The sequence below is a fragment of the Ranitomeya variabilis genome, chromosome 2 (assembly GCF_051348905.1).
Source record: "Ranitomeya variabilis isolate aRanVar5 chromosome 2, aRanVar5.hap1, whole genome shotgun sequence".
NCBI classification, from domain to species: domain Eukaryota; kingdom Metazoa; phylum Chordata; class Amphibia; order Anura; family Dendrobatidae; genus Ranitomeya; species Ranitomeya variabilis.
In genome coordinates, this window is record NC_135233.1 from 733,532,915 (window position 1) to 733,605,003 (window position 72,089).

Here is a 72,089-nt window from a genome sequence, read left to right on the forward strand (position 1 = left end):
CTTTTTCATTGACAGTTTTGCCCAGTGTTTTAGAATTAAGCACATAGTTATACATCTTATTACTTCTACCCAAGTGCATGACCTTACATTTATCCCCATTAAAGCTCATTTGCCATTTATCAGCCCAAGCTTCTAGTTTACATAAATGATCCTGTAATATAAAATTGTCCTCCTGTGTATTGATTACCCTGCAGAGTTTAGTGTCATCTGCAAATATTGAAATTCTACTCTGTATGCCCCCTACAAGGTCATTAATAAATATGTTAAAAAGAAGAGGGCCCAATACTGACCCCTGTGGTACCCCACTGCTAACCGTGACCCAGTCCGAGTGTGCTCCATTAATAACCACCCTTTGTTTCCTATCCCTGAGCCAGCTCTTAACCCACTTACACATATTTTCCCCTATCTCCATTGTTCACATTTTCATTTTATGTATCAACCTTTTGTATGGCACCGTATCAAAAGCTTTGAAAAGTCCATATACACTACGTCTACTGCATTCCCTTGGTCCAGTCCGGGACTTACCTCTTCATAGAAATTGATCAGATTAGTCTGGCAGGAACGGTCCCGTGTAAATCCATGTTGATATTGGGTCACGAGGTTATTCCTCTTCAGATACTCCAGCATAGCATCCCTTAGAATGCCCTCCAGGATTTTACCCACAGTAGAGGTTAAGCTTACTGGCCTATAATTTCCGAGTTCAGTTTTTGTCCCCTTTTTGAATATTGGCACCACATTTGCTATACGCCAGTCCTGTGGTACAGACCCTGTTATTATAGAGTCTTTAAAGATTAAAAATAATGATCTATCAATGACTGTACTTAATTCCTGCAGTACTCGGGGGTGTATCCCATCTGGGCCCGGAGATTTGTCAATTTTAGTGATTTTTAGACGCCGCCGTACTTCCTGCTGGGTTAAGCAGGTGACATTTAATGGGGAATTTTTGTTATCACTGATCATATTGTCTGCCATGGGATTTTCTTGTGTACATACTGATGAAAAAAGTCATTTAGCATATTGGCTTTTTCCTCATCCTCATCCACCATTTCACCCAGACTATTTTTAAGGGGGCCAACACTATCATTTTTTAGTTTCTTACTATTTATGTAGTTAAAGAATATTTTGGGATTATTTTTACTCTCTCTGGCAATGAGTCTCTCTGTCTCAATCTTTGCTGCCTTGATTTGCTTTTTACAGAATTTATTTAATTTTCTGTATTTATTTAATGCCTCATCACTACCTACTTCCTTTAATTCTCTAAATGCTTTCTTTTTGTCCCTTATTGCGCCCCTTACAGCTCTATTTAGCCATATTGGTTTCCTCCTATTTCTAGTATGTTTATTCCCATACGGTATATACTGTGCACAGGTCCTATCCAGGATGCTAATAAACGTCTCCCATTTTCTTTGTGTATTTTTGTGTCTCAGGATATCGTCCCAGTTAATTGCACCAAGATCCTCTCTCATCCGTTGGAAATTTGCCTTCCTGAAGTTTAGTGTCCTTGTAACCCCTCTACTACACATCTTATTAAAGGTTACATGAAAACTTATTATTTTGTGATCACTGTTCCCCAAGTGACCCCCAACCCTTATATTTGATATGCGGTCTGGCCTGTTGGTTAATATTAGGTCTAGCAGTGCCCCCCTTCTTGTTGGGTCCTGAACCAGTTGTGAAAGGTAATTGTCTCTCATAGTTGTCAAAAACTGATTACCTTTGCTGGAACTGCAGGTTTCTGTTCCCCAATCTATTTCAGGGTAGTTGAAGTCCCCCATAATAATGACTTCTCCTTGAGTCGCAGCTTCATCTATAGCTTTACGAGGATATTCTCCATTGCTTCCATTATTTTTGGAGATTTATAACAAACCCCTATCAGTAATTTATTATTTTTTCCCCCTCCCCTTATCTACACCCACAGGGACTCTACATTTTCATTAGATTCACCTATATTATCACGCCGGATGGGTTTTAAGGATGATTTTACATACAGACACACCCCTCCCCCTCGCTTATCTGTACGGTCATTTCTGAAGAGACTATAGCCCTGCAAGTTAACAGCCCAGTCATGGCTCTCATCCAGCCATGTCTCAGATATCCCTACCATGTCATAATTATGCTCCAACAACATTAATTCTAATTCCTCCATTTTGTTGGCGAGGCTTCTGGCATTAGTATACATGCACTTTATGTATCTCTCTGTACCTCTATTCTTTCTTAAATTATTAACTGTTCTAACCCCACCCCCATGCCACCCCCACCCCAATTTCATTATTTGTGCCCAGGTCTCTATCTGCACTATCTTCCCCTCCTATAAAATGAATACCCTCCCCCCAATCCCTAGTTTAAACACTCCTCCAACCTTCTAGCCATTTTCTACCCCAGCACAGCTGCACCTTCCCCATTGAGGTGCAACCCATCCCCAGCTTCGCTCGCGCGCTGCACCCGCCCTGCTTTGGGGGAGGTCCGGGCGCGTTGCCGCGGTGATGGGAAGTGATGACGAAAGTCCTCCTTCCCATCGTCCGCGTTACGCGCCGGGCCTCCTCCTCGTGGGGCGGGGCATCGCGAGCAACAGCGTGCCGATTCGCTGATTGGCCTCCTTTGTCAGATACTTATATCTGTGACCCTTACCTTTTAACCACGCCTCCTGACGAAGCCGTAGGTGGTGAAACGCCCGTCGAGACACAGCGCGTCTCACAGACACGGCGGCACACAGAGAGTACCATGTCGCAAGGCAAAGTACCATATTTCTATCATGATTATTACCTGCCATGGCACTGTAGACAGACTTAAATGCTAGCCTAATATAGAACTGCATTCTCTCACTGGGTATCAGCATTGATTATCTGAGCTCACCAACTACCGCTAATCATTCAGACTTTTACCATGCTTCAATGCGGCCTTGCATTCCAATGGAGCACTCAGTGAACTATGCAGCCTTTTGGTGTAACTAGCAGTCTGAAGTATAATTAGGCATGACAACTAACTATAGAGAGCCAGGGAACATTGACTGCCTTTAATTGAATATGGCTACCTATTATAGTAAGTCATAAACTGGATATTATTTTTGCTGTCTGCCTCTTTAAATCTTATGTGCGGCCCTGTTCTTTGAGACACGTCCATTTTCATTAATTTTGGCACCAATCTTTGTAACCCTTAATGGTGCCAATAGGTTTTTTAGCTGCATTCTACCCATGTACGCCGCTTTTGTAATTTTGTCCTATTTTGTGCATAATTATATGTTTAATAAAATCTAACTTTTTCATTATATGAATCCCCTCCTGCTGTTTTGCGATCTTTGGGACAGACATTCACAATAAGGGCTTCAATGGTATCGCCCATTATTATTCTGACCATAGAGATTTAAAATTGCGCAGCTCTCTCTGAGCAATTTTTTGGTATATACATCCCTAGCGTAGAACCTGTAGCCAACTGAGAAGTCGGCCCAGTTCTCCAGGAACCCAAACCCCTCCTTCCTACACCAATTCTTGAGCCACTTATTAACCTCCCCAATCTCCCGTTGCCTCTCTGGCGTGGCACGTGGTACAGGCAGTATTTCGGAAAATACCACGTTTGAGGTCCTTGCTTTCAGCTTGCAGCCTAATTCCCTGAAATCATCTTTAAGGACCTTCCACCTACCTCTAACTTTGTCAATTGTGCCAATGTGCATCATGACCGCTGGGTCCTCACCAGCCCCTCCCAGTAATCTGTCAACCCGATCAGCGATGTGTCGGACTCGAGCGCCAGGTAGGCAGCACACCGTTCGACGATCCCTGTCTTTGTGACAGATTGCCCTATCTGTTCCCCTAATAATTGAGTCCCCCACTCCCAGCACCTGTCTGGCCTGCCCTGCTCTCCTATTTCCCTCCTTACTGGAGCAGACACTCCTCCGGCTTTCAGAGGACATGCCTTGCTGCAGCAGTGCTACCCCTGTACTGGCACCCCCTCATCTGCCAACTTAGCAAACTTATTGGGGTGTGCCAGATCAGGACTAGCCTCCCTGGCACTCTTCCCTCTACCCCACCTTCTAACTGTCACCCAGCTAACTGCTGCACTGTCCTGCAGCTCCTTACTACCATCCTCCTCCACATCTATCCCATTGAGCGTCTGCTCAGTAAGCAGACGACTCCTTTCCATAATGTCTATGGATCTCAGCTGCATATTTAGATCCAGTATCTGGGCTTCCATTTTTTAAATCAAAATACAGTTTAATACAGTGCATTTGGAATGCCCACCAGGGCCGTGGGGCACTTGGTACAGGGTCCAGTACTTAAAGGGACGTGTCATGGCAGCGACCCGGTCCGTGGCCCTGGGCGCCCATGTGAAAGAGATATTGAGTAAAGTTTATGTTCGTGACGCCACCTGTGGTATTCAGTCAGTAGGGACCGACGCTGCTTAAAGGGGTCCTCTGGGGTGATGGTATGGCAGCTAGATGGTACAACTTCCCACAGGTGAAGTAGGTCCCAGGGCTCCTGCTGTAGAGGTGAAGATGGTGAATGGTGTGATGAAGAACGAGGACACAGGTTTGCAATGTCTTTACCTGGTTTACTGTAGCTTCAGGCAACCGCAGTCCAGGGCACCGGACAACAGGTACAGGCAGAGTCCGGCCGGCTTGGAGGCGACTCCAGGTCCTCTCACCAGGTGGAGATCAAAGACTTCCTAAAAGTGCGGTGGTGATGTGGTTCCTTACTGCCTAAGGCTTCAAATAAGGTCCTCACAGTTCCTCCCTGTCCCCCATGAAGGTTAGGACACAACCTGTATGACAGGTGAACTGGGCCGTTTTACAGGGTCTCTATCATGACCCGGGCCCTATAGGTATCACTGTGTCTCCTGGGTATCAATGCGGACAGGTGATGTACAATCCAGCTGTCCTGCCGGTTTCTGCTATGCCATTATACAGGTTAGCACGGCCACGATCTTCCGGCTACCGGAATCTGCACTAGCCAGGGAGGTAGCTACTTCTCCGCTCTGCTCCACTGGTGCTGTTCTTCTGTGCTTCTCCCTCCTGCAATCTCTTCCACAATCTGTTCGTCTTTCATAATCCTTTCAATGCTTGAGCTGCAGCACCTCCGGCTGCACGGCTCCAAACACGTTCCTATCCCCAGACTGCTCTCTGCTCCCTTGGTCTCTCGAACATCTGCTCTATAACTTCCCCTCCAGCCAGAATATATAAGGGCAGCTCCCCTTAATCCGGGTTCAGAGCTCCCCCTTCCAGCCTGGAGTGTGAACATGTTGTATGTGAGATTTACTTGGAGAAAGTTATCCTTCATCGCCTCCAAGCGTGACATCACTCTCCCCGTGGGGAAAGCAATGCCACTGTAACGGCCAGGACCCTGGGGTGTCACAGTAACATATTATTAGATTCAAAGTTTACTGTCATAAGCATTCTGTGACTTTATATGTTCCTTCATGTTCTTCCATGTAAAATTAATAAAAACAGTTAAAAGGAAAAAAAAAAAAAAAAAGAAGTTAGAAGGGTTAAAAATTCTACATTTCTCAATTTTCCAATTGAATTTACTAAACTAACATCACATTTGAAGCGACTTTGGGGGCCTATATGACAGAAAAGTGACACCATTTAAAAAACTGCCCCCCTCAAAGTGCTCAAAATCTAACTCAATAAGTTAATTAACCCTTCAGTTGCTTCACAGGAATTAAAGCAATGTGGAATGAAAAAAGGGAAATTTTACTTTTTCTCCCAAAAATGTTGATTTAGACTCAAATTTTGCATTTTCGCAAAGAAAACAGTAGAAAATTGACTGTATATAATTTGTTGTGCAATTTCTCCTGAGTACGCCTTTACTCCATATATGGTGGAAAATTACTGTTTGGAGGTACAGCACTTCTTGAAGGGAAGGAACACTATGACTTTTGGAACACAAAATTGTTTGGGATCTTTAGCAGATGCCATGTTGTGTTTTAAAAGCCCTTGATGTGCCCAAACAGTGGAATACCCCCAAAACTATTGTAGAAACCACACCCCACAGGTGCTTCACAGAATTTTATAATGTCGAGATGTGAAAATGAAAAAATATATTTTTCCTGCAAAAATGTTGGTTTTGCGCCATTTTTTTATGTTCACAAGGGTAACAGGAGAAAATGGACAATATGGAGCACCAATTGACTTTTGGATTGCAAAATTGCTTGAATACATAGCAAACGCCACATCGCAGTTGTAGAGCTCCTAATGTGCCTAAACAGTGAAAAAAACATGAAAACATATAGAAAGGCAGAACTCACTGTTTCCTGTGGTGAAAAGAAGTCCTTTATTTCAATTCATATGGACATTCAGAGTGGCATAGCGGACCCATAGATTGAACCCTTCAGAAGCTCCACCTGTACGCGACACGGCCATCGTGCTTCCATCTCCCGACATTTTTCCCCTCACACGCCGCTATGCTGCTTTGGTTGTCCATATGAATTGAATTAAAGGACTTCTTTTCACCACAAGAAACAGTAAGTGCTGCTTTTCTATATTTTTTCATGTTTGTTTACTACTTGTTGGCTACTGCACCACAAGCATCAAAAGATTCCTGAACAGCTGTTATTGGTTTTCACAACAGTTCATCCACTGGTGCCACTGCCTACATATTCCTCACCTGTTCTGAATTAAACAGTGGAAAATCCCCACAAGTGACCACAGTTTGGAAACTACATCCCTCAGGGAACCTATATAGAAGTATGGTGAGCACTTTGAATGCATAGTTGCTTAATAGAATTTTATAACATTGCACTGTGAAAATGAAAAAAAAAAAATCTCTGAAAATTTTTTAGTTTTGCCCCAAATTTTTCATTCTCACAAGTGTAACAGGAGAAAATGGATGGCACAATTTGTTGTGCAATTTCTTCTGAGTACATAGATACCCCATATGTGGTGTAAAACTACTGTTTGTGCACATGGCAGGGCTCGGAAGGGAAGGAGTGCCAACTGAATTCTGGAGCTCAATTTTGGCTGGATTAGACTGCGGATGCCATGTCACATTTGAAAAGCCACTGATATGCCAAAACAGCTGAAACGCTCAGTAGTGAGCTTTTTCACAGAAATTGTATAACATTCGGCTGAGTAAATGGGAAAAATTACCATTTTTTCACAAAAATGTTGCTTTGGCCCCAAGTTTTTAATTTTCAAAAGGGACAATAGGAGAAAATTATGTCCCATTAGTTAACCCCTTCAGTGAACACCATAAAAAAAAAGAAAGGAAGGAAAAGAACTGTGCTTTATCATCATACTGCCGAACAAACAGTGCAATAAAACGTGATCAAAAAGACAAATGTAAATAAAAATGGTACCACTGAAAATGTCATCCTGCCCTGCAAAAAACAAGTTGCAATAAAGCTCCGTCAGCGGAAAAATAAAAGAGACATATAAAAAAATAAATAAATGGGGTATCACTGTAATCGTACTGACCCAGAGAATAAAGCTGCCTTATCAATTTTACCACACGCAGAACGGTATAAAAAAATAAAAAATAAAAAATTCTGAATTGCTTGCTTTTATTTATTCTGCCTACCAAAAATCGGAATAGAAAGCAAACAAAAATGTCATATGCCCAAAAATGGCATCAATAAAAACATCAACTTGTCCTGCAAAAAAGAAGCTGTCACATGACTCTGTTGGCCTAAATATGGAAAATGTATTGTTGTCTAAGTTTTTGCAATAAAAAGCATCTTTTAGTGTGTGAGAGCAGCTGTCACGACACAGCTGTCGGGTGACCCAGGACCAGGGGCTCCTTCCCTGTCCCTAACACTGGGGGCGTCCTAACTTGCCCTACTCCCCCAGATACTTCCGAAGGTGAAGATGCCGGGGTCTTCACTCTTGCCTTATCTCCTGAGTTAAGGTACCGTTACACTTAACGATTTACCAACGATCACGACCAGCGATACGACCTGGCCGTGATCGTTGGTAAGTCGTTGTGTGGTCGCTGGAGAGCTGTCACACAGACAGCTCTCCAGCGACCAACGATGCCGAAGTCCCCGGGTAACCAGGGTAAACATCGGGTTACTAAGCGCAGGGCCGCGCTTAGTAACCCGATGTTTACCCTGGTTACCATTGTAAATGTAAAAAAAAAAAAATTACATTCCGGTGTCTGTCACGGCCCTCGCCGTCAGCTTCCTGCACTGACTGTGTCAGCGCCGGCCGTAAAGCACAGCACAGCGGTGACGTCACCGCTGTGCTTTACGGCCGGCGCTCACAGTCAGTGCGGGAAGCTGACGGCGAGGGACGTGACAGACACCGGAATGTAAGTATGTAGTTTTTTTTTTTTTACATTTACAATGGTAACCAGGGTAAACATCGGGTTACTAAGCGCGGCCCTGCGCTTAGTAACCCGATATTTACCCGGGTTACCAGTGAAGACATCGCTGGATCGGCGTCACACACGCCGATGCAGCAATGACAGCGGGTGATCAGCGACCAAAAAAAGGTCCTGATCATTCGCAGCGACCAACGATCTCCCAGCAGGGGCCTGATCGTTGGTCGCTGTCACGCATAACGATTTCGTTAACGATATCGTTGCTACGTCACAAAAAGCAACGATATCGTTAACGAAATCGTTATGTGTGACGGTACCTTTAGCCCTCCATCTGTTCTCTTCCCCCACCCAGGGAAGAGGGGTGCTACTGTACACCGTAGTACACCAACCCGACCAAAAAGGCAACACAAACAAGGGTTACCAGAAAACTCCAGGCATACAAAATATTCACTCACAGATAACAGATTAATGCACCAGGGTGTGAAGGTAGGGGAATAAACCAAAACAGAGAAGGATAAGGAATTACCACGCATACAAATCAAGCAACAGTCACTAATAACTCCTTCAACTCTCCTCATATGAACTCCTCTTCCTCCGTTAGCCATGCAGCAATAAAGGTAGCTCTGGCAAGGATTAGTATCAGAGCTCAGATTATAAAGGGAAAAGGAGTGTCTAATTGAGCACAGCTGTGAGCACAGGGATTTCCAGCATGGCCGATTAACCCCTATTCTGCCAGAAGGAATAAAGACATTTAAAATGAAGAGGTGCTTGTCAGTGCCAGAGTAGGGGCAATCAGACGCTGTGGTCTTCTGGCTCCACACAGACAGTACCTCCTCTTCTACGAGGGACCTCCGGAACCTCAGGACCAGGTTTATCAGGGTATGCCACATGAAAAGTCGGGACCAGCCACATGAACATCAGATGCTGGTACCCACATCCTCTTCAGGATCGTACCCCCTCCAATGTACCAGATACTGAACTGACTGACGAACAAGACGAAAATCCAAAATCTTCGCAATCTGAAACTTTAAATTACCATCGACAATGACAGGAGATGGTGGTAGAGGTGACGGTACAGAAGAAGCAACATATTTTTTGAGGAGAGAACAATGAAATACATTATGGATCCTAAAGGTAGGTAGGTGGTAAGGCAAGGCGAAATCCTACGGGATTGACTACGGCTACGATCTTAAAAGGACCGATAAACCTGAGACCCAGTTTCCAAGATGGAAACTTCAGCTTAATTTTCCTAGTGAACAGTCACACCAAGTCACCAACACACAGGTTCGGACCCACCAAACGTCTCCGATCAGCCACACTCTTATATTTGGATCCCATCTTCCTCAAATTATTTGTATCCCCCTGCCATATGGTAGAAATGGAAGGTAAAAACCATTCTTCCTACGGTAATCCAGAAGGGTGATTACCGTTAAAAGAAATAAACTGAAGATGGAACCCATATGCCCCGAAAAACGGGGACTTACCGGTTGATTCCTGACAACAGTTATTTACAGCGAATTCAGCTAACGGTAAATAGGTAACCCATCCACCTGATTTTCAGGTAGAAAGCACATGAGATACGTCTCTAGATTCTGGTTAATCCGTTCAGTCTGCCCATTCGACTGCAGGTGAAAAGCGGAAGAAAATGACAAATGGATCCCCAGACAGGTTCAAAATGCCGTCCAAAACTTGGAGACAAACTACACCCCCGATCAGAAACCATATCGGTCGGGATCCCATGTAATCTAATTATTTCCCTGATAAAAACTTGCGCCAAGGATTTGGTGTTCAGTAAAGCTGGTAAAGCGATAAAATGAGACATTTTACTAAATCTATCTACCACCACAAGAATTACAGTATTCCCCGCCAACACGGGTAGATCCATGATAAAATCGACCGACAAGTGAGTCCAAGGTCTGCGGGAATCTCCAATGGTTGGAGAGCCACCGACAGACGAGTATGAGAGGTCTTAGAACGCGCGCAGACTCTGCAGGCAGCTACATACTCCCGTATGTCCTGATGAGCACCTGGCCACCAAAAACGCTGAGTAAGCAGATCAGCGTTGGCCAACACTGAATCATGATGTTCGCTGAGGACTCTAAGATGGAGATTAACAGCAACAGTTTACCAAGTGGACAGGCAGCAGGGGCGTCCCCCTGAGCATCAATAACCTTTCTTTCCAGATCGGAGCATATAGACACCATAACTACCCCCTTTTGAAGAATAGGCACCGGTTCACACTTATTTCCTCCCCCAGGAAAGCAACAGGATAAGGCTTTTGCCTTAATATTTTTGTTCCCCCGCCTATATGTGACAAAAAAGTTAAACCTGGTAAAGAACAATGCCCATCTTGCCTGTCAAGGTGTTAGATGTTTCGTTAATTCCAAGTATATCAGATTCTTATGATCCGTGCTTACCATATTTGGGTGAATCGCTCTCTCCAAAAAATGACGCCACTCTTCAAAAGCCCAATTGATTGCTAAGAGTTCCCTGTTACCAATGCCATAATTTTTTTCAGCCAGTGACAGTTTTTTAGAAAAATAAGCACATGGTTGCCATTTACCAGGAGATGCACCATGCGACATTACAGCCCCCACTCCCACCTCTGACGTATCGACTTCAACGATAAAAGGCAAAAGTATAAGAATCGTCGTAGAAGAAAAAACACCTTTTCAACATATCAAATGCCTTCCTGGCAGGACTGGACCACTTTGAGAAGTCCGTCCCCTTCCTGGTCATATCCGTAAGAGGTTTGACTACTACAGAAAAGTTTTTTATGAACTTACGGTAGTAGATGGTGAAACCTAAAAATCTTTGTAACGCTGTAAGGGGGCGGCAGATCCCCTCAGTTGCAGCCTCTCCTTCTACTGTGTGGCCCCTGTGCACTTCAAGTACATATGTTAGCTACCTGTATGTTTTATGGGTCATTACGCTGTATTTGTATTGTAATGTGAAGTTCGTCATGTAATTTAATGTTTGCATTGTTCCTGATGTAATATGCTGTGCTGTGTTTGCCCTGTAACCTTGGGCTATGTCAGTTATGTTCCATATGTATTACTGTTGTTAGCTTAGGGAAAGCAACAGTTAAATAAGGGGGCTAGATCTACAGCCACAAGGAGAGATGAAGGTGCTGCTCCTCAGAACTGCCAGGATCGCTGACCAGTGCAGACGTACAGACAGACGGGGCACTGCCAGACCCCCCAGATGGGAGAGGTCTGTTGCTCCAGGCTAAAGATCACCAAGGACTAAAAAAGGACTTCAACACAGGCTCTCTGGACTTTAGAGGGGCCTTCGCTGAAGGGGTCTCAGGCGCCCAGATTCCCGCGGTTGGACGACTGTGATCCTCGGCTGCTGCGGCCGTTGTGGGTACGACTGCAGCAAATGTCAGGCCGAGAGCAGGAAATCCAGTGTTGAAAATTGTCTTTTATGTCCATCCTTCATTCTCTGTTCAATAAAAAGTTACGTTTTCCCTGTTGGAATACAGCTGCATCTCTGGACTCTTAATTGCCTGGACTACTGTGGCCTGAGGACAGAAGGTAACTCTGTTTGGGGGAAAGACTGAATCCATCCCAGATTGCATGTTCAAGGGGCCGGGCTATCTACAGACTGTGTTTAGTGGGTGAGCTCGGTCCAGACTCCCACCCCGGTGCCCCTTGTTACAACGCCTTCAAATTCTCTGGACGATCCCAATCCAATATCGCACGGACTTTTGCCGGTTCCTTGCGTAAACCAGTGGTAGACAACTCATATCCTAGAAAAGGGATCTCCTCAACCGAGAACATACACTTCTTGGGTTTGACATATACAGTTGTGCTCAAAAGTTTACATAACCTGGCAGAATTTTTGCTTTCTTGGCCTTTTTTCAGAAAATATGAATGATAACACTAAAACTTTTTCTCCACTCATGGTTAGTGGTTGGGTGAAGCCATTTATTGTCAAACTACTGTGTTTTCTCTTTGTAAAGCACGGAGGTGGATCGCTGATGTTTTGGGGATGTGTGAGCTACAAAGGCGCAGGAAACTTGGTCAAAGTTGAAAGAAAGATGAATGCAGCATGCGTTATGAGTAGTGTTGAGCATTCCGATACCGCAAGTATCGGGTATCGGCCGATATTTGCTGTATCGGAATTCCGATACCGAGATCCGATACTTTTGTGGTATCGGGTATCGGTATCGAAACAACATTAATGTGTAAAATAAAGAATTAAAATAAAAAATATTGCTATACTCACCTCTCCGACGCAGCCTGCACCTTACCGAGGGAACCGGCAGCGTTGTTTGCTTAAAATTCGCGCTTTAACTTCCTTACGCGAAGTCCCGGCTTGTGATTGGTCGCGCGCCGCCCATGTGACCGCGACGCAACCAATCACAACGCCGGAACGTAATTTTAAAATCCTGAAGGACCTGAAATTACGTCACGGCTTGCTGTGATTGGTTGCGTAGCGGTCACATGGGCGACGCGACCAATCACAAGCCGTGACGTCACGGGAGGCAGGAGACGCGCGCATTTTAAAATGCGCGCGTGTCCAGCCTCCCGTGACGTCACGGCTTGTGATTGGTCGCGTCGCCCATGTGACCGCGACACAACCAATCACAACGCCGGAACGTAATTTTAAAATCCTGAAGGACCTGAAATTACGTCACGGCTTGCTGTGATTGGTTGCGTCCCGGCCACATGGGCGGCGCGCGACCAATCACAAGCCGGGACTTCGCGTAAGGAAGTTAAAGCGTGAATTTTAAGCAAACAACGCTGCCGGTTCCCTCGGTAAGGTGCAGGCTGCGTCGGAGAGGTGAGTATAGCAATATTTTTTATTTTAATTCTTTATTTTACACATTAATATGGTTCCCAGGGCCTGAAGGAGAGTTTCCTCTCCTTCAGACCCTGGGAACCATCAGGAATACCGTCCGATACATGAGTCCCATTGACTTGTATTGGTATCGGGTATCGGTATCGGATTAGATCCGATACTTTGCCGGTATCGGTCGATACTTTCCGATACCGATACTTTCAAGTATCGGACGGTATCGCTCAACACTAGTTATGAGTAGTGTTGAGCGATACTTTCCGATATCGGAAAGTATCGGTATCGGAAAGTATCGGCCGATACCGTCACAGTATCGGAATCCAATCCGATACCGATACCCGATCCCAATGCAAGTCAATGGGACGAAAATATCGGAATCAAAATAAACCCTTTATACACTTGTAGGTTCATTCTACATGAAGGAAAACAACTAAGAATATTGTAGGATGTATTGGGGGACGTGGCGGAGATATTAAAGGGACAGAGGTTTAGCCCAATGTAATAGAATAGCAGGATTTTTTATTTTTTTTTATGAAGTTCGGCGTTAGAAAGAATTTGACTATGTTTTTTTTTTTTTTTTTATGTCAGATATTGATGTTTCACTACTTCCACGCCCTTCACCTTCTTTTTTACTTCTCCCACGCTTTCTTCTTAATTATCCTCATCATCAGCTTCTTTGACATCAACTTCTTCACCTTATTCATCTTCTTCTTCATCTTCTACCTATTACACTGGTCAACAGCATTTTTGGTGCCAAAGATATTTCATCGAATTTAGGGTATTTTTTGGGTGCTGATTCTGAATATGTCATCAGTTTTGCCAGATTGGCTCAAGTTTTTGAGATTTTTGGTATCTTATTTATAGCACTTGTTGGTAAATGCGACGCATCATCTCATTAATTTCTTTGGATTAGTACTTGAACTGAGCAGTTCTCAATATAGTTTTGTGTTAATTAGTGTTCTAAAAGTTTGTTCATAGCTTGATTTTTGCACTAACTTTATGTTGTTGTCTGTTTTCCAGTGAAAAGCATGAACTCATCAAGAAGAAGTTGTCTTAACGATCCAGACTCATTCTGTTACATTTGTGGTGAATACACACTGCCAAAACATAGAAGAAACATAACAGACTTCGTAAAAAAAGTGTATTTTGCCTATTTGGGGGTTATGCTTGGAGACCAAGACAAGTTTTGGGCACCACACATAGTGTGCAAAGCATGTATCGAATTATTACGAAAATGGAGCAAAGGACAAAGAAAAAGCTTCAAATTTGGTGTTCCAATGGTGTGGAGAGAGCCAAAAAATCATCATGATGACTGTTATTTATGGTAAACACAGGTACAGGCACATCTTCACAATGAGGGACAGGCCTTCTTGCAGATTCCATGTTACTCCCATTTTCGTTTCTTATGCTTATTGAATCCTTGCACTTGCACTGCACAGAAATAACAGTCATCATGATGATTTTTTGGCTCTCTCCACACCATTGGAACACCAAATTTGAAGCTTTTTCTTTGTCCTTTGCTCCATTTTCGTAATAATTCGATACATGCTTTGCACACTATGTGTGGTGCCCAAAACTTGTCTTGGTCCCCAAGCATAACCATAAAATAGGCAAAATACACTTTTTTTACGAAGTCTGTTATGTTTCTTCTATGTTTTGGCAGTGTGTATTCACCACAAATGTAACAGAAGGAGTCTGGATCGTTAAGACAACTTCTTCTTGATGAGTTCATGCTTTTCACTGGAAAACAGACAACAACATAAAGTTAGTGCAAAAATCAAGCTATGAACAAACTTTTAGAACACTAATTAACACAAAACTATATTGAGAACTGCTCAGTTCAAGTACTAATCCAAAGAAATTAATGAGATGATGCGTCGCATTTACCAACAAGTGCTATAAATAAGATACCAAAAATGTCAAAAACTTGAGCCAATCTGGCAAAACTGATGACATATTCAGAATCAGCACCCCAAAAATACCCCAAATTCATTAAAATATTTTGGACACCAGAAAAAAAATTTTTTTTTGTTGACCTGTGTTATTTTTTGGGTTACATTGTTCATATTCTTTTTATTTTACTATTATCTTCATCATATTCAACTTCTTCATCATATTCTTATTTGTGACAGGCATTCCCGTAGTTGTTATCTATAAAAGTTTGAAGATTACACCTTCCGTTCTGCCTGTCACAAAACAGTTACATTTGTCCGCGTTCAGTTTGGCCTGCAGCATCAGGCTTTATCCAGGGGCACCACGAGGAGGAACGGACTCACCCCCATACACTGCTTAGTCTTCTTCTGCTTATAATTTACATAATATTTTTTGCTCTGATATTTTGTGTTATGCTTAATGTCCTTCTGCTCTTTGTTCTGCAGCCTCTTGTTCTTCTGCTTCTCGGTCTTCCAGGTCGTCGTCGTCTCCAGGGTCGTCGTCTCCGGGGTCGTCGTCATCGGGGTGGTCTTCAGGGTCGTCGTCTCCGGGGTCGTCGTCATCGGGGTGGTCTTCGGGGTCATCGTCTCCAGGGTCGTCGTCATCACGGTGGTTGTCGTCTCTGGTGTCGTCGTCATCTTAGGGGTGGTCTTCTGGGTCATTGTGTTTAGTCTCTTGAACTTGGAAATGTAGCAGAAGGTACAAGAAGGCTGAGAAAATGCCGAGAACCAGCTGATGGAACTGGAACTCGGATGGCTACCCGAAGGTCCAAGAGCCAATGGAACTACCGAGGACCAGCTGACGTTACTGGAACCCGGTTACTAAGCAGGAGGTACCTGTGCTGAAAGCACTACCAAGGACCACCTGACGTTGGTGGAACTCGGATACCCAGAGGGAGGCACCTAAGCCAAAGGCTCTGCCCGGAACCAGCTGACGGTACTGGAACCAGGATGGGGAGCAGAAGGTACAAGAGCAAAAGACACTGCCGAGAACCAGCTGACGGTGCTGGAACCCGGATGGGTAGCCGAAGGTCCAAGAGCCAATGGAACTACCGAGGACCAGCTGACGTTACTGGAACCCGGTTACTAAGCAGGAGGTACCCGTGCCTGAAAGCACTACCAAGGACCACCTGACGTTGGTGGAACTCGGATACCCAGAGGGAGGCACCTAAGCCAAAGGCTCTGCCCGGAACCAGCTGACGGTACTGGAACCAGGATGGGGAGCAGAAGGTACAAGAGCAAGTGTCTGCGTGGCTTTTGCAGGACACGATGCCGGCTGCACAGCAGGGGAACAGCTGGCGGTGCTGAACCCCACTGACACATTGGCTGGTGTTTTTCTCTGTGCAGCTAGCAGTACCGGGCCCCAACTGGCGGTGTTGGAGCCCAGGGCTCTGCAGGGGGAGCAGAGTGTAGGCCGAAGCCTAATCGAACCAATTTCAAAGGTAACCTTTAACCCCCCCTCAGGGGTTACAAAGTAGAAGAGCCACAGCTTATGCAGCAGTAGTGGTGCACAAGTCAAAGGTTGCTCTTTTAATTTGGCTCCTTGCACACGCTGAATGGAACACGTATAACATTTAGCCCTTTATACAGTCAAACTGTGTTGGAGGCGCGAGTTCCCTTTGTAATGAGACGCAGCACAGATGTCAAGAATCCCACCTTGGTGCTGGGTGCAGCCTCCTGAGCGTTGTTATTTGCTGTACAGGAGTCTGCGCTGTCGTGTTATCCCCTGGCCTAGCGCTGTTAGCGCTGCCCATCTTCTGACCTCATTTAATGTTGGCTGGTGCGGTTCGCGATGCCCATGAATCACAGCCCCGCAGTGTATTGACATAGTTAAAACACTGCGGGGCTGGGATTCAGGGCCTGGCGCAGCACATATGTTGGCCTCTCACACTCGGGTCCTTACACCCGCTTCAGACTGTGCGGCGTCATCTGATCCCTTATCGCATGCCACGGCCATGAAGCCGCACAGTCCGAAGAAGGCGGAAGGAGAGGAGGGACAGGCGAACTGATGCACTGATCCTGCCCATCAATCACACCCTCGCAGTCCCAATAAATAAGACACCGAGGGGCGTTGTGTGGGTCAGGGCGGCCGCAGAGGCGCAGGCAGCCAAACAATGATGCCAGAAGACGGGCAGCGCTACCAAGGGGGTTGCAGCGTGTCATTACAAAGGAAAGTCACACCACCGGGACGGTTAAATGGTCACACAGAGGACACATTTCAGACGTGTTTTCAGTTCCACATGTGCGAGGAGAATACGTTTCTGAGCCACCTTGCACACATGCAGCATTACCGCTGTACAAGGTGGCTGGATAACGTAAAAACGCCTGGGGGAGGGGGGACAGGTTCCCTTCAATTTCAGTTCTTGTGTCTGCGTGGCTTTTGCAGGACACGTTGCCGGCTGCACAGCAGGGGAACAGCTGGCGGTGCTGGACCCCACTGACACATTGGCTGGTGTTTTTCTCTGTGCAGCTAGCACATCTGGGCCCCAACTGGCGGTGTGTTAGAGCCCAGGGACAGCAGGAGGAGGAGCAGGAGGAGGAGGAGCAGGGGGAGGGGAGTGTAGGCCGAAGCCTGCACTGGCGGCAGCTTTGGGTCTGTTGTGTCTGCGTGGCTTTTGCAGGACACGTTGCCGGCTACACAGCAGGGGAACAGCTGGCGGTGCTGGACCCCACTGACACATTGGCGAGGTGTTTGGCTCTGTGCAGCCAGCACTTCCGGACAGCAACTAGCGTTGTTGGAGCCCGGGCTCTGCAGGTGGAGCAGAGTGTAGGCCGAAGCCTAATTGAACCGATTTCAAAAGTCACCTTTAACCCCCCCTCAGGGGTTACAAAGTAGAAGAGCCACAGCTTATGCAGCAGTAGTGGTGCACAAGTCAAAGGTTGCTCTTTTAATTTGGCTCCTTGCACACGCTGAATGGAACACGTATAACATTTAGCCCTTTATACAGTCAAACTGTGTTGGAGGCGCGAGTTCCCTTTGTAATGAGACGCAGCACAGATGTCAAGAATCCCACCTTGGTGCTGGGTGCAGCCTCCTGAGCGTTGTTATTTGCTGTACAGGAGTCTGCGCTGTCGTGTTATCCCCTGGCCTAGCGCTGTTAGCGCTGCCCATCTTCTGACCTCATTTAATGTTGGCTGGTGCGGTTCGCGATGCCCATGAATCACAGCCCCGCAGTGTATTGACATAGTTAAAACACTGCGGGGCTGGGATTCAGGGCCTGGCGCAGCACATATGTTGGCCTCTCACACTCGGGTCCTTACACCCGCTTCAGACTGTGCGGCGTCATCTGATCCCTTATCGCATGCCACGGCCATGAAGCCGCACAGTCCGAAGAAGGCGGAAGGAGAGGAGGGACAGGCGAACTGATGCACTGATCCTGCCCATCAATCACACCCTCGCAGTCCCAATAAATAAGACACCGAGGGGCGTTGTGTGGGTCAGGGCGGCCGCAGAGGCGCAGGCAGCCAAACAATGATGCCAGAAGACGGGCAGCGCTACCAAGGGGGTTGCAGCGTGTCATTACAAAGGAAAGTCACACCACCGGGACGGTTAAATGGTCACACAGAGGACACATTTCAGACGTGTTTTCAGTTCCACATGTGCGAGGAGAATACGTTTCTGAGCCACCTTGCACACATGCAGCATTACCGCTGTACAAGGTGGCTGGATAACGTAAAAACGCCTGGGGGAGGGGGGACAGGTTCCCTTCAATTTCAGTTCTTGTGTCTGCGTGGCTTTTGCAGGACACGTTGCCGGCTGCACAGCAGGGGAACAGCTGGCGGTGCTGGACCCCACTGACACATTGGCTGGTGTTTTTCTCTGTGCAGCTAGCACATCTGGGCCCCAACTGGCGGTGTGTTAGAGCCCAGGGACAGCAGGAGGAGGAGCAGGAGGAGGAGGAGCAGGGGGAGGGGAGTGTAGGCCGAAGCCTGCACTGGCGGCAGCTTTGGGTCTGTTGTGTCTGCGTGGCTTTTGCAGGACACGTTGCCGGCTACACAGCAGGGGAACAGCTGGCGGTGCTGGACCCCACTGACACATTGGCGAGGTGTTTGGCTCTGTGCAGCCAGCACTTCCGGACAGCAACTAGCGTTGTTGGAGCCCGGGCTCTGCAGGTGGAGCAGAGTGTAGGCCGAAGCCTAATTGAACCGATTTCAAAAGTCACCTTTAACCCCCCCTCAGGGGTTACAAAGTAGAAGAGCCACAGCTTATGCAGCAGTAGTGGTGCACAAGTCAAAGGTTGCTCTTTTAATTTGGCTCCTTGCACACGCTGAATGGAACACGTATAACATTTAGCCCTTTATACAGTCAAACTGTGTTGGAGGCGCGAGTTCCCTTTGTAATGAGACGCAGCACAGATGTCAAGAATCCCACCTTGGTGCTGGGTGCAGCCTCCTGAGCGTTGTTATTTGCTGTACAGGAGTCTGCGCTGTCGTGTTATCCCCTGGCCTAGCGCTGTTAGCGCTGCCCATCTTCTGACCTCATTTAATGTTGGCTGGTGCGGTTCGCGATGCCCATGAATCACAGCCCCGCAGTGTATTGACATAGTTAAAACACTGCGGGGCTGGGATTCAGGGCCTGGCGCAGCACATATGTTGGCCTCTCACACTCGGGTCCTTACACCCGCTTCAGACTGTGCGGCGTCATCTGATCCCTTATCGCATGCCACGGCCATGAAGCCGCACAGTCCGAAGAAGGCGGAAGGAGAGGAGGGACAGGCGAACTGATGCACTGATCCTGCCCATCAATCACACCCTCGCAGTCCCAATAAATAAGACACCGAGGGGCGTTGTGTGGGTCAGGGCGGCCGCAGAGGCGCAGCCAGCCAAACAATGATGCCAGAAGACGGGCAGCGTTACCAAGGAGCTTGTTGCGTGTGTCAATACAAAGTCAAATCACACCTGAGGGACGTTTTAATGGTCACAGAGGACACATTTTAGACGTGTTCACTTCAACATGGGCAAGGAGAATAAGTTTCTGAGCCACCTTGAACACATGCAGCATTACTGCTGTTCAAGGTAGCTGTAAAACATAGAAACACCTGGGGGAGGGGGGACAGGTTCCCTTCAATTTCAGTTCTTGTGTCTGCGTGGCGGTCGCAGGACACGTTGCCGGCTACACAGCAGGGGAACAGCTGGCGGTGCTGAACCCCACTGACACATTGGCTGGTGTTTTTCTCTGTGCAGCTAGCACATCTGGGCAAAAACTGGCGGTGTTAGAGCCCAGGGTCAGCAGGAGGAGCAGGGGGAGCGGAGTGTAGGCCGAAGCCTGCACTCGAGCAAGTTGAAAGGAAACCTTTAACCCCCCCCCCCCCCCAGGCGTTTGTAGCTGAAAGAGCCATTGTGTACAGCACTAATGCTGGAAAAGGTAAACTTAGCTCTTTTAATTATGGTCCTTGTACATGCGGAACCTAACATTTATGAAATGTGTCTCCTCACAGCGTTAAACCATCCGGTAGGTGGAACTTTCCTTTGTCGTGTGACGCAGCACAGCCATCATTTTTACCCCCTTGGCGCCGTGCGCCGCCTCCTCAGCGTTGTTTGAATCTGTCCCGGAGCCTGCGCTGTTAGGTTAGCCCTTGGCCATGCACACATGTTGCGCTGCCCGTCTTCTGACCTCATTTGGTGTCAGGCTGGCTGCGCCTGTGCGGGTGCGCTGGCCGAGATCCCGCCTCGCAGTGTCGTCTAATGTAATCCCACCGCGGGCCTGTGATCCGTGCCCGTGCGCAGTGCATATCCTCTCCTCTCACTCCCCTCCCTACGGCTTTTTCAGACTGTGCGGTGTCACGGCCGTGGCATGCTATTAGGGACCAGCTGACATCGCACAGTCTGAAGAAGCCGTAGGGAGGGGAGTGAGAGGAGAGGATATGCACTGCGCACGGGCACGGATCACAGGCCCGCGGTGGGATTACATTAGACGACACTGCGAGGCGGGATCTCGGCCAGCGCACCCGCACAGGCGCAGCCAGCCTGACACCAAATGAGGTCAGAAGACGGGCAGCGCAACATGTGTGCATGGCCAAGGGCTAACCTAACAGCGCAGGCTCCGGGACAGATTCAAACAACGCTGAGGAGGGGGCGCACGGCGCCAAGGGGGTAAAAATGATGGCTGTGCTGCGTCACACGACAAAGGAAAGTTCCACCTACCGGACGGTTTAACGCTGTGTGGGGACACATTTCATAAGTGTTAGGTTCAGCATGTGCAAGGAGCATCACGAAAAGAGGCACTTTTTCCCTTTGCATCATTACTGCTGCACAAGGTGGCTCCTTCAGTAACAAACGCTTGGGGGGGGGGGGTCAGGTTCCCTTACATTTAACTTGTTGTGTCTGCGTGGCGGTCGCAGTACACGTTGCCGTATACACAGCAGGGGAACAGCTGGCGGTGCTGAACCCCACTAACACATTGGCGAGGTGTTTGGCTCTGTGCGTACAGCACTTCTGGACGGCAACTAGCGGTGTTGGAGCCCAGGGACAGGTGGAGGAGGAGGAGGTTGGAGGAGGTTGGAGGAGGTAGGAGGGATTGCCACACACACAGCAGGGGAACAGCTGACGTTACTGAACCCCAATAACAGAGGAGCGACTGTTGACTGTGCGTACAGCACTTCTGGACGGCAACTAGCGGTGTTGGAGCCCAGGGGCAGGTGGAGGAGGAGGAGGTTGGAGGAGGTAGGAGGGATTGCCACACACACAGCAGGGGAACAGCTGACGTTACTGAACCCCAATAACAGAGGAGGGACTGTTGACTGTGCGTACAGCACTTCTGGACGGCAACTGGCGGTGTTGGAGCCCAGGGACAGGTGGAGGAGGAGGAGGTTGGAGGAGGTTGGAGGAGGTAGGAGGGATTGCCACACACACAGCAGGGGAACAGCTGACGTTACTGAACCCCAATAACAGAGGAGGGACTGTTGACTGTGCGTACAGCACTTCTGGACGGCAACTGGCGGTGTTGGAGCCCAGGGACAGGTGGAGGAGGAGGAGGTTGGAGGAGGTTGGAGGAGGTAGGAGGGATTGCCACACACACAGCAGGGGAACAGCTGACGTTACTGAACCCCAATAACAGAGGAGGGACTGTTGACTGTGCGTACAGCACTTCTGGACGGCAACTGGCGGTGTTGGAGCCCAGGGACAGGTGGAGGAGGAGGAGGTTGGAGGAGGTTGGAGGAGGTAGGAGGGATTGCCACACACACAGCAGGGGAACAGCTGACGTTACTGAACCCCAATAACAGAGGAGGGACTGTTGACTGTGCGTACAGCACTTCTGGACGGCAACTGGCGGTGTTGGAGCCCAGGGACAGGTGGAGGAGGAGGAGGTTGGAGGAGGTTGGAGGAGGTAGGAGGGATTGCCACACACACAGCAGGGGAACAGCTGACGTTACTGATCCCCAATAACAGAGGAGGGACTGTTGACTGTGCGTACAGCACTTCTGGACGGCAACTGGCGGTGTTGGAGCCCAGGGACAGGTGGAGGAGGAGGAGGTTGGAGGAGGTTGGAGGAGGTAGGAGGGATTGCCACACACACAGCAGGGGAACAGCTGACGTTACTGAACCCCAATAACAGAGGAGGGACTGTTGACTGTGCGTACAGCACTTCTGGACGGCAACTGGCGGTGTTGGAGCCCAGGGACAGGTGGAGGAGGAGGAGGTTGGAGGAGGTTGGAGGAGGTAGGAGGGATTGCCACACACACAGCAGGGGAACAGCTGACGTTACTGATCCCCAATAACAGAGGAGGGACTGTTGACTGTGCGTACAGCACTTCTGGACGGCAACTGGCGGTGTTGTAGCCCAGGGACAGGTGGAGGAGGAGGAGGTTGGAGGAGGTTGGAGGAGGTAGGAGGGATTGCCACACACACAGCAGGGGAACAGCTGACGTTACTGAACCCCAATAACAGAGGAGGGACTGTTGACTGTGCGTACAGCACTTCTGGACGGCAACTGGCGGTGTTGGAGCCCAGGGACAGGTGGAGGAGGAGGAGGTTGGAGGAGGTTGGAGGAGGTAGGAGGGATTGCCACACACACAGCAGGGGAACAGCTGACGTTACTGATCCCCAATAACAGAGGAGGGACTGTTGACTGTGCGTACAGCACTTCTGGACGGCAACTGGCGGTGTTGGAGCCCAGGGACAGGTGGAGGAGGAGGAGGTTGGAGGAGGTTGGAGGAGGTAGGAGGGATTGCCACACACACAGCAGGGGAACAGCTGACGTTACTGAACCCCAATAACAGAGGAGGGACTGTTGACTGTGCGTACAGCACTTCTGGACGGCAACTGGCGGTGTTGGAGCCCAGGGACAGGTGGAGGAGGAGGAGGTTGGAGGAGGTAGGAGGGATTGCCACACACACAGCAGGGGAACAGCTGACGTTACTGAACCCCAATAACAGAGGAGCGACTGTTGACTGTGCGTACAGCACTTCTGGACGGCAACTAGCGGTGTTGGAGCCCAGGGGCAGGTGGAAAAGCAGAGGAACACAATGTAGGCCGAAGCCTGAGAAAGTCGAAAGGGAACCTTTAACCCCCCCCCCAAGGCGTTTGTAGCTGAAAGAGCCAGCTTGTGCAGCACAAAAGATGCAAAAGGAAAAGGTGGCTCTTTTCATCATGCTCCTTGCAAACACAGAACTAAACACTTATAAAATGTGTCCCCTGAAGCCGTGAAACCGTCCCGGAGGTGGGACTTTCCTTCGTAATATGACGCAGCACAGCCATCATTACTACCCCCCCGCCGCCGTGCCCCGGCTCCTCAGCGTTGTTTGATTCCGTCCCGGAGCCTGCGCTGTTATGTTATCCCGTGGCCAGGCACACTTAGCGCTGCCCATCTTCTGACATCATTTGGTGTCAGGCTGGCTGCGCCTGTGCGGCCGCGCTGGCCGAGAGCCCGCCTCGCAGTGTCTTCTGATGTAATCCCACTGGGGGCCTGGGATCCATGGCCATGCGCAGTGCATATCCTCGCCTCTCACTCCCCTCCCTACGGCTTCTTTTCCAGACTGTGCGGTGTCACGGCCGTGGCATGCTATTAGGGACCAGCTGACACCGAACAGTCTGAAGAAGCCATAGGGAGATGAGTGAGAGGTGGAGGTTCAGATATGCACTGCGCATGTCCATAGATCCCAGGCCCCCAGTGGGATTAAATCAGAAGACACTGCGAGGCGGGCTCTCGGCCAGCGTGGCCGCACAGGCGCAGCCAGCCTGACACCAAATGATGCCAGAAGACGGGCAGCGCTAAGTGTGCCTGGCCACGGGATAACATAACAGCGCAGGCTCCGGGACGGAATCAAACAACGCTGAGGAGCCGGGGCGCGGCGCCGGGGGGGTAGGAATGACGGCTGTCCTGCGTCATATTACGAAGGAAAGTCCCACCTCCGGGACGGTTTTACGGTATCAGTGGACACATTTTATAAGTGTTAAGTTTTGCGTGTGCAAGGAGCAAAACCAAAATAGCTACCTTTTTCCTTGTGCAGCATTACTGCTGCACAAGGTGGCTCTTTCAGTAACAAACGCCTTGGGGGGGGGGGGACAGATTCCCTTACATTTCAGTTGTTGTGTCAGCGTGGCGGTCGCATGACACATTGCCGGCTACACAGCTGGGGATCAGCTGACGTTACTGAAACCCAATAACACTGGGTCGTATGTTTTCACTGTGCAGACGGCACGTCTGAGCCTCAACTGGCGGTGTTGGAGCCCAGGAATTTAAGTTCAGGTGGTAGAAAGATGAACACAACAGGAGACCTGGATAACGTATACAGTGACCTAATTTTTTAATCAGGAGGAGGAGTGGCAAATTCCTGCGAGATCCAGGCCTTGTTCATTTTCAGGAAAGTAAGCCGGTCAACGTTATCGGAGGATAGTCGCATGCGACGGTCAGTTAGTACACCACCTGCAGCACTAAAGACACGTTCCGATAATACACTGGCCGCAGGGCAAGACAGCACCTCCAATGCATACTGGCTTAGCTCTGGCCATGTATCCAGCTTTGAGACCCAAAACTTGAAAGGGGAAGAGCCGTCTGGGAGTACAGCAAGAGGGCAAGACATGTAGTCTGTCACCATCTGACGGAACCGTTGCCTCCTGCTGACTGGAGCCGTCTGTGATGGTGTAGACTTTTGTGGGGGGCACACAAAACTGTGCCACAGTTGGGCCATACTGGTCTTGCCTTGGGCAGAGGCACTGCTTCTGCTCCCTCTTTGTGCAGAGCCTCCACCACTGCCTGGACGCACTGAGCTGCTTTGGAATGCAGTAGCAGCACTTCTCTCAGTTGGAATGGAGAAGATGATGGAACTGACCAGTGTGTCTTGGTACTCCCGCATTTTTCGCTCCCGGTTCAACGGTGTGATGAGGCTTTCTACGTTGTCCCGGTAGCGAGGATCGAGGAGGGTGAACACCCAATAATCAGACATGTTGAGAATGTGGTCGATGCGGCGGTCGTTTCTCAGGCACTGCAGCATGTAATCCACCATGTGCTGCAGACTGCCAACTGCCCAAGAAACGCTGTCCCCAGCTGGAGGCGTGATCTCTGCCCGCTCGTCATCACCCCACCCTCGCTGTACACACTGAGTACTGGACAATTCGGGAACTCCCTCCTCTGGACGGATGTCTTCCTCCTCCATTGACTCCTCCTCATCCTCCTCACAAACTGTCCCCTGCCTACGCGTTTGTGAGGAACCACGTGGCGCTGACTGTCCAGAAGATAATGGAAGTGGTGAATCCTCATCCTCCACCTCTTCCACAACATCATCCCTTAGCGCTTGCAGTGATTTTTCAAGCAGGCAGATAAGGGGGACAGTCATGCTGACTAGTGCATCATCTGCACTCGCCATCCGCGTGGAATAATCAAAGGGACGCAAAACCTGGCAGACATCCTTCATAGTGGCCCACTCTGTGGTTGTGAAGTCTGTACGGCGCTGACTGCGACTTTTTTGCGCCTGATACAGCTGGTACTCCATTACAGCTTGCTGCTGCTCACACAACCGCTCCAACATATGTAACGTGGAATTCCACCTGGTAGGTAGGTCACATATGATGCGATGTTCCGGCAGGCGGTGTCGGCGCTGCAGAGCCGCAATGCGCGCTTTTGCCGTGCTGGAACGCCGCAAGTGAGCACACTCTAGGCGGACCTTGTGCAGCAGTGCATCAAGATCCGGATAGTCCCTCAAAAAACTCTGCACGACCAAATTGAGCACATGTGCCAGACATGGGATGTGAGTGAGGTTGCCGAGGCCCAGGGCTGCCACCAGATTTCGGCCATTATCACACACTACCATGCCTGGCTGGAGATTCGCTGGCTCAAACCACACATCGCTCTCCTGCTTGATGGCATTCCAGAGCTCCTGCGCTGTGTGGCTACGATTCCCCAAAAAAATTAATTTCAAGACGGCCTGTTGACGTTTGGCCACGGCTGTGCTCATGTCGGTCGTAACAGGTACACGTTCATCACGGGTCCATGTGGAGGTGGACTGTGACGGCTCCTGCAGCGATGATTCTGAGGAACTGGTGTAAGAGGAGGAGTCAATGCGTACAGAATGGATTCCTGCAATCCTTGGAGTGGGCAGGACACGTCCTGCGCCACTCGCACGGTCTGTACCCGGCTCAACTACATTAACCCAATGGGCAGTGAGGGAAAGGTATCGCCCCTGTCCATGTTGACTGGTCCACGCATCGGTGGTGAGGTGGACCTTGCTACCGACGGCGTTCAGTAGCGCGTGTTTTATGTGTCCCTCAACATGCTTGTGCAGGGCAGGGATGGCTTGCCTGCTGAAGTAAAAGCGGCTGGGCACACTGTACTGTGGGACTGCCAATGACATGAAGTCACGGAAGCTGTCAGTCTCCACCAGCCTGAATGACAGCATTTCCAGTGACAGAAGTTTGGCAATGCCTGCAGTCAGAGCCTGTGCTCGTGGGTGGTTTGACGAGAAAGGCCGCCTTTTCTCCCATGCCTGTACTACCGATGGCTGTAGACTGGGCTGGGAGTGTGTGGTTGACTGGGAAAGTGGTGCTGCGGGTGGAATGACAGCGGGTCTCTGGACAACAGGGCCAGAGGTTCTTCCACGGCGATCCTGGGAGGAAGCCGAACCAGCTGCGTGTGAGCTAGAGGAAGAGGCAACACGAGCTGAAGAGGTGGTAGCTGCCGCTGTTGGTTGGCCTAGCTCTTCAGTGTGTTTGTCTAACTCCGCCGGGTGCCTGTTGCGCACATGTTTCCACATGTTGGAGGTATTGAGGTTGGCGACTTTTTGACCTCTTTTGATTTTTTGATGACACACCTTGCATCTGACATAGCAAATGTCATCTGCAACTGTGTCAAAAAAGGACCAGGCACTGCAAGTCTTGGGAGCCCCCCTTTTGACTTTTGGAAGAGACATGCTCCTTACGGGTGCCAAAGCGGAGGCTGCAGGATCCGCAGTCTTCCCCCTCCCTCTCCCTCTTTGGGCCGTACGGGGAATCTCTTCCTCAGAGCTGCTCCCACCACCTTCCTGTCCCTGACGCCAAGATGGGTCAAGGACCTCATCATCTACACTACCCTCTGCCCCCAACTGCTCCTCCTGGGTAGTCTCAGCAGCAGAGCACGCACCAGTAAGTGGCACCTGAGTGTCATCATCAGCTGATGCGGCCTGCGAGGTGGTGACCGGAGCCACTGGCCCACCCGCCTCTTCAGAGGAAGACAGAAAAAGCGGTTGGGCATCACTGCACCCTGCCTCTTCTTCCATTTCTCCAATGCTGCTTGGCTGGCCCCCTGTTTCCAAGCCAACAGATGATTCAGAGAACAGAAGTAGAGACTGCTCCTGTCCTGGGATCTCTGTCTGCCTGGGCAATTTTGCAGGTGGTGAAGAGACAGATGGCTGCTCTCCAGTGCTCTGTGTCTGAGAGGATGTGGCACTAATGGAAGTTGATGCATTAGCTGCCATCCATCCCACAACGGCTTCAATTTGGTCTTGACGCAGCAGCGGTGTACGGCGCTCGGCGACAAAGCTGCGCATGAACGACTGTTCCCTTGTGAAAGTGGGTGCTGATGACTCACCGGTGCCCGCAGCAGGCACAGAATCCCCACGTCCCCTCCCTGCTCCGCGCCCACGCCCACGCCCACGTGCCTTACTCACTGCCTTCTTCATCTTGGTTGACTGATAAAGATAAGCAGAAGAGTACTAACGGCTTTATGTGCTTATTCCTGAGCAACTCCTCCTAACAGGTATAAGACACACTAATTTTCTAAAGTGTGGACTAGACTTGAATATGAGCTAATGTGGCCTACACAAATGTAAAGTGGTGTAACTGGTGTGTTTGGTGAACTTTATTATTTATTTATTTTTTGGGGGCTGAACTAACAACGGATAGAGCTGCAGTCACACGGAGACCGTGCAGACAGCCGTAAACGGCGCTGCAAGGCCCAAAAACCCTCCTCTACTTTATCCTATGTAGTGTTTTTCCACAAATTAGCTGGAGACGGGTGGAAAGACACTAATAGGATTTTTTTAAATTAATTAGCAGCAGACTACACTACTTGAAAACAAAATGAAAATTGATTTGGCGGTATGACGCAGTGAACAACCCTGAGCTGGAGACAACCAAGCTACGGCTGCTCACAGACTACAGGGCGAGCTGCAGTCACACGTAGACCGTGCAGACAGCCGTAAACGGCGCTGCAAGGCCCAAAAACCCTCCTCTACTTTATCCTATGTAGTGTTTTTCCACAAATTAGCTGGAGACGGGTGGAAAGACACTAATAGGATTTTTTTAAATTAATTAGCAGCAGACTACACTACTTGAAAACAAAATGAAAATTGATTTGGCGGTATGACGCAGTGAACAACCCTGAGCTGGAGACAACCAAGCTACGGCTGCTCACAGACTACAGGGCGAGCTGCAGTCACACGGAGACCGTGCAGACAGCCGTAAACGGCGCTGCAAGGCCCAAAAACCCTCCTCTACTTTATCCTATGTAGTGTTTTTCCACAAATTAGCTGGAGACGGGTGGAAAGACACTAATAGGATTTTTTTAAATTAATTAGCAGCAGACTACACTACTTGAAAACAAAATGAAAATTGATTTGGCGGTATGACGCAGTGAACAACCCTGAGCTGGAGACAACCAAGCTACGGCTGCTCACAGACTACAGGGCGAGCTGCAGTCACACGGAGACCGTGCAGACAGCCGTAAACGGCGCTGCAAGGCCCAAAAACCCTCCTCTACTTTATCCTATGTAGTGTTTTTCCACAAATTAGCTGGAGACGGGTGGAAAGACACTAATAGGAATTTTTGGAAAAAATGTGCAGCAGCCTGCACTACTTCAAAAAAAAAAAAAAAAAGGACAGTATGAGGCAATGAACCACCCTCCCTGAACTGAATACAACCAGCTATGGATGGCCTATGTGGCTGCACTCAGACTAGAGAGTGGGCTGCACTCACACACACACACAGAGAGACCTTGCAGATCGCTGTGAAAACAGCGCTACAAGGCAAAAGGAAGGTGATTAGTAGGTGAACACAGCGGTTGCTAAATTAGCCTTTGGAAAGCACAAAGAAGCAAATCGCTATCTCTAAACTGTCCCTCAGTCAGCAAACAGCGTCCTGTCACTAACTGAATTCACAGCAGAGTGATCGCAAAATGGCGCCAGCGACTTTTAAACTGCATCATGACATCATTTAAGCAGCCAATCACAGCCTTGCCAGTAGTTTCATGCCCTCCATGCTAAACAGGATGTGCCCACACTTGGAATCTTTCTCATTGGCTGAATTTCTGAATTTTGAATCATGGAACTTCCGATTCCGGTATCCGATACGCGCCAAGTATCGGAATCCCGGTATCGGAATTCCGATACCGCAAGTATCGGCCGATACCCGATACTTGCGGTATCGGAATGCTCAACACTAGTTATGAGCAAATACTGGAGGCAAATTTGCACTCATCAGCCCCAAAGCTGCGCATGGGACGTACTTGGACGTTCCAGCATGACAACAATCCAATACACAAGGCCAAGTTGACCTGTCATTGGCTACAGTAGAACCAAGTGAAGGTTCTGGAATGGCTATCTCAGTCTCCTGACCTTAATATCATTGAGCCACTCTGGGGAGATCTCAAGCACACAGTTCATGCTAGACAGCCGAGGAATTTACAGGAATTGGAGGCTTTTAGCCAAGAAGAGTGGGCAGCTTTACCATATGAGAAAATAAAGACCCTCATCCACAACTATCAAAAAAGCCTTCAAACTGTCATTGATGTTAGAGGGGGCAATACACGGTATTAAGAAATGGGGTTCGTGAACTTTTGATCAGGGCCATTTGGATGTTTTGGGTTGTTATTATGATTTAAAAAGAGAGAACACAGTAGTTTAACAATAAATGGCTTCATCCAACCACTAACCATGAGTGGAGAAAAAGTTTTGGTGTTATCATTCATATTCTCTGCAAAAGGTCAAGAATGCAAAAATTCTGCCAGGGTATGTAAACTTTTGAACACAACTGTACTTCACATCGCTTTCAAATGAAATTATATCAGCCTGATAAATAGTATTACCTTACATTTGTAAAGGTGAGCATCCATGAGGAGCTAATGGTAGGTCAAGTATGATGTGTCCCGCAAATCCTAATGTGTATTTTGCCACATTTGCCTCTTTCTTGGGGCGGGTGTTTTCTAGAAACAAGCAGCAGTAGATGTTGCCGATTGCATTGTAGTGCCAAGTAAATTATGTCCAGCTTGTGCTTCTGGAGACAAATAAATTAAGCGAGCTCTCATCGCTACAGAAATGCCAAACATGTGGATGCTAATTTTTGTATAGGCACACTGTGTGGCTCAATAGGGAGGGGACAATTGAATTTGGGAGTGCAGAATTTGCTGGATTTCTTTTGAGTGGCAAGAAGCCATAGCGCTTTTCAAGAGCCTTTGTACTGCCAGTAGCATAGAAGCCCTTTATATTTCCATTGAAAAATGATGGACCTCAGTGGGGACTTGCTTTTTTTGAGAACATTTTACATGATATTCTGGATCACATTTATCCTGCGCTCTGTGTTGAGCACTTACATCAGGGTTTCCATAGAAATCACCGAATGACGTGATTCAGATGCAACCCATAGGGGATCCATTTACTATAATGAGGCAACAGAGTTACTCTGTTCAGCAGTGTCTGTCTTTTCAGAAGTGCACAAAACTGTGGCCGACCGCGCTTTTATGCATGCTCAAAAAGTCACTTCTCTTTATTCAATGCTCCATAAACATATATGAAAGTCTCTTTATAGATAACTTCTCTTCACACACATATTTTAAACTAAGCAGAATTGTACCTTGCTCATGCAGTAAGGTGGGGGGAGGGGTGATGAGTCTGGTGCTGTAGCTCTCTCACTTCTACCTTGAGATAATAAAGATGCTCCTGGCTGTCCTGACTGGTTCTATGATTATTGCAATTGCTTCCCATGAAGAACTGGCCTATACAGCTTGTCTGACTTCAGTCTGACAGGAGAATCTCTAACACACACCTTACTCTTGGATGTCCAGGACACTATAACAACTTTCCCAGTATCCCCTGGTGCTGAGCTAACCACTCCCCATCTGCTATAACCAATTTAACCTCTATAGTTGCTGGATGATTCCAAATCAACAGTGCAGCTTCTATCTGTCACAATCAGTTTTATTTATGCTTTACGACATTAATCGTGTGGTATAAGTTATAGGATAACTTTATTCTCTGGGTTGGTGCAATTACAGCGATACCAGATTTATATTGTTTCTTTTTCTGTTTGGCTGCTGTGACACACTAAAGGACATTTTTTTTGCAAACAAAATTTTTTGCATCCCCATATTTTCAGAGCTATAATTTTTCTATATTTCTGCCGACAGAGTCATGTGACAGCTTGTTTTCTGAACAAGTTGACCTTTTTTTTGTACTATTTTTGGGCAAATTACATTTTTTGATCGCTTTTCTGATTTTTGGGAGGCAGAATGAACAAAAACCAGCAGTTCAGGAATTGTTTTTTTTAATGCTGCTCCTCATGTGGTAAAATTAATAAAGCAGCTTTATTCCTCGGGTCAGTGCAATTACAGCGATATCACACTTATATAATTGTTTTTTTTTTTTTTTCATAAATATACCTATTTATTGGTTTATTTATTTATTTTTTTATTTATTTAGTTATTTTATGTTGTTTTTTTAATATTTACAATTTTTTTTAATGCTTTGTTAACTTTTAGCTTGTCCCTCTAGGGGACTTTTAACTTTTATTACTCTGATCGTTGATATAATGCATTGCGACGCATTATACCTGTCAGTGCTGCACTGACAGAAGCCTCTTAGGCCTGTCCCACACGTCCAGATAATTCCGGTACTGGAAAAATCGGTACCGGAGTTATCCGTGTCCGTGTGTCCGTGAGCTTACGTGGCACATCAGTGTGGCACACGTGCGGCAGCTGTGTGCCGCCCGTGTGCCGACTGGGTACCACACGGACCGTGCAGGAGACAGCGCTACATTAAGCGCTGTCCCCTGCTTTGGGTGCTGAAGCCGCCATTCATTTCTTCTCTCCAGCAGCATTCGCTGGAGAGAAGAAATGAAAAATCATTGTATTTAGTTTTTTTTGCAGTAGAAATAAAGATCTTTGTTTCCCCCCCCCTCCCACCCCCTGTGCGCCCGACCGCTGGAAAGAAAATACTCACCCGGCTCCCTCGAAGCGTCCTCTCCGTGCCGCAGCTTCTCCTGTATGAGCGGTCACGTGGTGCCGCCCATTACAGTCATGAATATGCGGCTCCACCTCCCATAGGGGTGGGGCCGCATATTCATCACTGTAATGGGCGGCACCACGTGACCGCTCATACAGGAGAAGCTGCGGCGCGGAGAGGACACTTCGAGGGAGCCGGGTGAGTATTTTCTTTCCAGCTGTCGGGCGCACAGGGGGTGGGAAACAAAGATCTTTATTTCTACCGCAAAAAAAACAAAATACAATGATTTTTCATTTCTTCTCTCCAACAAACACTGCTGGAGAGAAGAAATGAATGGGGGCTTCAGCACCACGCTGGGGGGACAGCACTTACTGTAGCGCTGTCTCCTGCACGTCACACGGACTGCACACGGACAGCATCCATGTGTGGTACGTGTTTTACACGGACCCATTGACTTTAATGGATCTGTGTGATCCGTGCGCTCCCACGAACACTGACATGTCTCCGTGTTTTGCACGCGGACACACGGTCCGCGAAAACACGCTGACATGTGCAGAGACACATTGATTTTAATGTGTCTACGTGTGTCAGTGTCTCCGGTACGTGAGAAAACTGACACCTCACGTACCGGAATCACTGACGTGTGAAACCGGCCTAAGACCATGCTCTCATAACAGTCTTGTCGTAGCTGGCAGACCCGACGACCTTGGTTTGCCACGGCAACAATTGGGGTTTAGCGATGACATCATAAATTTACATAATTTTGCAGGAACCTTCCCATCTGTGATGTAAACTTACATCAAATGTTGTGATAGGGTTAAAAGCAGTTTTCAATTGAAGTTTTTGTGTTTTTTTATTTTGGAGAAACAAATTAAAGATGCACTCTGTACCACTGTAGTATGCAAACATGGAAAATATAAAATTGGAGTGGTCGGTCAGAAAGCCTCTGTATACAAATATCAAAGACTGACCGTCACTTCCAAACAGAAAATCAGGTGTGACAGGATCAAGCTAAGAGAGCCACTTCCATATGTAACAAGCAAATTAAAGCTCTCCACCCATCAGCCCATGGTGTTAATCACAACCCCTACTTACTCGTATACAGTAAATGCAGGCGGTCAGGCCAGGAGAGGTATCATATTAGGTTATGTTCCCTGCAAAGAAAGTGGCCTTGTCCCTGAGTATCTTCATTTTACCTTACGTTTTTAGAGCAGCAATGCAATTCCAATTTTATATTTTCCGTGTTGGCATACTATAGCATTATAAAGTGCAGCTTTAATTTGTTTGTTACATATGGAAGTGGCTCCCTTAGGCTGGGGTCACATTTGTGAGTGCAATGCGAGAAACTCGCACGAGTCTCTCACATCAATACCCGATACTGCCGCCGGCACTCAGGACCGGAGCGTTTAGCTACATACAAATACATGCAGCCGCACTCTCCAGTCCCGAGTGCCGGAGGCAGTGCCGAGTATTGATGCGAGAGTTTCTCGCATTGCACTCGCAAGTGTGACCCCGGCCTTGTTTTCTCGTGAAATATTGGGCTTCATGATAGTGGTAAAATTTATTTGATATTACCTGCGTTTACTTGTGAAAAAAACTGAAATTTGGCGAAAATTTTGAAAATTTCGCTATTTTCCAACTTTGCATTTTTGTGCCCTTAAATCACAGAGATATGTCAAACAAAATACTTAATAAGTAACATTTCCCACATGTCTACTTTACATCAGCACAATTTTGGAACCAAAATTTGTTTTTGTTAGGGAGTTACTGTATAAGGGTTAAAAGTTGACCAGCAATTTCTCATTTTTACAACACAATTTTTTTTTAGCGACCACATCACATTTGTAGTCATTTTGAGGGGACTATATGATAGAAAATAACCAAGTGTAACACCACTCTAAAAACTGCACCCCTCAAGATGCTCAAAACCACATTCAAGAAGTTTATTAACTCTTCACGTGTTTCACAGGAATTTTTGGAATGTTTAAAAAAAAAAAATGAACATTTAACTTTTTTTCACAAAAAATTTATTTCAGCTCCAATTTGTTTTATTTTACCAAGGGTAACATGAGAAAATGGCCACCAAAAGTTGTTGTACAATTTGTCCTGAGTACGCCGATACCCCATATGTGGGGGTAAACCACTGTTTGGGCGCATGGCAGAGCTCGGAAGGGAAGGAGCACCATTTGACTTTTCAATGCAAAATTGACTGGAATTCAGATGGGACACCATGTTGCGTTTGGAGAGCCACTGATGTGCCTAAACATTGAAACCCCCCACAAGTGACACCATTTTGGAAAGTAGACCCCCTAAGGAACTTATCAAGATGTGTGGTGAGCACTTTGACCCACCAAGTGCTTCACAGAAGTTTATAATGCTGAGCCGTAAAAATAAAAAATCATATTTTTTCACAAAATTATCTTTTCGGCCCCAATTTTTTATTTTCCCAAGGGTAAGCTAATAAATTGTACCCCAAAAGTTGTTGTACAATTTGTCCTGAGTACGCTGATACCCCATATGTGGGGGTAAGGCACTGTTTTGGCGCAAGGCAGAGCTCGGAAGAGAAGGAGCGCCATTTGACTTTTCAATGCAAAATTGACTGGAATTGAGATGGGACGTCATGTTGCGTTTGGAGAGCCACTGATGTGCCTAAACATTGAAACCCCCCCACAAGTGACACCATTTTGGAAAGTAGACCCCCTAAGGAACTTATCTAGATGTGTTGTGAGAGCTTTGAACCCCCAAGTGTTTCACTACAGTTTATAACGCAGAGCCGTGAAAATAAAAATTCTTTTTTTTTTCCACAAAAATTATTTTTTAGCCCCCGGGTTTGTATTTTTCCAAGGGTAACAGGAGAAATTGGACCCCAAAATTTGTTGTCCAATTTGTCCTGAGTACGCTGATACCCTATATGTGGGGGAACCACCTTTTGGGTGCATGGCAGATCTCGGAAGGGAAAGAGCGCCATTTGGAATGCAGACTTAGATGGATTGCTCTGCAGGCGTCACATTGCATTTGCAGAGCCCCTACCTAAACATTAGAAATCCCCCACAAGTGACCCCATATTGGAAACTAGACCCCCATGGAACTTATCTAGATGTGTTGTGAGAACTTTGAACCCCCAAGTGTTTCACTACAGTTTATAACGCAGAGCTGTGAAAATAAAAAATTATTTTTTCCCACAAAAATGGTTTTTTAGCCCCCCCAAATTTTTATTTTCCCAAGGGTAACAAGAGAAATTGGACCCCAAAAGTTGTTGTCCAATTTGTCCTGGGAACGCTCATACCCCATATGTTGGGATAAACCCCTGTTTGGGCGCTTGGGAGAGCTCGGAAGGGAAGGAGCACTGTTTTACTTTTTCAACGCCGAATTGGCTGGAATTGAGATCAGACGCCATGTCGCATTTGGAGAGCCCTAATGTACCTAAACAGTGGAAACCCCCAATTGTAACTGAAACCCTAACCCAAACACACCCCTAACCCTAATCCCAACCACACCCCTAACCCCAACCACTCCCCTAACCTCAACACACCCCTAATCCCAACCCTAACCACACCCCTAACTCCAACACACTCCTAACCCTAATCCCAACCATAACCCTAACCACACTCCTAACCCTGACACACCCCTAACCCTAATCCCAACCGTAAATGTAATTCAAACCCTAACCCTTACTTTAGCCCCAACCCTAACTGTAGCCCTAACTCTAACTTTAGCCCCAACCCTAACTTTAGCCCCAACCCTAGCCCTAACTTTAGCCCCAACCCTAACTTTAGCCCCAACCCTAACCCTAACTTTAGCCCCAACCCTAACTGTAGCCCTAAACCTAACTTTAGCCCCAACCCTAACCCTAACTTTAGCCCCAACCTTAACCCTAACTTTAGCCCCAGCCCTAACGCTAACTTTAGCCCCAACCCTAAATGTAGCCCTAACCCTAGCTCCAACCCTAACCCTAGCCCCAACCCTAACCCTAGCCCCAATCCTAACCCCAACCCTAACCCTAGCCCTAACCCTAGCCCTAACCCTAGCCCTAACCCTAGCCCCAACCCTAACCCTAGCCTAACCCTAGCCCTAACCCTAACCCTAGCCCTAACCCTAATGGGAAAATGAAAATAAATACATTTTTTTAATTTTATTATTTTTCCCTAACTAAGGGGGTCATGAAGGGGCTTTGACTTACTTTTATAGCGGGCTTTTTAGCGGATTTTTATGATTGGCAGCTGTCACACACTAAAATATGCTTTTTATTGCAAAAAATAGTTTTTGCGTCTCCACATTTTGAGAGCTATAATTTTTCCATATTTTGGTCCACAGAGTCATGTGAGGTCTTGTTTTTGGCGGGACGAGTTGACGTTTTTATTGGTAACATTTTCGGGCATGTGGCATTTTTTGATCGCTTTTTATTCCGATTTTTGTGAGGCAGAATTACCAAAAACCAGCTATTCATGAATTTCTTTTGTGGGGGGCGTTTATACCATTCCATGTTTGGTAAAATTGATAAGGTAGTTTAATTCTTCGGGTCAGTGTGATTACAGCGATACCTCATTTATATCATTTTTTTATGTTTTGGCGCTTTTATACGATAAAAACTATTTTATAGAAAAAATAATTATTTTTGCATCGCTTTATTCTGAGGACTATAACTTTTTTATTTTTTCGCTGATGATGCTGTATGGCAGCTCATTTTTTGCGGGACAAGATGACATTTCAGCGGTACCATGGTTATTTATATCCATCTTTTTGATCGTGTGTTATTTAACTTTTTGTTCGGCGGTGTGATAATAAAGCGTTGTTTTTTGCCTCGGTTTTTCTTTTTTTTTTTTTTACGGTGTTCACTGAAGGGGTTAACGAGTGGGACAGTTTTATAGGTCGGGTCGTTACGGACGCGGCGATACTAAATATGTGTACTCTTTTTTTATTATTTATATAAAGAAATGTATTTATGGGGACAATATTTTTTTTTTCTTTATTTAGGAATTTTTTTTTTTTTTTTACACATTTAAATATTTTTTTTTTTACATTATCATATTGTCCCAGGGGGGTCATCACTATATAGTGAGAGATCGCTGATCTGACACTTTGCAGAGCACTGTGTCAGATCAGAGATCTGACGTGCACTGCTCCAGGCTTACCAGCGCTTGCTCTGAGCAGGCGCTGGTAAGCCACCTCCCTGCAGGACCCACAAGTAGCCCTGCTGCCATTTTGGATCCGGGACCTGCAGGGAGGAGACTCTCGGTACAAGGTGAGCACATCGCCTTATACCGAGGGTCTCAGGGAAGCCCCCAGGGAGCCCCCTCCCTGTGCGATGCTTCTCTATGCCCCCGGAATGCTGTGATCATGTTTGATCGCAGTGTTCGGGGGGTTAATGTGCGAGGAGCGGTCCGTGATCGCTCCTGGCACATAGTGCCGGATGTCAGCTGCGATAGTCAGCTGACACCCGGCCGCGATCGGCTGCGCTCCCCCCATGAGCGCGGCCGATTGCATATGACGTGCTATCCCGTCACTGGGAATTAAGTCCCAGGTCACCTCGACGGGATAGTACGTCATATGGGATTAAGGGGTTAAAAACCTTACCATGTGTCAAAAATAGCATAAAAGCCATCTCACCATCGACAAGGTGACTGTCCCGATCAGGGTCACCTTGTTGACGGTGGGATGGATTTTATGCTATTTTTGATCAAAAACAGTCTTACTAAGAAGTCTGTGTTATTTAGATGCACTTTTGCTTTTTACTTATTTAGTTACAGCAGGGGTTTTGCCCATTTTGTTTCTTGTATGTTTTGTATGCTTTATGGCCAATGTGAACATGTGTTTATGTGCTGCATGTATACCATAATCAAGCTCAATCTTTGTGTTTTTTTGTTTGTTTTTTTGTTTGCAGAAACCTGGTGACAGATTCCCTTTAAAAGCACAAAAGTTAAAGGAGCATGTGTTGTAGGTCGGTTTGCCCTATATAAATTTTTCTTTTTTTACGATTGAAACATCCCTTGACAATTATGTTTTACCTTTTTAGAGCAAGATGCCATTAAGACACTTTTCTTTCGCAAGGTTTGCTTGTGATGATGTGCTCATCAGTAATGAAGAAGACCTCTTCGAAATCTATTTGCTATGATAAGGTCACAGCTGCAGAGCCATACAATGCAGGAGGGGGAGGCTCCGCTAATGTTTTCCTTGTTATCATTGTTATTTCTTTCATATCTCTTGTTTTCTCATGCGCAGAAGACTGTCTTTTATGTAGATTGAATCATGAAATCAGACATGTAGCAGCAGTATCCGGATGAAGATAGGGTCGGGTGTTGGATAGCCTTGGATTAGTTTACTAAATAGCTGCACGTAAGTAACATTTTCCACTTCAGGGTTTACATACAGTTTGTGGTTCCTGTTTTCATATCAGTAAAATGAAACTTTCAATAGAGGTATGTGAGGTTCAGATTGCTGAGGACAATCCTGTGATTGGCCGCGCTTCGATCAGATGGAGCCTCCCTGCCCTCACATTTCAAAAACACAAGGCAAGCCCTTCTATTTCACAATCTTGAATTGACACAAGCAGATGGAGTTCACATCATAAAGGTCACCAGCGCTCAGCGTAATAACAAACCATGAACAATAGCCTGAAAGATAGAAACCTTAAACTAATTGCTCATGCACCAGAACTTGAAATGACAACAAACCCACCCCTGCGAGCCACTTTATCACGGATTTCTGTGTATATCCAGGATCCATAGACTTGTATCATCCACAAATCTAATACCACCGTACAATATACACACTATTCACACTGAATGTTCAACGTTATTAAACTGCTTCTCCAGCTAATATGAACTATTGCTGACTCCATTGTCAGCAAATGTAAAGTGTATCATACTTTTATGAATGTGCATGGCCCTTTTTTAAGCTGCTTTTAGACTGGCGGATAATCAGGATATAGTCCCTTGTGTATACACTTGCACTTTTAGCACAGTTTTAAGAGAAACAGTTCTGTTTGTATTAAAAACTGCTGCCAAAACCACATGTGAATGCACACACTTTTTTTTTGCATAGGTGTTTTTTTTTATTAGGCCGGTGTCACACTAGAGAGTTTTACGGCCGTATGAAAGGCGCAAAACTACGCATTGCACATGGACCAATGTTTCTCTATGGGGCAGCTCCTATCTGCCGTATATTTCGCAGCCGTATTTTACAGCCGTAGAAAATCGCAGCATGCTGCGTTTGTCAGCGTACTGTGCAAAAAATCCGCCAATGAAAGTCTATGGGGGCGAGAAAAATACGGATTACACACGGACCATCAGTGTGACTTGCGAAAAATACGCCAGACATCTCCAGGTGCCAGGAAATGTGCCAAGCCCTCAATCAGGAAGCTCAGACATGCTAATTAGCTGAAAAAGCCAGACAGACATCCCGGACGTCTGGCGCACGCCTCCACGGAGTTGCAAGCAGCATGGCAAACATCATAAATGTGGATATGCTCCTGGTCCTGGTCCAAGAAAGGCCTGAAATTTGAGACCAACGTGATGCAAACTATGCAAATCGGGCAAGAAAAGAGGCTGCTTGGAGGAGTGCAGCGCCCCAGAGTCCTGGTCGTTGCAGTACTGATGCTCTGCCGCTAAGGGGGCTATGGTACGTCTGATGGCACTGAAGGAGTTCACCTGACCAGGTATCACAGACACCAATACACTTCACAGTCTGGCCTCCAGGGGGAGCTAAGGGTGCTATGTATTAGGCCACTCCTCACAGTCTGGTAAAACTGGGGGTTAGATAGGAAGTTAGACAGTAGTGATGGGCAGTCCGGCTCTTTTTGGTGATCCGGCTCTTTCGGCTCCGCTCACTATAAAGAGCCGGCTCTTTCGGCTCGTGAACCGGCTCTTTTTTTAAATAAAACTAGATTTTACTCTGTCATCGTTCCCACTCTTTGCCTGTAAAGTGACAGCCTCATGATACACCTGTGTAAGTATCTAGTGAAGCAGTAAAGACTGTTTTTTAGCGTTGCTGTTTCCGCAGATTGTTGGCTCTTGTGAACAGAGCCCGCGCTACTCGGTTGTAGTCCTAAGGCCGGGTTCACACTGCGTTAGCAGCAGCCCGCTCAGCACATACACTAACGGGCTGCTGTTAACGCAAGTGCCGACGTTTACATTGCGCTAGCGCAGATAGAGCATCTTCTAGCTCTATCTGCACTAGCAGTGACGGACCCGGAAACGCTGCAGCCCGCGGCTCCGGGTCCGTCACTCAATGACGGCATATCCCTAGTGCACGCCCATTGTGGGTGTGCGCTAGTGATGCGTCCGACATTGGAGTCAATGGCGGCCGTAACGGACTGCGTTACACCGCGTTTATGCCGCTGTGTAACGTTGTCCGTCTAACAGACGCCACTAACGCAATGTGAACCCAGCCTAACCTGTATTACTGTGTAATATTTGCTGTTTTTTGTACACAACCTTTCTGAATTAGTAAGTGCTGTGCTATATGTTGGTGCTGTATAAGATTGTAATTCATAAAAATAAAGGCATGCTACAAGCACTGTACTAAGGCTACTTTGACACTAGCGTCGGTACGGGGCCGTCGCCATGCGTCAGCCCGATGTACCGACGCACGTTGTGAAAGAAATGAACAACGGGGGCAGCGCATGCAGTTTTTCAACGCATCCGCTGCCCCATTGTAAGGTCCGGGGAGGAGGGGGCACGGTCGAAAATGGCGGACGTGACGCACAAAAAAAGTTACATATAACTTTTTTTGTGCCGACGGTCCACCAAAACACAACGCATCTGTCGCACGACGGATGCGACGTGTGGCCATACATCGCAATGCGTCGCTAATGAAAGTCTATGGAGAAAAAAAGCATCATGCAGATAATTCTGCAGGATGCGTTTTTTCTCCAAAACAATGCATTGCGACGTACACCAAACAACGCTAGTGTGAAAGTAGCCTTACACGCACACTGTATACACACACTACACACACATACACAATGTATACACTGTACACACACACACACACTGTGCAAAGCATACGGAATAGTAAACTCAGTTTATTTCAACACAACGTGGAACAGAAATGTATAATTGCTACTATACCATGGTATCAACTTCTCCTGCTGGTGGTGCACAGCACTACAAATCCCAGCAAGTCAAACAGAATATGGCACTGCAACCCTAGTTACATACCAACTTTATTAACAGTTAAGTTACAGTAAATATGATTGAGGTAGTATTACAGATAGAACAAGTTTAAAGAGATTGTCCATGACTAACATTGATGGCCTGGCCTTAGGGTACCGTTACACTAAACGATTTACCAACGATCACGACCAGCGATACGACCTGGCCGTGATCGTTGGTAAGTCGTTGTGTGGTCGCTGGGGAGCTGTCACACAGACCGCTCTCCAGCGACCAACGATGCCGAAGTCCCCGGGTAACCAGGGTAAACATGGGGTTACTAAGCGCAGGGCCGCGCTTAGTAACCCGATATTTACCCTGGTTACCATTGTAAATGTAAAAAAACCAAATACTACATACTCACATTTTGATGTCTGTCACGTCCCCCGCCGGTGGCTTCCCGCACTGACTGTGTCAGTGCCGGCCGTAAAGCACAGCACAGCGGTGACGTCACTGCTGTGCTCTGCTTTTACTTTACGGCCGGCGCTCACAGTCAGTGCGGGAAGCAGACGCCGGGGGACGTGACAGATATCAGAAGGTGAGTATGTAGTGTTTGTTTTTTTTTTTACATTTACAATGGTAACCAGGGTAAACATCGGGTTACTAAGCACGGCCCTGCACTTAGTAACCCGATGTTTACCCTGGTTACAAGCAAACACATCGCTGGATCGCTGTCACACACAACGATCCAGCGATGACAGCGGGAGATCCAGCGACGAAAGAAAGTTTCAAACGATCTAAGACGTACGATTCTCAGCAGGGTCCCTGATCGCTGCTGTGTGTCAGACACAGCGATATCGTATGGATATCGCTGGAACGTCACGGATCGTGCTGTCGTAGCGATCAAAGTGCCACTGTGAGACGGTACCCTTACTGTGGGTGATCAATGTGGCGAGACGCTGCAGAGAAGCGAGTGCAGCCCCAGCCTCCTGTGATGCCACGTGTGAGACCACCTCAAATGAAACCGTGCACTCTGAACTACGCAAAACAAATCCCCCAAACTATACGGTGGAATTGCTTCCCCACCTTCATTTTACCTCACTGTGAACTTTTTTTTTCCTGGTTTTTCAGGACATTATATGGTAAAATGGGCTCATTCAGAACTAAAACTTGTCCTGCAAAAAAAGAAACACAAAACCCCAAGCCCTTAGGCTATGTTCACACGATGCGGTTTTCGCTGCGTATCCGCAGCTGCGGATCCGTAGACGTTTTCCATGCAGGGTACAGTACAATGTTACCCTATGGAAAACGAAATCCGCTGTGCCCACTATCCTTTTTTCGGCTTGAAAATCAGAGTGGATTTTCAGCGGAAAAAAAGAAGTAGCATGTCAATTCTTTCTGCGGATTCCGCAGCGGGTTTCCACCTGCACCAATAGGAAAATGCAGGTGGAAACCCGCAGTGGAATCCGCAGTAGAAAAAGGACTGAAAACCGCAGTGAAAACCACCGCAGGTTTTGCACTGCGGTTTTCACAAATCAGGACCTGAAAAATCCGCAGCGAAAAAAGGATCGTGTGAACAAGCCCTTACAAAGGCTCCTGAAAGGTGTGGCAGAAAAAGAACAATAGCTGCAACATGAAGGGGTTAATCACCATGATTTGCAGATATTTTGGGTGCATTAAAAAGGTTGCAAAAGTGTAAAGACAGAGCTGCAGAGTGTCAGATAATTGGAGATGGCACAGAACTGCAGCCGTTATTAGAGGGAGCTGATAATAACAGCATGGCCACCTCTCCAGCACAAGCCTGGCCTGACGGGAGGCTACAGGCTGCACAGCTGCGGTACCTGTGTGAGGTGAATGCCTTCCTGGGGACTGATTTTGTGATCACATCACTGGACTCACAGGCATTTCTTTACAGTCCACAGACTCACATCTCCCTCTCTCCTGTCTGCTCCTCCCACATGAGTCACAGTCACACTCACTGGCTGAATCTGATAGGCTGCAGGCGCCAGACAAGGAAGGAAAAAAAAAAAAAGATTCGGTTCACTCACTCTGCAGAGCCGGCTCCCATCGTTCACAGCAGGGAGCCGGCTCTTTGTGTCGGCTCGTTCACGAACGACACATCACTATTAGACAGAAGCTGACTGGGTTGGAACCAGGCAACATCCTGTGGCAGAGGGTGTTGCAGGGGAAGATTCAGGGGGGTCCCTGTCAGGGGTGGGATCCTGACAGAGGCCTAGCGAACAGAAAGAAGGTTACGGGACCGCGCCTGCACTTCATTGTGGCGGCACCCCAAGAAAGGACAAGAAGTGAGGTTTATTGTGCTGAGTGAGAAACGAGATCAACGCAACAAGGAGAAACACCAGTAGGAGTCGTGCTGTAAGACGAGGCAACATCCTACTGAGGCGCGCAGCCGGTGGCCGGAAACGCCGAGGAAGTATTGAGCTCCAGGCCTTACTTCAAACCTACGGCAGGACAGTCAGTTATAGGCGGGCTGTCTCACCCAACATCACCTAAGCAGACACAGGGGGCAACATTTGGAGAGGGGCGACTATAGGGTCCCGGAAGACCTCCGAGCCTACCCGTCATATGGGTGCGTCCTAGCCATATCATCTGGGGGACGAAGAAGAACATCATAATCGAGTTGTGAGGGAACTTCAGAAACAGACACAACAGTTGTGAGGACTATCCCGTAAGCACAGCAGGGAAGGACTACAACACACAAGCGCTAGAAGGTAGGCACATATTTCCACCTGCAAAGGGAACTCTGGAGGTGCCATCGGACCGGCCGGACTCAGGTAGCCCGGTTGACCGTATTCCGGACTGAGGATCCTGAAGCCTTGAGTAAAGAGGTAAAGAGACTGCAACCTGGTGTCCTCGTTATTCATCGCGACCTACACCACACCACAACATCCGCACATTGGCAACTTTCACTGGACGCCCCTCAGCATTGTCACGGACCGGGTCTAGCCACCGTGACAACCCCAGAACCGAGACACTGAGGCCCGGTACCGGGTACCCCTCAGCCCTGCGGCAGTGGGGGCGCTCCAGGAGCATCTGTGGGATCTTATTCCCAGATTATGAGCAGCGGCCACGTGAGGGACAGAGGCAAATAAGTAAGTACACTCATGTTTCTCAATGAATATTATAAACTGCAGTAAGAACAATATTTTGTCACTATTATTATTTTTATTATTCTGATTTTGTATGTATATTGCACCATTTATTTAATGGTGCTGGACATGAGAAAGGGGTTACGTACAGAGTTTATAGATGTCGCTTACAGTAAGCAAATTTATGATGACAGACTGGTATAGAGGGGAGAGGACCCTGTCCTTGTGTACTTACATTCTATGGTGTTACCCTTTTATGGTATTGTGGGATTTGTGTGTTTATTTTTACTACTGAAGATATTTAGGAAGAAATGCAGCTTACTAGGGCATATTAAAATCTGTAAAATCTCTGACACCTTGTGGTACCACTGTGCACAATTGTCTTATACATTATTTTCTTCTCTGTCATTGCAGTGGAAGATGTTATGAGATGTTGGCGCAGTATTTGGGATCAGTACCGGAGAGAAAGGCAGCAGCGGGCCAAAAGTGGGTCATCTGCTCCGGCAAAACGAAAATACATCTATTTTGACTGGCTGTCCTTTCTGGATCCCAGTATGGATCTCAGACTGCAAGTACAAACCTCACACCACATTACACATATGTTTGGAATGGTCATAGATGATTTTTCAAATTTATTTTTTACATTTTCATAACAGAACACAATCCAACCTCACTGAGAGGGAGACAACAGGGTCCGAATCCGAGCCATTGACAGATCCTGTTGGGGAAGGAGAAGAGTTGGCTGGCCCATCTACGGCTCTTGCCATGTGTATCCCTCCGGATCCATTTTCGGCTGCCCCTCATGTTCCACAACCACCTGGGCCAGATGATGCAGCCCCACCCACAGATGCACCAGCTTCAGTGATGCACGAAGATCCTGGCCACAGCAGCAGCCCCACTGTTCCGCTGGAACACTCACCACAGCCTGCTGTGACCTCACGCCATGGCCGCAGAAGGAGAGAGCTAATTGAAAGTCGACGGAATGTGGACACTTGTGTCTTAAATTATTTGGCCAGGGCTGCTCAGGATGAAGGTGAGGAGGCATTTTCCCATAGACTGGCCCGGTATCTCCGTCCCCTACCCTGTGAGGTGAGGCTAAGTGTGAGAGGGTGCTTTCAAATCCTTCTTGATGCATACACCCCCCAAATAGCCCTTATGATTTGTTTGAGTACATTGAGAAGTGGCAGCTGTCACCACGTAACCTCATGCGTATGCAAACAAATCAACAAGTGCATGCGCAAAAGGGATCTGAAGCACCTCCTCCATGTATGCCTACATCTCAACCCTTTCCCCAACATAACCCACCAATGCCCACCAACCTGGGTTTGGACGACATGTGTTATGATGAGCTGGTGGTTAGGAGCACTAGAAATGACCAGATGAGCAAACTAGTAATACAGGACGAGCTCTGGGAAGTGGGAGCTCTGCTGACCGCAACCCCTAATCCTATCACAACAACTAGAAATAGCCGTGGAGCGTTCCTGACTCTGCCTAGACGCCTCTTCACAGCCTAAGAGCTAACTACCCCTAAAGATAGAAAATACAGCCTACCTTGCCTCAGAGAAATTCCCCAAAGAAATAGGCAGCCCCCCACACATATTGACTGTGAGTTAAGATGGAAGTCACAAACACAGGAATGAAACAGGTTTCAGCAAAGGAGGCCAGGCTTAACTAAACAGACTGAGGATAGAAAAGGTATCTTTGCGGTCAGCATAAAAAGCTAACAAAAACCACGCAGAGTGTGCAAAAGAAACCACCGCACCGACTCACGGCACGGTGGTGCCACTCTGCATCCCAGAGCTTCCAGCTAACAGGACAAAATCATGATAGCAAGCTGGACAAAAAACAGAGGTAACAAATAAGCTAGCAGGGACTTAGCTTTTGCTGAAGTAGACAGGTCATCTGAAAGATCCAAGAGAACTGAACCAGTACTAGGACATTGACAGCTGGCATCAAGTAACGATCTGAGTGGAGTTAAATAGAGCAGCCAGCCAAGGCCTAAACGAGGTCAGCTGGGGAAGGAACCTCAGAACCAGCAGCTCCACTCACAGCCACCAGAGGGAGTCCATGGACAGAACTCGCCGAAGTACCATTCACAACCACAGGGGGGAGTTCGAGAACAGAATTCACAACAGACATGGCCATATTGGTGGGGGTTATGACTCACGTGAGTTGTACTATCGTCATGATGCCCATAGTATCCACCCTTATGGCCAGTACTCAACTGGGCAATCTGAGCATGGCCAGATTTTGGAGCAGGCCCAACAGAGATCACACCAACAGGGTGAAGGACAATTGGCTCAACAAAGGCCACAAGAGCAGCAACCCGAACTGCCGCCATCACCTCCACCAATGTATCATAATCTTTAAAAAATGTTTTCTTTCTTGTTGCAATTTTTGTCTGATATATACAAATTGTTAATCTGCTGTGATCGCAATGTTTTTTTTGTTATTTAATTTACTTTGGCCAAGTTTAAATGCTTACAAAAGCCATATGATGGCAATATGGTGTTATTAATACCAAATTTGGCTTATGATATAATTTATAAAATATAATTAACAAGCCAATTTCTTTTTGTTTGCCCAATTATTGTTACACCATACACAAACATTTAGAAAATCTCTATCAAAATCAAAACGAAACACGCAATAAAGTAACATAATTTTATATTTGTGGATGTATATATAGGTTAAAAAAATAAAATCACAACATAGAGACAGCATTATCTTGCCAGAGACACAAAATAATTTGTATAAATATCTCTAACTTTTAGGCCAGAAAGGGGACGCCGCTGAGGAAGGACTTGTGGTGTAGGCCTACCCACATTGGTCAACATGCCTGTTGTGAACTCCGTTTTCAGGCTCCCTCTTGTGGTCACAGATGGTATTGTGTGACTTTGGTTTTTTGGCTCCCCCTGGTGGTTTGGTTTATTATCCTGCGGTTCTGGCTGGATCAACTGCCTCGTTATTCACCAGGGAGGCTCCTATTTAGCTCTGCTTCACTTCCACTTGTTGCCGGCTGTCAATGTATTCAGTGCTATTCTGATTACTCCTGATTATCTCGTTTTCTGCCTCTTCAGGATAAGCTAAGTTCTGTTTGAATATTTTTTGCTCATCTGCCTGCAATATGATTTCTGTGTATGATGAGTCTAGTCCAGCTTGCTAATATGTGATTTCTTTTTGCTGGTAAGCTCTGGGGTACGGAGTTGCTTCCCCCGCACCGTTAGTTGGTGCAGGGGCTCGAGCAATCTCTGCGTGGATATTTTGAATAGGGTTTTTTATTGACCGCACAGTTCCCTTCCTATTTTCTGCTATCTAGTATTAGCGGGCCTCATTTGCTAAATCTGATTTCATCTCTGCGTTTGTGCTTTCCCATTAACTCACCGTTAATATTTGTGGGGGGCTATTCTATATCTTTGGGGGCATTCCACTAAGGCAAGAGAGGACTTTCTTTCCCTCCAGGAATAGTCAGTTTCTCAGGCCGTGAAGAGACGTCTAGGATTTTTAGGTAACGTTCCACGGCTGCCTATAGTTGTTTGCGGATAGGATCAGGTTGCGGTCAATCTAGTTACCACTTCCCCAGAGCTAGTAGTCTGTTCAGTTACTTAGCTAGTCTGACCTGCAATCCTTGCCACTAGGATCATAACAGTACAGCCGGCCCGGTAAAGTGTTAATTGCATGGCAGAAGCAGGAGAAAAGAAGCTTGGAGATGTTTTTTTTTTGCTGCCGTGTGTCTAGCTGCTGTGTGTCTGGCTTCTCTCCTCCTCTTAATCTTGGTGTGGCTCTGAGTTCAGCTGCTGATATGGATATCCAGAGTTTAGCCTCCAGTGTAGATCATCTTGCTGCAAGGGTACAAAGTATTCAGGATTTTGTTGTGCACAGTCCTATGTCAGAGCCTAGAATACCTATTCCGGAGTTGTTTTCTGGAGATAGATCTAGGTTCCTGAATTTTAAGAACAATTGCAAGTTGTTTCTTTCTTTGAAACCTCGTTCCTCTGGGGATTCTGTTCAGCAAGTTAAGATTATTATTTCTTTCTTGCGTGGCGATCCTCAAGATTGGGCTTTCGCATTGGCTCCAGGGGATCCTGCATTGCTCAGTGTGGATGCGTTTTTTCTGGCCCTTGGATTGCTCTATGAGGAACCTAATCTTGAGAACCAGGCTGAAAAAGCGTTGTTGGCCCTCTCTCAGGGGCAAGATGATGCAGAGGTGTACTGCCAGAAATTTCGGAAATGGTCGGTGCTTACTCAATGGAATGAGTGTGCCCTGGCTGCAAATTTCAGAAAAGGTCTTTCTGAAGCCATTAAGAATGTCATGGTGGGGTTCCCTACGCCTGCAGGTCTGAATGAGTCAATGACTCTGGCCATTCAGTTTGATCGGCGTTTGCGGGAGCGCAAACCTGCGCACCATTTGGCGGTGTCTTCTGAACAGACACCTGAGTCTATGCAATGTGATAGAATTCTGACCAGAAGTGAACGGCAAAATTATAGACGGCAAAATGGGTTGTGCTCTTACTGTGGTGACTCAGCTCATGTTATCTCAGCATGCTCTAAGCGCACAAAAAAGATTGATAAATCTGTCACCATCGGTACTTTACAGCCTAAGTTTATTTTGTCTGTTACCCTGATTTGTTCCCTGTCATCTTACCCGGTTATGGCTTTTGTGGATTCAGGTGCTGCCCTGAGTCTGATGGATTTTTCATTTGCCAGGCGCTGTGGTTTTGTGTTGGAGCCTTTAAAATTCCCTATTCCACTAAGGGGAATTGATGCTACACCATTGGCTACGAATAAACCTCAGTACTGGACACAAGTGACCATGTGCATGACTCCTGTTCATCAGGAGGTGATTCGCTTTCTTGTATTGCATCATTTGCATGATGTTGTCATGTTGGGCCTGCCATGGTTGCAGACTCATAATCCAGTCCTGGATTGGAAAGCAATGTCTGTGTCAAGTTGGGGTTTTCAGGGAATTCATGGCGACGCTCCTGTGGTGTCAATTGCTTCATCCACTCCTTCTGAGGTCCCTGCGTTTTTGTCAGATTACCAGGATGTATTTGATGAGCCCAAACTCAGTTCTCTACCTCCTCATAGGGATTGTGATTGTGCTATAAATTTGATTCCTGGTAGTAAGTTTCCTAAGGGACGACTTTTCAATTTGTCAGTGCCGGAGCATGCTGCTATGCGGAGTTATATAAAGGAGTCTTTGGAGAAAGGACTTATTCGCCCCTCCTCCTCCCCTCTTGGTGCTGGGTTCTTTTTTGTGGCTAAGAAGGATGGTTCCTTGAGACCTTGTATTGATTATCGCCTTCTAAACAAAATCACGGTCAAATTTCAGTATCCTTTGCCATTGTTATCTGATCTGTTTGCTCGCATTAGGGGGTCTAGTTGGTTCACCAAGATAGATCTTCGTGGTGCGTATAACCTTGTGCGTATTAAGCAGGGTTATGAATGGAAAACTGCATTTAATATGCCCGAAGGCCATTTTGAGTACTTGGTGATGCCTTTTGGACTTTCTAACGCTCCTTCTGTCTTTCAGTCCTTTATGCACGACATCTTCCGCGAATATCTGGATAAATTTATGATTGTGTATCTGGATGATATTCTGTTTTTTTCGGATGATTGGGAGTCCCATGTTAAGCAGGTCAGGATGGTGTTTCAGGTCCTGCGTGCCAATGCTTTATTTGTGAAGGGCTCAAAATGTCTTTTTGGAGTCCAGAAGGTCTCTTTTTTGGGTTTCATTTTTTCTCCTTCTGCTATTGAGATGGACCCAGTCAAGGTTCAGGCTATTCATGACTGGACTCAGCCTACATCTGTTAAGAGTCTTCAGAAGTTCTTGGGTTTTGCTAATTTTTACCGTCGCTTCATCGCTAATTTTTCTGGTGTTGTTAAGCCATTGACGGATTTGACCAAGAAGGGTTCTGATGTTACTAATTGGTCTCCTGCGGCTGTGGAGGCCTTTCGGGAGCTGAAGCGCCGGTTTTCTTCGGCTCCGGTCTTATGTCAGCCAGACGTCTCCCTTCCTTTCCAGGTCGAGGTTGATGCTTCTGAGATTGGAGCGGGGGCTGTTTTGTCGCAGAGAAGCTCTGATGGCTCTGTGATGAAGCCATGTGCTTTCTTTTCAAGAAATTTTTCGCCTGCCGAGCGGAATTATGATGTTGGTAATTGGGAGTTGTTGGCTATGAAGTGGGCATTTGAGGAGTGGCGACATTGGCTCGAGGGAGCTAAGCATCGTGTGGTGGTCTTGACTGATCACAAGAATTTGATTTATCTCGAGTCGGCCAAGCGGCTGAATCCTAGACAGGCTCGTTGGTCGTTGTTTTTCCCTCATTTTGATGTCGTGGTCTCATACCTGCCTGGTTCGAAGAATGTGAAGGCTGATGCTCTTTCTAGGAGTTTTGTGCCTGACTCTCCTGGTGATTCAGAGCCAGCTGGTATTCTCAGTGAAGGGGTGATTTTGTCTGCCATCTCCCCAGATTTGCGATGAGTGCTGCAGGAGTTTCAGGTGGATAGACCTGACCGTTGTCCACCGGAGAGACTGTTTGTCCCGGATAGATGGACCAGCAGAGTTCTTTCCGAGGTTCATTCTTCGGTGTTGGCAGGCCATCCTGGGATTTTTGGTACCAGAGATTTGGTGGCTAGGTCCTTCTGGTGGCCTTCCTTGTCGCGGGATGTGCGTTCCTTTGTGCAGTCTTGTGGAATTTGTGCTCGGGCTAAGCCTTGCTGTTCTCGTGCCAGTGGCTTGTTGTTGGCTTTGCCTGTCCCGAAGAGGCCTTGGACGCACATTTCCATGGATTTTATTTCAGATCTCCCTGTCTCTCAGAGAATGTCGGTCATTTGGGTGGTGTGTGATCGTTTTTCTAAAATGGTCCATTTGGTGCCCTTGCCTAATTGCCTTCCTCCTCCGAGTTGGTTCCTCTGTTTTTTCAAAATGTGGTTCGTTTGCACGGGATCCCTGAAAATATTGTTTCCGACAGAGGATTCCAGTTTGTGTCTAGATTTTGGCGGACCTTTTGTGCTAAGATGGGCATTAATTTGTCTTTTTCGTCGGCCTTCCATCCTCAGACGAATGGCCAAACCGAGCGCACTAATCAGACTTTGGAAACCTATTTAAGATGTTTTGTTTCTGCTGATCAGGACGACTGGGTGACTTTTTTGCCATTGGCCGAGTTTGCCCTTAATAATCGGGCTAGTTCTGCTACTTTGGTTTCGCCTTTTTTTTGTAATTCAGGGTTTCATCCTCGTTTTTCCTCGGGTCAGGTGGAGCCTTCTGACTGTCCTGGAGTAGATGTTGTGGTGGATAGGTTGCATCAGATTTGGAATCATGTGGTGGACAATTTGAAGCTGTCACAAGAGAAGGCTCAGCGCTTTGCCAACCGCCGTCGCTGTGTGGGTCCCCGACTTCGCGTTGGGGATTTGGTGTGGTTGTCTTCTCGCTTTGTTCCTATGAAGGTCTCCTCTCCTAAGTTTAAGCCTCGGTTTATCGGTCCTTATAAGGTTTTGGAAGTCCTTAACCCTGTGTCATTTCGTTTGGACCTCCCGGCATCGTTTGCTATTCATAATGTGTTCCATCGGTCGTTGTTGCGGAGGTATGTGGTGCCTGTGGTTCCTTCGGTTGAGCCTCCTGCCCCTGTGCTGGTTGAGGGAGAATTGGAATACGTGGTGGAGAAGATCTTGGATTCTCGTATTTCTAGACGGAGGCTTCAGTATTTGGTTAAGTGGAAAGGCTATGGCCAGGAGGATAATTCCTGGGTTGTCGCCTCTGATGTTCATGCGGCCGATTTGGTTCGTGCCTTCCATGTGGCTCACCCTGATCGCCCTGGGGGTTTTGATGAGGGTTCGGTGACCCCTCCTCAAGGGGGGGGGTACTGTTGTGAACTCCGTTTTCAGGCTCCCTCTTGTGGTCACAGATGGTATTGTGTGACTTTGGTTTTTTGGCTCCCCCTGGTGGTTTGGTTTATTATCCTGCGGGTCTGGCTGGATCAGCTGCCTCGTTATTCACCAGGGAGGCTCCTATTTAGCTCTGCTTCACTTCCACTTGTTGCCGGCTGTCAATGTATTCAGTGCTATTCTGATTACTCCTGATTATCTCGTTTTCTGCCTCTTCAGGATAAGCTAAGTTCTGTTTGAATATTTTTTGCTCATCTGCCTGCAATATGATTTCTGTGTATGATGAGTCTAGTCCAGCTTGCTAATATGTGATTTCTTTTTGCTGGTAAGCTCTGGGGTACGGAGTTGCTTCCCCCGCACCGTTAGTTGGTGCGGGGGCTCGAGCAATCTCTGCGTGGATATTTTGAATAGGGTTTTTTATTGACCGCACAGTTCCCTTCCTATTTTCTGCTATCTAGTATTAGCGGGCCTCATTTTCTAAATCTGATTTCATCTCTGCGTTTGTGCTTTCCCCTTAACTCACCGTTAATATTTGTGGGGGGCTATTCTATATCTTTGGGGGCATTCCACTGAGGCAAGAGAGGACTTTCTTTCCCTCCAGGAATAGTCAGTTTCTCAGGCCGTGAAGAGACGTCTAGGATTTTTAGGTAACGTCTCACGGCTGCCTATAGTTGTTTGCGGATAGGATCAGGTTGCGGTCAATCTAGTTACCACTTCCCCAGAGCTAGTAGTCTGTTCAGTTACTTAGCTAGTCCGACCTGCGATCCTTGCCACTAGGATCATAACACATGCCTTCACCACTGTCAGCTGAGGAACACTCAAGAATTCTTGTGAAGTTGTGTAAAACACCACAAGCTTTTATTACTTCATTCACATTTGGCTCACTCAACTGAATGGCAGACTGGAGAACCCGCCATTTGGTACACAGAATGCCAAAGGCGCACTCCACCGGTCGCCGCCCCCGTGAAAGTCTCAAATTAGACACCCGGCACCGGTGGTCCAGGTTGCGCCAGGGATAAGGCCTCATGACATGCCTGGTCAATTGGAAGGCCTCATCTGCCACAAGTATATATGGCACTGCTTCAGCATTGGAGCCTGGGAGTTGTCGTGGTGGTGGGAGAACAAACTGCTTTTCACGTAGCCGCCGACCCATAATGGACGAATTGAAGACTCTAGAATCTCCAGTCCGACCATAGGCCCCAATATCTACAATTATAAACCTGTAGTTACTGTCAACTACAGCTAACAGAACTACAGAGAAAAACTGCTTATAATTGTAGAATTGGGACCCAGAGTTCGGCGGCTTATGCACCCTGATATGTTTCCCATCCAGTGCTCCAATACAGTGAGGAAAATCACAAGAGTCATTAAATCCACGGGCTATTTTCAGCCAATCCTCCCTTTTGGGCTCCGGCATCACAAGTTCATGTAGTTTTTTCCATATTTGAATACATGTATCCCGCACTATGCCGGAAATAGTGGACCGCCCTATTGTATTCCGGCATAATACAATCCAGTTGACAGGAAGCTGAAAGCACATGACCAAAAAATATATTAGCAAAGTAACAATGCGTGATAAAAAGCATAGTAAAGACAAGTAATATGAGGCTATAAAAAGGCAGGATACCAGTGTACCTTCCAAAATGTACACTGGCCACTTACATTTTACAATAACTACATATTTGTATCTGATTTTGGTTTAATTTAGTAATATAATTTAAATCAGATGCTAGGAAAGTCAAAATAGGAAAAAAAACATCATCAACATACAGTATGTGAGGATGGTGAATACATACCATAATGTAAGGAGAAGACGCTCCTCTGTGGATATGCATTTCCGCATCCTGGTATCCTTGATACGTAATTCCTGGACGTACTGTCTCCAACAAGATATCAAAGGTGGGTATTGTCATGCGACAGTACTGAAAGAATTTGTCCGGATGTGTCCGCAGAGCTGTATACAGCCTATGAAAATGCCCTTTAGTGAGGTGTTGCCGAAAAAGTGGATGCACCCAAATTCTTCTCCTCCTTTGCGGATCCACTATGACGGGGTATGGCTGCCCAAAACGGCGTGACAGCACCCAATTAAATAACATCCGCTGAGTTGGTGTGAAAAGTAGGAGGTCACACATGTTGACCAAGTACTACCAAAACACCTACACAAGCACAGCACAAAATAGCCATATGGGAGGGTGCCACCTGTTGTAGAGGCCTTAAATAGGGATGATGCTGATGATTTAAATTAATTTCAGGCCACAAAACCGTTAAATGTCCATTTTATAAGGTTGCGTGAAAAAAAACGCATTACGGATGACATGCGGATTACACAAGGAGGATGACATGCGTAAAATACGCAGCCACACCCTTCCTACGGATTACATACGGATCACTGTTTTGGGATCATTTCTTCTTATTACGCCTGTAAAAAACAGACCATATTTCCCTACGCTGAGTGTGACCTCGGCCTTAGTGTGGCTTTCTTCTGCATAATTATTATTGCAGATCAAGATACATTAATTGGGCTAAATATGGCTTTGTTTATGTAACACCCATTTAAGCCACCTTCGTGCACAGGGTGTCTGGTAGTTCTCACCTCAATCACCTCAATGTGGCTCAGTGAAACTTGCTGGGAGCTGTAGTGGGATGCAGGGGGGTTTCCTCTACTGCCAGGGGTCAACTCGGGAAACCTCTGTCCACACTCTGTATACACTCAGAAGAGATGAGGTTGGAACAAGTAACAGGTTTATTTATAAAGTGATAAACTGATAAATTGTGAATATTGTAAGGGAAATATCAAGTAACAATAAAACAAACATACAAATATAATATACGGTTTGCCGTTAACCTGAATGTTAGGGATAACACTTCCCATTTAAATCGCAACATGCACACTCCTAACTAATACTGCTTAAGCTATAAATGGCTGTAGCAATGGAGACAACAAAGTTCAATGTTGAGGTCCAGTTGCCATGGGTGTTGGCACGCTTGCAGATTACGTTGGTGCACATAATGCCATAGGAAAAAGATCCCCTCCACGGCTGATCCTATTACAATTCCTAGGGTGTTGAACCACAAGTCCCAGCAATGCTTCCTTGTAAATAACTCGTATTTACTTCTCCCCAGTGGAACCACATGTCTCAGCAAGCTTTGATGTGGCAGTTCAACAGTCACACAGTGTTCCAGCCTGGGGCTTTAGGATTCGGTTGCTTAGAGATGCACGGCAGAATTCTTCTCCTTGATGGGAAGCCAAGAGGAGGTGGGCAACCCTGGCTGGTCTGTAGTTGTAGTTCAGCTCCAAAGCACACTCTCCTCTCACATGGAGCTGCAGAACTATCAATCCTCACAGTGCTCTCCTTCTGGATGACTGCTGGCTCTCCTCAGTAATGGCTGACCAACATCATGTCCTCTAAGTACTGTCCCTTCTCCCTCCCTTCCAGCTTGCTCAGCCAATTAGTCCAGTCCTCTGCTGCTGCTCCTCCTCTTTCAGGTTTCCAATGGAATGCAGCTATGCAGGAATTAATGTCTCTTACTGAGAGACAATGCCTGCTCCTATCAGACTCAGTTTCTGTACATCAGTCTCCCCCCACAGGGGTTACATTTATATCACATCAGGACAGCTGCATATTATGTCCCCAAGTTTTTTTCATCACATAAAATGTCTGGCTTCTGGCACTCCTAATCAGCTGTCATTACTAAGGGAAGCTGCAATCAAGCTGCTCTGGTTAGTTTCATGATAGGACAATCGTTTTAAAGGGGTTATTTAGGACTATGTTATTTTTTTGAAAAGCCAGAAAACAAACAAGTAGGTAGTTGCTATCTACCTGGTTGTTCTATCCGGTGCTGTCTCAAAGCGATCACTGACTGCCCATTCAGCTGCTCCACGTTAACAGCAGCTCTTTCTCTTCCGGGCTGCTCTGCAGACGGGGCGTGATTTCTGACATCATGCTAATTGACAGCCCACTTCTCATCAACAGAACAGAGCAGAAGAGAAGCTGCTGCTCTGTTGACGTGACGTCAGTGGAAGCTGCTGAACACAGGCAGGTAGTACAGATCTCTGCCAGAACAGAGCAGTCACAGTCCACTCCTGCCAGTTAGTTCTTAGGCCCATAGCAAACAGTAATCTAGTCCTGGAGAATCCCTTTAAAGCTTCAGCCAATGATCTGAGAACTTCAGCACATTCTTAAAAGAAGAAAAATGTATCCCATGATTCCTTGTCAGTCACTATGGACTTGATTCATCAAAGATTTTAAGCATATAAAGCTTTGAAAAGTCTCATCATTTTGGTGTAACTCAAGGCCATTTTCATCCATCTCTGACAAATTGACCTGAGTTGGGGCGGGATGGGGTCCGGTGAGCACTGCACATCAAATTCGTGAAGAGCAGCGGCATTCACTACGCCACAAATATTACTACAGCACTGATTGGAGTAGGATTTGTGGCATGGTGCACACATAGGTGTATTTCACTTGTCCAATGCTCCTGATTTATGAAGAGACACTTGCCACATCCTCATAAATCAGGAGCATCTGACCCCAGCGCATCTCCTCATGAAGACCAGCGTGAAAACCACCGATCTTGATGAATCAGGCCCAATGTCTGTAAGTGGTATTCTGCTTTTCATTCAATCCATGCAAAGATACACACTGTTGAAGAGTGCGTTCACACACTGTTTTTTTCAAGCATTTAAAAATGCTGAAAAAGTAAGAAGCATCTATCTGATTTCATACTCATGCATCATGATTAACCTAAAGGTACCTTCACACTGAACAACTTAACAACGATAACGACAGCGATCCGTGACGTTGCAGCGTCCTGGATAGCGATATCGTTGTGTTTGACACGCAGCAGCGATCTGGATCCTGCTGTGATATCGCTGGTCGGAGCTAGAAGTTCAGAACTTTATTTGGTCGTCAGATCGGCGTGTATCGTTGTGTTTGACAGCAAAAGCAACGATGCCAGCAATGTTTTACAATGGTAACCAGGGTAAGCATCGGGTTACTAAGTGCAGGGCCGCGATTAGTAACCCAATATTTACCCTGGTTACCATTGTAACGTCCCCCGGCGTCCGTGCTGCTGCTCAGAGCTTCCTGCACTGAATGTGTCAGTGCCGGCCGTAAAGCAAAGCACAGCGGTGACGTCACCGCTCTGCTTTAGGGCCGGCGCTTACACAGTGCAGGGAAGCGGACGCGACAGACACCGGAATGTAAGTATGTAGTGTTTGGTTTTTTTTACATTTACACTGGTAACCAGGGTAAACATCGGGTTACTAAGCGCGGCCCTGCGCTTAGTAACCCGATGTTTACCCTGGTTACCCGGGGACTTCGGCATCTTTGGTCGCTGGAGAGCTGTCTGTGTGACAGCTCTGCAGCGACCACACAGCGACGAAACAGCGACGCTGCAGTGATCGGCATCGTTGTCTTATATCGCTGCAGCGTCGCTTAATGTGATGGTACCTTAAAGGGAACCTGTCACCACGTTTTTGGAAGATGGGATAAAAATAGCGTTAAATAGGGGCAGAGGTGGGCGTTACATTAGTGTGTTTGTTATGCGTTTATTACCCACCTAAGTTGCCGAAATACCTTTGCAAAGTCTCCGTTTTCGCCTGTCAATCAGGCTGGTCTGGTCAAAAGGGCGTGGTGTCTTCCCCCAGATTTTGCGTAGTTTTCCGTTGGTGGCGTAGTGGTGTGCGCATGCCCAAGGTCCCGAATCCTCTGCCAGGGGATTTAAAATAGCGCGGTGTTCGTTATTGCATTGGTGATCGGTGGGCGCGGCCATCTTCCTTTGGCCGCGCGTGCGCAGAAGCGGCGCTCTGCTGGCCACGGCTTCAGGAAAATGGCCGCCGCGATATCCATCTGCGCACGCGCGGCATCCCGCGGCCATTTTCCTGAAGCCGCGGCCAGCAGAGCGCCGCTTCTGCGCACGCGCGGCCAAAGGAAGATGGCCGCGCCCACCGATCACCAATGAAATAACGAACAGCGCGCTCTTTTAAATCCCCTGGCAGAGGATTCGGGACCTTGGGCATGCGCACACCACTACGCCACCAACGGAAAACTACGCAAAATCTGGGGGAAGACACCACGCCCTTTTGACCAGACCAGCCTGATTGACAGGCGAAAACGGAGACTTTGCAAAGGTATTTCGGCAACTTAGGTGGGTAATAAACGCATAACAAACACACTAATGTAATGCCCACCTCTGCCCCTATTTAACGCTATTTTTATCCCATCTTCCAAAAACGTGGTGACAGGTTCCCTTTAAGTCTAAGTAGGTGATATAAGACCTAGGTAAGAAGTAATTCAATTAGCACCTAAATGAGAAGCCATGTGTCATTGTCAACTTGTCAAAGTGACAATTGACCTTCAGATCAATCATTAATAGATGTAGCACTATTTGAATGAGTCTGGGGCTACACAGTGATGAGTGTCTCTGAAAAGTCGCGTGACAAAAAACAACTTGTCTGCGATTTGGTGTCTCCCGACTATTGTAGAGCTTCGATTGTGCTGTAAATAAAAACAGGCATGTTGCAGATAATTTCCATGTTTTGTGCGACTTCTATTGGAGCCTATCTATGTTGTGCGTCTTGTGCAATTTGACATAAAATCCAACACATTTGGAAACATTTGAGACTCCCAGATGCAGGTCACAATGCAACACCATAAGAAATCCTTCCATCTAGCGTTGTAACGTATCGCTGCAATATCAGCGTCATGGGACACATGTCACCGTGTAGCCCTAGCCTGATTGTTACTTCATCTCAGCACACATAGCAGCCAGTGACACAAGATCTGATGCAATGAGCTCCACAGATTCCATCACTGACTGCCCTGTATCCAGCTCTTGAAAGATCAGCACTGTTCTGCTTATGTTAGAAGACGATATTATGATGGAGGGTGGGTTTAGGGCCAGTCCTATGTTTAGGGCCATGTTTTAAGTTCCAGCAGTCAGAAAAAAATATATATTTGAATTGTCTGTTTACTGATGAAGGAAATTGCGCTTCTGTCAAGAAATATTAGTAGTCAATTTTGTGGTAGTAAAAATGTCACATCCTTCTTATGGCAGACATATATATGCTGACATTCTGCGGAATTCATTGATATACTGCACATGTATAAAAAGGAGCCCCTGGGCAAGTCTGCCTTTACTAAGATTTGTGAAAGAAAATAGGGCTTTTTAAAGAGCTCAATGGATTCAATAGTGGCACTATAATGGGATACCACCATCATTATAACAAGTCAGGTTGTGATTTTTTTTCCTTTCTAAATATTCCGTAATCAACCATAAAGTCATATTATTGAAAAGTGGAAGCTCAGATACGACGCGGCAGACCACGAAGTTCAGATATGAAGTGGCAGACCATAAGGGACATAGTGCATAAAATCACTAACATTGCTGACTCAGTAAGGCTATGTGCCCACATTGCGGATTCGTGTGCAGATTTTTCCACACCGTTTTTGAAACATCCGCAGGTAAAGCGCACTGCGTTTTACCTGCGGATTACCCGTGGATTTACCCCGGATTTCCTGCATTTTTTGTGCAGATTTCACCTGCGTTTTTACACCTATTCCTATTCCTATTGAGGAGCAGGTGTAAAACGCTGCGGAATCCGCACAAAGAATTGACATGCTGCGGAAAATGAACTGCAGCATCTCCATGCGGTATTTTCCGCAGCATGTGCACTGCGGATTTTGTTTTCCATAGGTTTACATGGTACTGTACAACGCATGGAAAACTGCTCCGAATCTGCAGCGGCCAATCCGCTGCAGATCCGCAGCAAAATCCGCAACGTGTGCACATACCCTAACTGTATGGAGTGATAGAGTCGTGTTTTCTGAGCAAAGTAGGTGAGTATAGGTGTGACCATTAGGAGAAAAGCCTCTCACCTGCTGGGGTTGTGCAGGTAGGGCACACTTGCATATACCTTGTGAACAAATGCGTAAGGGTATGTGTCCACGTTCAGGATTGCATCAGGATTTGGTCAGGATTTTTCATCAGTATTTGTAAGCCAAAACCAGGAGTGGAACAATTAGAGGAAAAGTATAACAGAAACATATGCACCACTTCTGTATTTATCACCCACTCCTGGTTTTGGCTTACAAATACTGATGAAAAATCCTGACCAAATCCTGATGCAATCCTGAACGTGGACACATACCCTAATTCCCACGCTCGAGTTCATATGAGGACATCCAGCAGAGGGCGCATCACCGCGACTCAAGGTAACTACAGGACATTCCCCTGCTTTCCATTCATTCCCCAGGGTTTCACATCCACGAGCACTGCATTAGCAGAGCTCCTGGGTGTAAAATGATTTAACCCCTTCAGATGGATTTACATCGTGGGACGTGACCTGAACGCCGGAAGGTATGGGATATTGTTGATTTTTTATTTTTCCTTTTTTACAGAACGAGGGTCTTCAGGTGGATTAAGAGAATAATAAAATATTACAACACCCTGTGTCTTTATTTCATTAAAGTACTTTGTAATAATGTGTGTGTGTTTTATTAACCATTTCGTACTATTGGATTAATAATGGATAGGTGTCATAATTGACGCTTCTCCATTATTAATCTGGCTTAATGTCACCTTACAATAGCAAGGTGACATTAACCCTTCATTACCCCATATCCCACCGCTACACGGGAGTGGGAAGAGAGTGGCCAAGTGCCAGAATAGGCGCATCTTCCAGATATGCCTTTTCTGGGGTGGCTGGGGGCAGATGTTTTTAGCAAGGGGGGCCAATAACCATGGACCCTCTCTAGGCTATTAATATCTGCCCTCAGTCACTGGCATTACCAATCTGGCAGAGAAAATTGCACGGGAGCCCACGCCAATTTTTTCTGCCATTTAACCCTTTAATTTAATAGCTAGTGTGCCCAAATTTTGCACATACACACTACTAACATTAGTAGTGTCGAATATGCAAAAAAAAAAGGGATATGAGATGGTTTACTGTATGTAAACCATGTCTCATATCATATCGGGTTTGGGAAGGAGATAGCAAAAGCCGGCAATTGAATTACCGGCTTATATGCTATCTAGCGCTGACATAAATATAAATATATATATGTGTGTCTCAATGACATATATATATATATATATATATATAGATACTGTATATATGTTTTAACGAACATTTGAGCACATAAATCCATTAGATGTCGGTTTTGCAAGCCTGCGAGAAAATATCGCAGTACGGATGCTGTTATGACCCCAATGGCGAGGGTCTCAGAGGAACGTGGAAGTCTGCAGAATACAAAAATCCAGCTCATAGGGCAGTGGTAACTGGGTTGACCATATATCTACTCCTAACGCCAACACTAGAAGTAGCCGGGGATCATTCCTACGTTGATTCTAGATGACACGCGCCAGCCGGACAATCTAGCTACCCCTAGTAGAGGAAAACAAAGACCTTTCTTGCCTCCAGAGAAGGGGACCCCAAAGCTGGATAGAAGCCCCCCACAAATAATGACGGTGAGGTAAGAGGAAATGACAAACACAGAAATGAACCAGGTTTAGCACAGAGAGGCCCGCTTACTGATAGCAGAATAAAGAAAGGTAACTTATATGGTCAACAAAAACCCTATCAAAATCCACACTGGAAATTCAAGAACCCCCGAACCGTCTAACGGTCCGGGGGGAGAACACCAGCCCCCTAGAGCTTCCAGCACAGGTCAGGATGTAGATTTGGAACAAGCTGGACAAAAATACAAAACCAAAACAAATAGCAAAAAGCAAAAGGCAGACTTAGCTGATATAACTGGAACCAGGATCAGTAGACAAGAGCACAGCAGACTAGCTCTGATAACTACGTTGCCAGGCATTGAACTGAAGGTCCAGGGAGCTTATATAGCAACACCCCTAACTAACGACCCAGGTGCGGATAAAAGGAATGACAGAAAAACCAGAGTCAAAAAACTAGTAACCACTAGAGGGAGCAAAAAGCAAATTCACAACAGTACCCCCCCCTTAGTGAGGGGTCACCGAACCCTCACCACGACCACCAGGGTGATCAGGATGAGCGGCATGAAAGGCACGAACTAAATCGGCCGCATGAACATCAGAGGCGACCACCCAGGAATTATCCTCCTGACCATAGCCCTTCCACTTGACCAGGTACTGAAGCCTCCGCCTGGAGAGGCGAGAATCCAAGATCTTCTCCACCACGTACTCCAACTCGCCCTCAACCAACACCGGAGCAGGAGGCTCAGCAGAAGGAACTACAGGCACAATGTACCGCCGCAACAAGGACCTATGAAATACATTGTGAATAGCAAACGACACAGGAAGATCCAGACGAAAAGATACAGGATTAAGGATTTCCAATATCTTGTAAGGCCCAATAAAACGAGGTTTAAATTTGGGAGAGGAGACCTTCATAGGAACAAAGCGGGAAGAAAGCCATACCAAATCCCCAACGCGTAGTCGGGGACCCACACCGCGGCGGCGGTTGGCAAAGCGCTGAGCCTTCTCCTGTGACAACTTCAAGTTGTCCACCACATGATTCCAGATCTGCTGCAACCTATCCACCACAGAATCCACCCCAGGACAGTCAGAAGGCTCCACATGACCCGAAGAAAAGCGAGGATGGAAACCAGAGTTGCAGAAAAAAGGCGAAACCAAGGTGGCGGAACTAGCCCGATTATTAAGGGCAAACTCAGCCAACGGCAAGAATGTCACCCAATCGTCCTGATCAGCAGAGACAAAACACCTCAAATAAGCCTCCAAAGTCTGATTGGTTCGCTCCGTCTGTCCATTAGTCTGAGGATGGAAAGCAGACGAAAACGACAAATCAATGCCCATCCTACTACAAAAGGATCGCCAGAACCTGGAAACGAACTGGGATCCTCTGTCTGACACAATATTCTCAGGGATGCCGTGCAAACGAACCACGTTCTGGAAAAACACAGGAACCAGATCGGAAGAGGAAGGCAGCTTAGGCAAAGGAACCAAATGGACCATCTTGGAGAAGCGATCACATATCACCCAGATAACGGACATGCCCTGAGATAGCGGAAGATCAGAAATGAAATCCATGGAGATATGTGTCCAAGGTCTCTTCGGGACAGGCAAGGGCAAGAGCAAACCGCTGGCACGAGAACAGCAAGGCTTAGCTCGAGCACAAGTCCCACAGGACTGCACAAATGACCGCACATCCCTTGACAAGGAAGGCCACCAAAAGGACCTGGCCACCAGATCTCTGGTGCCAAAAATGCCCGGGTGACCTGCCAACACCGAGGAATGAACCTCGGAAATGACTCTGCTGGTCCACTTATCCGGGACAAACAGTCTGTCAGGTGGACAAGACTCAGGCCTATCAGCCTGAAATCTCTGCAACACACGTCGCAGATCCGGAGAAATAGCTGACAAGATAACTCCATCTTTAAGAATACCAACAGGATCAGCGACTCCAGGAGCATCAGGCACAAAGCTCCTAGAAAGAGCATCGGCCTTCACATTCTTTGAACCTGGTAAATACGAGACAACAAAATCAAAGCGGGAGAAAAACAATGACCAGCGGGCCTGTCTCGGATTAAGGCGTTTAGCAGACTCGAGATACATCAGATTTTTGTGATCAGTCAAGACCACCACACGATGCTTAGCACCCTCGAGCCAATGACGCCACTCCTCAAATGCCCATTTCATGGCCAACAACTCCCGATTGCCCACATCATAATTTCGCTCGGCAGGCGAAAACTTCCTAGAGAAAAAGGCACAAGGTTTCATAACAGAGCAACCAGGGCCTCTCTGCGACAAAACGGCCCCTGCCCCAATCTCTGAAGCATCCACCTCAACCTGAAAGGGAAGTGAGACGTCAGGCTGGCACAAAACAGGCGCCGAAGTAAACCGGCGTTTCAACTCCTGGAAAGCCTCCACGGCAGCAGGAGCCCAGTTAGCTACATCGGAGCCCTTCTTGGTCATATCCGTCAAAGGTTTCACAATGCTAGAAAAATTAGCGATAAAACGACGGTAGAAGTTAGCGAAGCCCAAGAACTTCTGAAGACTCTTAACTGACGAGGGCTGAGTCCAATCAAGAATAGCTCGGACCTTGACTGGGTCCATCTCCACAGCAGAAGGGGAAAAAATGAACCCCAAAAAGGGAACCTTCTGTACACCAAAGAGACACTTTGAGCCCTTGACAAACAAAGAATTTTCACGCAAAATTTTAAAGACCAACCTGACCTGCTCCACATGCGAATCCCAATTATCAGAAAAAACCAAGATATCATCCAGATAAACAATCAAAAATTTATCCAGATACTTCCGGAAAATGTCATGCATAAAGGACTGAAAAACTGAAGGCGCATTGGAGAGCCCAAAAGGCATCACCAAGTACTCAAAATGACCTTCGGGCGTATTGAATGCGGTTTTCCATTCATCACCTTGCTTAATGCGCACAAGGTTGTACGCACCACGAAGGTCTATCTTGGTGAACCACTTGGCACCCTTAATCCGGGCAAACAAGTCAGACAACAGCGGTAAAGGATACTGAAATTTGACAGTGATCTTATTTAAAAGCCGATAATCAATACAAGGTCTCAAAGATCCGTCCTTTTTTGCCACAAAAAAGAATCCCGCACCAAGAGGGGAAGAAGACGGACGAATATGTCCTTTCTCCAGAGACTCCTTGATATATGAACGCATAGCGGTATGTTCAGGTACCGACAGATTAAACAGTCTTCCCTTAGGAAATTTACTGCCTGGGATCAAATCTATAGCACAGTCACAGTCCCTATGAGGAGGCAGTGCACTGGACTCAGACTCACTGAAGACATCCTGATAATCAGACAAATACTCCGGAACTTCCGAAGGCGTAGAAGAAGCAATAGACACAGGCAGGGAATCCCCATGAATACCACGACAGCCCCAACTTGAGACTGACATAGCCTTCCAGTCCAGGACTGGATTATGGGTCTGTAACCATGGCAGCCCTAAAACAACCAAATCATGCATTTTATGTAAAACCAGGAAACGTATCACCTCGCGGTGTTCAGGAGTCATGCACATGGTAACCTGTGTCCAATACTGCGGTTTATTTGCTGCCAATGGTGTAGCATCAATACCCCTAAGAGGAATAGGATTTTCTAATGGTTCAAGAGTAAAACCACAGCGCTTAGCAAATGAGAGATCCATGAGACTCAGGGCAGCACCTGAATCTACAAACGCCATGACAGGATAAGATGACAGTGAGCAAATCAAAGTTACAGACAGAATAAACTTAGGATGCAAATTACCAACGGTGACAGGACTAACAACCTTAGCTATACGTTTAGAGCATGCTGAGATAACATGTGTAGAATCACCACAGTAGTAGCACAAGCCATTCCGGCGTCTATGAATTTTCCGCTCATTTCTAGTCAGGATTCTATCACATTGCATTAAATCAGGTGTCTGTTCAGACAACACCATGAGGGAATTTGCGGTTTTTCTATCACATTGCACCGAATTAGGTGTCTGTTCAGACAACACCATGAGGGAATTTGCGGTTTTGCGCTCCCGCAACCGCCGGTCAATTTGAATAGCCAGTGCCATAGTATCATTCAGACCTGTGGGAATGGGAAAACCCACCATAACATTCTTAATGGCTTCAGAAAGGCCATTTCTAAAATTAGCGGCCAGTGCACACTCGTTCCAATGTGTCAGCACGGACCATTTCCGAAATTTTTGGCAATACACTTCAGCCTCGTCCTGCCCCTGAGACATAGCCAGCAAGGCCTTTTCTGCCTGAATCTCAAGATTGGGTTCCTCATAAAGTAAACCGAGCGCCAGAAAAAACGCATCAAGATCAGCCAATGCCGGATCTCCTGGTGCCAGCGAAAAAGCCCAATCCTGAGGGTCGCCCCGTAAGAACGAAATAACAATTTTTACTTGCTGAGCAGAATCTCCAGATGAACAGGGTCTCAGGGACAAAAACAATTTACAATTATTCACGAAATTCCTAAACTTAAACCTGTCTCCGGAAAACAGTTCAGGAATCGGTATTTTAGGTTCTGACATAGGATTTCTGATAACATAGTCTTGTATGCCCTGCACACGAGTAGCCAGCTGGTCCACACTTGTAATCAAGGTCTGGACATTCATGTCTGCAGCAAGCATAGCCACTCTGAGGTAAAGGGGAAAAAGAAAAAAAAAAAACTCAGAATCTTCTTTCTTATAATCCCTCTTCTGCAATGCATTAAACATTTAATACTGGCCTGGCAAACTGTTATGACCCCAATGGCGAGGGTCTCAGAGGAACGTGGAAGTCTGCAGAATACAAAAATCCAGCTCATAGGGCAGTGGTAACTGGGTTGACCATATATCTACTCCTAACGCCAACACTAGAAGTAGCCGGGGATCATTCCTACGTTGATTCTAGATGACACGCGCCAGCCGGAGAATCTAGCTACCCCTAGTAGAGGAAAACAAAGACCTTTCTTGCCTCCAGAGAAGGGGACCCCAAAGCTGGATAGAAGCCCCCCACAAATAATGACGGTGAGGTAAGAGGAAATGACAAACACAGAAATGAACCAGGTTTAGCACAGAGAGGCCCGCTTACTGATAGCAGAATAAAGAAAGGTAACTTATATGGTCAACAAAAACCCTATCAAAATCCACACTGGAAATTCAAGAACCCCCGAACCGTCTAACGGTCCGGGGGGAGAACACCAGCCCCCTAGAGCTTCCAGCACAGGTCAGGATGTAGATTTGGAACAAGCTGGACAAAAATACAAAACCAAAACAAATAGCAAAAAGCAAAAGGCAGACTTAGCTGATATAACTGGAACCAGGATCAGTAGACAAGAGCACAGCAGACTAGCTCTGATAACTACGTTGCCAGGCATTGAACTGAAGGTCCAGGGAGCTTATATAGCAACACCCCTAACTAACGACCCAGGTGCGGATAAAAGGAATGACAGAAAAACCAGAGTCAAAAAACTAGTAACCACTAGAGGGAGCAAAAAGCAAATTCACAACAGGATGCCATACGGATTATATACGGAGGATGCCATGCGCAAAATACACTGCCACACCCTGCCTACGGATAACATACGGATCACTATTTTGGGAACATTTCTGCGTGTTACGGCCGTAAAAAACGGACCGTATTTTCATACCCTGAGTGTGATGCCGGCCTAAAAGACATTTTTCTGGCTGCGTCTTTTTTTAACTCATTAACAACTATAGGATTAGTAATGGATAGGTGTCTTATTGACTCCTCTCCATTACTAAGCCAGCTTGATGTCACCTTACAATACAAAGGTGACATTAACCCCCATTACCCCATATGCCACCTCTACAGGGCAGTGGGAAGAGAGAGGCTAAGTGCCAGAATTGGCGCATCTGTTCTGGGGAGGCTGTGAGCTGGTGTTTGTAGCCGGGGGGCAATATCTATGGTCCCTTCCTAGGCTATGAACATCAGCCCGCAGCTGTCTGCATAACCTTTTCTCGCTATTAATTATAGGGGGACTCCCCATCATTTTTTTGGGGGTCCCCCTATTTTAATAGCCAGTGAAGGCTCAATATACAGCTGCAGGCTGAGATTCATAGCCTGGGAAGATCCATGGGTATTAACCAATTCCTAAACTATAAACATCGGCCCCTAGTCACTGGCTTTCCCTCTTTGGCGCAGAAAATTGCGTGGGAGCTCACGCTATTTGTTACCCCGAAAAGATTTTTTTATTAAATACATACAAGTCCCCTAATTTGCACACACACTATACTATTTACATTGGTCACTTGCATGTATATATCTAAATATTCTGCATGAATTTACTACATGTAATCCATGACTTCTATCCTGTCGGCTTCTACATAGATTTTACAGAAATCTTTCTGCATAGATTTTACAGAGGCCGACAAATGAATTAACGGCTAATCTTCTATCTGTCTATGAAATACAAAGTTATATATATATATATATATATATACAGTGGGGCAAAAAAGTATTTAGTCATTCAGCAATAGTGCAAGTTCCACCACTTAAAAAGATGAGAGGCGTCTGTAATTTACATCATAGGTAGACCTCAACTATGGGAGACAAACTGAGAAAAAAAAATCCAGAAAATCACATTGTCTGTTTTTTTATCATTTTATTTGCATATTATGGTGGAAAATAAGTATTTGGTCAGAAACAAAATTTCATCTCAATACTTTGTAATATATCCTTTGTTGGCAATGACAGAGGTCAAACGTTTTCTGTAAGTCTTCACAAGGTTGCCACACACTGTTGTTGGTATGTTGGCCCATTCCTCCATGCAGATCTCCTCTAGAGCAGTGATGTTTTTGGCTTTTCGCTTGGCAACACAGACTTTCAACTCCCTCCAAAGGTTTTCTATAGGGTTGAGATCTGGAGACTGGCTAGGCCACTCCAGGACCTTGAAATGCTTCTTACGAAGCCACTCCTTCGTTGCCCTGGCGGTGTGCTTTGGATCATTGTCATGTTGAAAGACCCAGCCACGTTTCATCTTCAATGCCCTTGCTGATGGAAGGAGGTTTGCACTCAAAATCTCACGATACATGGCCCCATTCATTCTTTCATGTACCCGGATCAGTCGTCCTGGCCCCTTTGCAGAGAAACAGCCCCAAAGCATGATGTTTCCACCACCATGCTTTACAGTAGGTATGGTGTTTGATGGATGCAACTCAGTATTCTTTTTCCTCCAAACACGACAAGTTGTGTTTTTACCAAACAGTTCCAGTTTGGTTTCATCAGACCATAGGACATTCTCCCAAAACTCCTCTGGATCATCCAAATGCTCTCTAGCAAACTTCAGACGGGCCCGGACATGTACTGGCTTAAGCAGTGGGACACGTCTGGCACTGCAGGATCTGAGTCCATGGTGGCGTAGTGTGTTACTTATGGTAGGCCTTGTTACATTGGTCCCAGCTCTCTGCAGTTCATTCACTAGGTCCCCCCGCGTGGTTCTGGGATTTTTGCTCACCGTTCTTGTGATCATTCTGACCCCACGGGGTGGGATTTTGCGTGGAGCCCCAGATCGCGGGAGATTATCAGTGGTCTTGAATGTCTTCCATTTTCTAATTATTGCTCCCACTGTTGATTTCTTCACTCCAAGCTGGTTGGCTATTGCAGATTCAGTCTTCCCAGCCTGGTGCAGGGCTACAATTTTGTTTCTGGTGTCCTTTGACAGCTCTTTGGTCTTCACCATAGTGGAGTTTGGAGTCAGACTGTTTGAGGGTGTGCACAGGTGTCTTTTTATACTGATAACAAGTTTAAACAGGTGGCATTACTACAGGTAATGAGTGGAGGAAAGAGGAGACTCTTAAAGAAGAAGTTACAGGTCTGTGAGAGCCAGAAATCTTGATTGTTTGTTTCTGACCAAATACTTATTTTCCACCATAATATGCAAATAAAATGATAAAAAAACAGACAATGTGATTTTCTGGATTTTTATATCTCAGTTTGTCTCCCATAGTTGAGGTCTACCTATGATGTAAATTACAGACGCCTCTCATCTTTTTAAGTGGTGGAACTTGCACTATTGCTGAATGAATAAATACTTTTTTGCCCCACTGTATATATATATATATATATATATATATATATATATATATATATATATATACAGTACAGACCAAAGTTCGGACACACGTTCTCATTTAAAGATTTTTCTGTATTTTCATGACTATGAAAATTGTACGTTCACACTGAAGGCATCAAAACTATGAGTTAACACATGTGGAATTATATACTTAACAAAAAAGTGTGAAACAACTGAAAATATGTCTTATATTCTAGGTTCTTCAATGTAGCCACCTTTTGCTTTGATGACTGCTTTGCACACTCTTGGCATTCTCTTGATGAGTTTCAAGAGGTAGTCACCGGAAATGGTTTTCACTTCGCAGGTGTGCCCTGTCAGGTTTAATAAGTGGGATTTCTTGCCTTATAAATGGGGTTGGGACCATCAGGTGTGTTGAGCAGAAGTCTGGCAGATACACAGCTGATAGTCCTACTGAATAGACTGTTAGAATTTGTATTATGGCAAGAAAAAATCAGCTAAGTAAAGAAAACGAGTGGCCATCATTACTTTAAGAAATGAAGGTCAGTCTGTCCGAAAAATTGGGAAAACTTTGAAAGTGTCCCCAAGTTGTTGTGAATTTGGTTTCTGGGCTCCCCCGGTGGTCACTGGTGGTACTGAACGTGGGTTTGTCATCTCCTCTGTTCACCTGTTTCCATTAGGATGTGGGAGTTTCTATTTAGCCTTGCTCCTCAGTCATTTCCATGCCGGCCAACAATGTTACCAGAAGCATTTCTGTTGCATGTTCCTGCTCCTAGACTACTTTCAGCTAAGTTGGATTTTTGTCCTAAGTTTGTTTGCATTTTTGTTCCAGTTCTCTGTGTTTGAATATTTCTGAGACTGGAAGCTCTTGTGAACTGAAATTGCCACTCTGGTGTCATGAGTTGATATTAGAGTTCTAAAGTAATTTCAGGATGGAATTTTGAATAGGGTTTTCAGCTGGCCGTGAAGTCCCCTTTTCTGTCTTCCTTCTATCTAGTAAGCGGACCTCAATTTTGCTAAACCTATTTTCATACTTTGTATGTCAATTTCCTCTAAAATCACCGACAATATTTGTGGGGGCTACTGTCCGCCTTTTGGGGTTAATTTCTCTAGAGGTGAGCCAGGTCTGTATTTTCCTCTGCTAGGGTCAGTAAGTTCTCCGGCTGGCGCTGGGCGTCTAGGGATAAAACGTAGGCACGCTACCCGGCCACTTTCAGTTGTTGTGATAGGTTTAGCTCACGGTCAGCTCGAGTTCCCATCTTCCAAGAGCTAGCCCTTTTTGTATGCTCAACTATGTTCTTTGTGTGTTGAGAACCATGACAGTTTGGCCGGCCGAGGGTTAAAATAATTGGCTGAAGAAAGGAGAGAATTAGAAGTCTGCAGAGAATTTTTTTTTTTTTTTTTCCTGAGTTTGCTTCTCTGCTTATACTGCAGCCTTCGTCTCTCTCTCCTTCTAATCCTTGAATGGCTCTGATCTCACCTGATTAAAATGGATCCTCAGAGTTTAGCTACTGGTTTGAGTAATCTCGCTAATAAGGTTCAAAGTTTACAGGATTGTGTTATTCATGCTCCAATATCTGAACCTAGAATCCCTTTACCTGAATTTTTCTCCGGGGATAGATCTCGCTTTCAGAATTTCAAACATAATTGTAAATTGTTTTTGTCTCTGAGATCTCGCTCCGCTGGAGATCCTGCACAGCAGGTCAGGATTGTAATTTCCTTACTCCGGGGCGACCCTCAGGATTGGGCATTTGCTTTGGCACCAGGGGATCCTGCGTTGCTCAATGTGGATGCGTTTTTTCTAGCTTTGGGGTTGCTTTATGAGGAACCCCATTTAGAGATTCAGGCTGAAAAAGCCTTGATGGCCCTGTCCCAGGGTACAGATGAGGCGGAAATATACTGC

At 46.6% G+C, this 72,089-nt stretch overlaps 1 long non-coding RNA gene across 1 annotated transcript; it reads left to right on the forward strand.

Annotated features, from left to right (window-relative positions):
- Positions 1 to 38,822: 38,822 nt before the first annotated feature.
- On the forward strand, positions 38,823 to 46,135 carry LOC143809884 (uncharacterized). The gene is made up of 3 exons (XR_013222507.1): positions 38,823 to 38,938; positions 45,219 to 45,376; positions 45,461 to 46,135. It is a non-coding gene; the product is annotated as an uncharacterized LOC143809884 (long non-coding RNA).
- The last annotated feature ends 25,954 nt before the right edge of the window (positions 46,136 to 72,089 follow it).